This window comes from Brachyhypopomus gauderio, chromosome 16 (genome assembly GCF_052324685.1).
Source record: "Brachyhypopomus gauderio isolate BG-103 chromosome 16, BGAUD_0.2, whole genome shotgun sequence".
In the NCBI taxonomy this organism is placed as follows: domain Eukaryota; kingdom Metazoa; phylum Chordata; class Actinopteri; order Gymnotiformes; family Hypopomidae; genus Brachyhypopomus; species Brachyhypopomus gauderio.
In genome coordinates this window covers 20,689,676-20,744,103 of record NC_135226.1, presented here as the reverse complement: position 1 = coordinate 20,744,103, position 54,428 = coordinate 20,689,676, and the positions used below count along the sequence as shown (strand labels likewise).

At 43.8% G+C, this 54,428-nt stretch overlaps 2 protein-coding genes and 1 long non-coding RNA gene across 6 annotated transcripts; 2 read left to right on the top strand and 1 right to left on the bottom strand.

The window, feature by feature from the left end:
- Window positions 1–9,304: 9,304 nt before the first annotated feature.
- On the top strand, window positions 9,305–14,947 carry ankk1 (ankyrin repeat and kinase domain containing 1). The gene is made up of 8 exons (XM_076977076.1): window positions 9,305–9,580; window positions 9,816–10,095; window positions 10,233–10,384; window positions 10,508–10,557; window positions 10,707–10,862; window positions 11,573–11,694; window positions 11,824–11,854; window positions 11,960–14,947. The coding sequence occupies exons 1-8, from the start codon at window positions 9,384–9,386 to the stop codon at window positions 13,219–13,221; spliced, it is 2,250 nt and encodes a 749-aa protein (XP_076833191.1). The 5' UTR covers window positions 9,305–9,383; the 3' UTR covers window positions 13,222–14,947.
- Window positions 14,948–23,728: 8,781 nt separating this feature from the next.
- On the bottom strand, window positions 23,729–41,396 carry drd2a (dopamine receptor D2a). 4 transcript variants are annotated; one of them, XM_076977082.1, is made up of 9 exons: window positions 41,103–41,396; window positions 36,031–36,075; window positions 35,762–35,864; window positions 33,519–33,628; window positions 32,441–32,577; window positions 32,085–32,278; window positions 28,667–28,750; window positions 26,937–27,282; window positions 23,729–24,841 (listed from the first exon to the last, which is right to left on the bottom strand). In XM_076977082.1, exons 3-9 carry the CDS (start codon window positions 35,783–35,785, stop codon window positions 24,654–24,656), a joined length of 1,083 nt encoding a protein of 360 aa, XP_076833197.1. In that variant the 5' UTR covers window positions 35,786–35,864; window positions 36,031–36,075; window positions 41,103–41,396; the 3' UTR covers window positions 23,729–24,653. The 4 variants fall into 4 exon arrangements, with proteins under 4 accessions (XP_076833197.1, XP_076833195.1, XP_076833194.1 ...); XM_076977080.1 differs by having other exon boundaries at window positions 35,762–36,075; window positions 41,088–41,396; XM_076977079.1 differs by having other exon boundaries at window positions 35,762–36,075.
- On the top strand, window positions 41,342–51,568 carry LOC143478127 (uncharacterized). The gene is made up of 3 exons (XR_013121701.1): window positions 41,342–41,458; window positions 43,101–43,214; window positions 50,995–51,568. It is a non-coding gene; the product is annotated as an uncharacterized LOC143478127 (long non-coding RNA).
- The last annotated feature ends 2,860 nt before the right edge of the window (window positions 51,569–54,428 follow it).

The following is a 54,428-nucleotide window of genomic DNA, read 5'->3' as shown; positions in this document are numbered from 1 at the left end:
CCTTCAGACCTAAATATGGCGTGATGTTAGTCATCATGAGTGAGTGGTTTCATATCAGCTTTCATGATGATTTTACAAGATTTCATACTGATCTTACAATGTCTGATTCACTCTTTACCAGTCATCTGTCAAAGTTTCTATTATAAGAGGTTCAGTGAGTACACTTAGAGTTTTGTCTTGAGCCTCTGCATGTGATGTGAGTTTTCATACCAGTGTGTAGATATGTGCATAAGATGCACTGGTTTCTGCAGGATACTAACGGCATTAAGATCATTCTGAGGTGCTTAACTTTGCGCCCAGGAACCCATGCCTATTGGGCAAATTTACCCAGATGGAAATGAATCAGATGGTGTGATGATTGAAAATTCCTCTCACTTACACCCCCCCCCCCCCCCAAACCTTTTAACTCCCCTCGTGTCAGTAATCCAGTCTAAGTGTAAATGAGCGGAGAGGAAGGGGGTATTTTCAGGACAGTGTGCTCTTCTTCGTTCTGACTGACATTCGTTTGACTGGGATTATTATGGTTTTACCGTAATTGTATTTTGTCACAAAGAAGCTTTGTAAAAACACTCCATTTGCATGGACAGTGACAGTAGTGGCAAAACAGGATTGGTAATAATGGAGCTTCATATGTCTTATATTTGGACTGTTAGGTATGTTCTTGTTGTCTTGAAGATGCTGGTGTATGGTGTATACTAGCTGGAGTTCTCCCCTTGATGGAAATCTAAGGAATATTTGATTAATGTAAATACATGCAGATCAGATCAAACAAACAAATGCAAATCCAAAGTCATTACATATTAATATAGTTTTAATTTGCAAATTTACTCTGAAATATATAGGATTCTAAGTTATTTGTGTGGTAAGGAAAAATCTTGTAAAGTTTATGTAAAGTGAGCAAATGTGTTATTGTACTGACTGGTCTGTGAATATCAAACCATGGTTTACTTTACTGTTGTATCATAACTCTTTTTCAGTTATGGTAACATTCTGCACTGCCAAAAAATTTATTTGTTCTGAAATATTTTTTTAATAATTAAGGCAGAAAAAGTTGCATAACTGTCACATTTGCAATGATCTGGATTTTAATGTTTGCTTTTGTTCAGTTATGGCCCAGAGTGCGAACTTGAGAAGCTATCAGTCACTACAAATGGACAGTGTAACCTTCAAATCTGATCTGCCATTAAAAGACCAAAACAAGCCCTGTCACAACTGTAGCAGTCTTCACAGAGAGCTCTCCGCTCCTAACTACGGCTCTAATCACGCCTCCAGGGACAGATGTGTTCCATACACCTAATGAAAGGTACCATTCATCTTCTGCAAATACAATGAATGCTCTTGCTGAAGATGTAATTAGCGCAAGAGTAGAGGAGTTTGTTTTAGACCAGGGGACATGTTCATTCACCCCAAGCAATGAAAGTACGTTAAATCTGCTGCTTCCTCCCAGAATGCATTTCTCATTGATCTCAGACACAGAGGCTCTGGTTCTGGGCCAAGGATCAATGGTACCATGACGACTTCGCACCATCCATCCAGAGGACCAGAACTTCACTTCATGCTCTGCTTAATAGCAAAAATCAAAGAATCATGGATTCTATTACTCCTTTGCCCATAAAGAGCGTTCCTGTGGCAACATCCTCCGGTCTAACAATAATTGATAACCTTGGGGAGAAGACGGGAACGGAGGGAAAACTAGGGAGAATAACTAACAAACCCCCAAAGTTTTTGGTATGCACTAACCCTTCGATTCCTGCCAAGGCCGTGTTCACGGATGGAGGAAGGTGTTTCGACCAAAGGGCAGGCCTGATGTAACGCTCCTGACAGCTCAGTCAGACAGAACGCACTTAGCCCCTGAAGGCAACACCCCAGGAGATGCATTTGAAAACAGGCACGTGAAGCCGAAGAATACGCCCGGTCTGAGCGTAGTGACCCCGAGCTTCTGAAGTCCCCTCGACATTATCGGCAGGATCGCATTCACAGGGTGCACCTATCAAAACAGCACGGAGCACAAGATCGCTCATCACCAATGGGCCCGTGGTCACACGTGGTACAGATGTGAAGCGACACGCTTCTGGGTTTCCTCATGCTTCAGTGCTCACCTCTCCAAGTTCTGAGGATGGGATCTCGATGCATCTCTTCACCAATGCCCGAGTTGCTACAGTCAAAGCATACAGGATCGTTTGTGACTTCATCTTTGGTATCCAGCTTGTTACCAAGAATCGTTTCTTGCAAGAGATGAAAGTGCCGGTGAACCAGTGAACCCTGGAGCCTCCAGAGGAAACACACAAGTGGGAATAGCGGTGCGTTCATCTTCTCCGTTCATCTTCTCCGTTCCTCCTATCATCTCACAGTACTGGTATGCTGGCCATAAAGGAGCATTCAAATTTCTAACTGTACAGCCTGTCCATTTCACAGAAAGATCATCAGGTGTAATCAAAGGTAAAAAAAAAAGGTTATTCAAACCAAAATTCTCCTGATAGGCCTTCAAAACATTTCATCTACTGACAATCATTTTTTTTCCATTTATCTGAATGTCCCTGTAAAGCTATTATTGAAAATGAAACTATATCCTTGGGGAAATGAACGCCCTGACAGATTATCCATAATAGATAACGGACATGAACATTAGCACATTGGTCAATAGATTGATGCCACATGCTTACAGCAGCATCACGTTCCCTGGTGCTGTGAGGGTTACTGCTCAGTCTGGCTGGAGAACAAGTGATTCCACAGATTACAGGTGAAGAATTCAAACTTCACGCTTGTCAACTCACCCGTTTAGCACCATGCATTACGCACGTACGTCTGACCATCAGCTGCAAAAAAAAAAACCCACAGATTCCTTCCAGCAGACTGTGAGAGGGGTGCAGAACTCGTCATCGGTCTTTGAAGGTCACCCTGCCAGTCTCTTCCCTGCCAGGCAGCTTCCAGCTCTGTCCCTAACAGGAAGTGTGACGCCTTTGACTTTTCTATCAAGTCATGCCAGCCAGGCGCCCTCTCGGTCTGCTCGTGTCCTGGGTGAGCCGTCACTGGCCCCCAGGTCTGCGCCTACGCCCGTCACATTACACATCTCGGGAAAAGCATGTGGCTCTGCAAGTTTCCATTCTGCAGGGAAGAAGAGAGAGCACACTGTGTTTCAGAAAGTGCTAACATCACACTCTGAGAGGCTAATCAGGTTCACAAACACCTGGCCAGCTACAGGAAAAGGTGCAGTAAACTCATCTATCACACCGCTAAGCACAACAGCCGCACGGTCAGACAGAGGACAAAGGAGTCTTTCTTCCATGCCACCTTCTCCGCAAAGCCCCTCAACATATAACCTCAACTCCCCAACAACCCCGACTGTGGCACAGAAACGCTTGTTCGCGGTGTCTGTTGTGGATAAACGGGACGTTCTCTTTCTCAAACTTGTACATAAAAAGATATAACAAGAAATTTCTTCAGTCAGCTTCTCACAGCGTTCGGTCTCACATCCTAGTCGTACAGCTGTCGCCTTCAAGCTTTTAGAAACCACAGAGGGAGGTGGAGTTAGGTGGAGTGTGTTTATAAACCAAACTTTGAAGCCTGAGCAAATCTTAAATCGGAGCAGTCACGCTCCATCTGTAGGGGCTGGAAGTGAGACGTGTGAGCCAAACACAGCCGAAGAAAGAAACTCAAGAGGAACACAGACACCACAGCACACGCATGCTGGTTTGGTCGGAGGAGAGACCTTCAACGGTGTTCAATGGTGTTAGCAAACAAAGCAAGAATCAGACCCCTGCCATGGTTGTTCTGCAAAGCACTGTGCCATCCTGTCAAAGTCGAGCCCACAATTCGCAGGAAAGCCCCAAAGGCCAAATGAAGACAGCTGTTTCACCAGCTGCCGCTGAGAGTTTTCAGCCTGCTCAACACTTGGCTTCTCCAGCCAGTGCTGAACCTCCAAAATCTGGTACAGATACAATAAATCAGGCAAGTACACTTTAAACTACTTTATCATCCATCACAGTCCCTGCATCAAACAGAAAGGACATTCATGACTCAGTGTTCCTGTACAAAGCAACCAAGTTTGCACTGACTGAAAGAGACCATCCCTGGCAGATTGCATTGATCCAAACTGCCAGGGTCTCAAAACCAGGGAGGAGGCGAACCACACACACTTCATCCATACATCTGTCCTTAAAGCCATCTACGTCTCGATCTGCTTCTCTAGCCGCAGTCTCTGTTATATCCCGTCTTCCTGCTCACAGCCTGCCTCTCCCCCACTGCCTACTGCCCCATCAGGGAGCCTGACAGGCTTCTGAGCCATGCTGAGGGCATCCAGGCGTCTCTCAGCCTCACAGCCTGGCGCCAGACGCTGTGGGAAGAAAAACGTTATTATTACAGGACACTCCACACGGGCTGCACGCCTGCCTGGCCCTGCAGGGATGTAAACTTGGCAGGTTCAGAGACAGAAGCAATAGATCTGACCCAAACAGGTCTGCTACATTTATCAAAGGAAGGTGCAGGTCACCTGTCCACTACTGCACCTTTTGAATTGAGCCCGGTGAGGTCTGCCAAGCTAATGTCAGATCTGCTGGTGACGCAGGAGAGAACCAGAATCTTATGGCCTGTTTTTTTTTTACTTTCGGATCAGAACACCACATTAGCTGCATAATACTGCAATTAAGCCCGGGGTTGTAAATACCTGTTCGTATTTTAGCATAAATCTGTAATTCATGAAAACAATTAGGAAGTCCTTGGATCAGGTTTTTCTCCAGGGAAGTTTTGCTACTGTGTGCAAGGTGAATCGGTCACATAGACAGGAGGATAATTTGGACAAACACAGATGACCATGCTGTCCAAGTTTGGCTCATATCTCTGATGACATCTGTGGCGGTGATAACTTCACAGCAGAGATGTGTGGACCTGGGGAGACATATCATGCCTAGAGATGTTGTGCCTGCTCTCAGAAATCTGTGTGTTATCATAAGCCTGAAAACAAACAGCACCCAGGTGAACTTAGAGATAAAGTCTTGCCGCCTCTTACCCGCCATCAGATTGGACGAGTCCCGCTGGACCTGCTGTCCGTGTTCAAGGTGCAGCTTTGCTTTGAAATACTCATGCCTCAATGCTGCTGCTTTCACCCAAATCTGTTGATTCGTCCTAGATTATATATTCCATATCTTGCAGGCATATTGGCCTGTGTAAATCCCCTCTGCGTATGGGACAGAGCTCCTGAGCCCCCTGAACCAGTCTTATCACCCAAGACCAGCACCTCCACAGCCCAAAGTCTGCCCCAAAAAGCTTGACTGCACTTAGCTGCAAATGGCTGCTGTCTAATATCCTGTCAGATCGAAGCAGTGTTTGTCGCATGCAGGACATCAAATGGCTGGTGTGTGTGTGTGTGTGTGTGTGTGTGTGTGTGTGTGTGTGTGTGTGTCTTTTGGCTGTTGGCTTGTGTCACTAGACCATGTCTAGTCCCTGTGCTGGGCTTTACAACGGAGCTGCAAAGCTGTACAAAACGTGCCCTCAACCTGGGAACCCACAGGTCGTTTGTCTTTGTCAAATGACGACCTTTGCTTTTAAGGTGAAAGTTTTTGTTTTTTCTCTGGTGTGATGTAAAATGTCCCGTGAAGGTAAAATTAGCAGAATTCACAGCAACGTGAATGTTTTTGCATTCAAAGCTTTGACACAAAGACCGCAGGACTAGGTTGGTGTTTTTGGAAGGTGCAGAACTGTAGAACTGTAGAACACAAATATCATCTTCAGTTATTACTGTACGGTAATGACAGCTAATGAATCCTACTGTGTTGCTGCATGCGCACACCTTTCTAGGTCTCATTAGTTTCACTATGTAAGCCGTTTCAGGAAGCATGTTTGTCTTGTGAGCAACTCACCAGGTTAGCCTTAAAGGCACGAGTCATCGGCCCGCTCCGCCCGTGGGCTGTCACAAAGAGCTAGTTTCACCATCAGTCTGTTCCAGATGAACTGCACCACTGCTTACTTACACTGCGATCTGAGCGTGTGCCCGAGGACACGCTCTCGGTGTGAGAGGGTGAGTCTCTTTCAGTAGGACCTTGGAGAACATCCATCACTCCTGGCCAGGCGTCTGAATCTCACACGCTGATCCTCCACCTGTCATCGCTCGCTTCTATTCCATGTCAACTTTCCCCTCAGTTTTTGTCAGAATGGACTATTTCCAGACTTTCAAACGTATAAATGCACTTGTGAAGTTTCTCACTGTCTCAATCCTGTAGTCCTCAAAGGGGCTTGACTTTAAAATACCAAAGATATGTTATATGTGCACTGAAGTCCATATTTAAGGCACAAGGTCCTCAAATGAAGTGATAAATAAGGTTTTCACTGCTCCGTTCACCATCAACAGCTCAGTGTGCCTAGCACTGATGGTGGTGGGAGTGATATCAGCAGGAGGAGGAATCTCATTTCTTTTGTTCCTGTTCTGAAGGAAATAGACAATCCTTCATTTGGGGAGACAGGTAATTGAATCTTGGATCACACATTTTTTTCGAGGTTGGCACATGGTTTTAGCATTGCCTGGCATTCAGTTTGCCCACCAGGCCTGGCGGAAGCAGAGATAGTGGTCCTTGCAGTGGTATTGGGCTGCTTCTTCGTCTGTCTGACTCTGCGCCTTCTGTTGCTTAACAAACATTGTTCACAAAGGTCTGCGGGGCTGCCCACGTGTGCCCACGCCTACTCACGTCTATTCACGTGATGGGGCATCCACTTCACCATGAGCAAGACCCAGACCTGCACAGAGTAGCATCATGATTCATCAAATCAATCACATTTTATTTATATAGCGCTTTTTTACAACAGTTGTTGTCATCCCAGGGTTTTTTTTTTTTTAAGTCAGACCACCTTAAATTATGTTTTTGTGAAAAGCGCAACCTTGCAGCACGCTATGTTCAGGCTCGACCCTCGTGCAGGTGCTGGGCCCTGGCTATACCTCCACCTCCCTACGGGGTGTTGGGCCCTGGCTATACCTCCACTTCCCTATGGGGTGTTGGGCCCTGGCTATACCTCCACCTCCCTATGGGGTGTTGGGCCCTGGCTATACCTCCACCTCCCTACGGGGTGTTGGGCCCTGGCTATACCTCCACCTCCCTACGGGGTGTTGGGCCCTGGCTATACCTCCACCTCCCTACGGGGTGTTGGGCCAGGCCTTGGTAAGCTGGTACAGTCAGTCAAACAGCTGCTTCTGTGCAATGATAGGCACGTTTATTACCAAATTCTGAAAATACAAAGGTGAAAGATTTCCTTTCAAGTCTTCTGTTATTGAGCCTGCAGCTCTGAGATTCATCATCCGCTACAATGCAATTTAGCGTGAGCAAATTAGTCAACATTGTCTGTGATGAATTTGGATTTTGCAATGCAGCTCTGATGTGTTGTTCTCATCTGCTGGAACTCCAGTACTGGAACAGCTCGGTCATGACTTGATACAGCCGCCCAGGTACATCAAGCTTCTTGGATCAGAAACGCAGATCTGTGATTGGCTCCATTGTTTCTGCAATCATCTCCATTAAGACATGAAAGGCAAGAAGGCATTAAGGACAAAAACCTAAAATTAAAGATTGCAATGAGAAATACGATAAATACCAATTGTTGCTGTAATTGATTTGGGATTCATCAAGCCTCTTTTTTATGTAGACCTATTTACAACAGCACTTGAGGAATGCCAATGCAAATGAGTATGTAAATATTCCTGAACCCTTCTGCGTTCCACAGCATACATATGCATGCGCAAACACACACACACTGAGCCATACACAGAGTGTCATACACACGCAGTCATACACACTTTGGTTCAGCTCAACCTCAACATATGAGGTTTGTCGTCTACAGTGTGTAAGATGAAAAAGAGAAGGCAGCATTTAAGCAGGCACTGATTCCTCTGTTTAAATGAGTGGTGTGTACATGTACGCTGGGCTGACATTGTGATTGAGAGGATCATTTTATAAAATCCTTAATAGTATTGTGTAATTGAAATGATTCAATAGTTCCTGCTGGAAACCTACACACCACAGGAGACAGATTGAAAACAGAGACTCCTAGAAACCAAGAAGGTTCCTGGTGCATTTCTAAACAACCATGAACTCGGATAAAAAAGGGAGAGAGAGGGGAGAGAGAAAGAGAGAGATGGGGAGAGAAAGAGAGAAATGGGGTGAGAGAGGGAGAGAGAGAGATGGGGAGAGGGAGAGAGGGAGAGAGAGAGAGAGAGAGAGAGAGAGAGAGAGAGAGAGAGATGGAGGAAAATGCAGGATGAGGATGTGAAGTTTATGTATTATTCCAGCTGCAACCATATGAACTATAATGACCATCATAACCTTTATAAGGTGAGAAAATAAGGTGATGTTTAATTCCATCACAAAAATCTATAACACAAAGGCCAGGAGGTATCAAAACTTTTATATCTTCATACTTGGTATTCATGGCCAAAAAACATTGTGGTTCAAACAATAACTATTTAAAGTTTAAAAACTTTTGAAATCTAATTTAGTGTGTTTTATTTGCAGTGTAAATTAGTTATGGAATGACTGAAATGACTAGAAAATGCTAATGCAAAGAGTCATTGAATGTGTATAAATGATAATTAGTGGCCAAAGGACATACAGGAGTACAGAAACGACCCTATAGGGATTATTGTTAATTATTTATGGTCTTATCTCATACAGTAAAAAACACACCTTCATCATAAAGTTGAACTAAAAAGTAAAGCAAATTGGAGATAGCTACTGTGTGCATATCAAACAGAACATAATGTTAGTACTTCAGGGAAAAAAGAAATAATCATCAATTTGGTCCTCTCACAAACAGAAAATACAACACGCAGCAGTCGGTGGTGAGCCAAAATACCAACAATGGGCAGCTCGCAAGACTGCAATCACAGAGCAAAGGGGCCCCTAACACTGAAATCACAGAGCAAAGAGGCCCCTACCACTGCAATCATAGAGCAAAGGGGCCCCTACCACTGCAATCACAGAGCAAAGGGGTGATTCAAATGGATGCAACAAGACTATAAGTGTCCAAAAACTGTATGAAATTCATGCATTAGATGCATCATACTGAGGTCTTAGCAATGGTGAATACATAAGAGGTTTCTGGAGTAAGTCTTTTGGCCCTGTTCCTGCATAGGCCAACTGGTAGATATTAATAAAGACACTGACACAATACAAATCCATGTAAAACCTTTTTTTTGTGCAGGGTTTGCTGTCCATGTACACATCGTCATTTATGAACACAGCACTGGGCTAGTGTAGTCTGACTCGTACAGCTTGCTAAGTGACATTCTTATGCTGATAATGAGCAGGCACAAAGCTCCTCCCAGAAGCAGGTATAGATTGTGCAGTCACTAACCTACAAACGTTTCAGTTTCAGAACGCGTGGATCTTAGGAAACAGAGCTTAATGGCAGAGCCCAGCTTCTTGCGAATGGACAATGTCCCCAACGGCAGGGACAGTTTGGCCTGTTTCAAAAAGGAAGAATTCGAAGTGGATTGGGACAAAGTTTCGGAGCGTAGGTTCGGTCGTGTCTACAAGGTGAAGCACAAACTCGAACAGGAGAGGCGTGCCGTTAAGACATTCTCGAGCTCCAGAGATTACAGGTATGCCTGTCCAAACACGGCAGCACTGAAAACTACAGACACATTAGTGTGCACCTGATTTCTTGCACAGCTCCGTCTGTGAAGGCCAAGGATTTAAATCAGTAGCTGAATGTTTAGACCCAGTTCAGATGTAATGTTTACCCATCTACTGTTGCTTGTGGGTTAAGTTTAAATGTTTACTTGTTTACTTGTGCATGCGTTAAGCATGCATTATATATTTATTTTCTCTCCCTAGGAACATGTTGCAGGTCTCAAAAATACGACAGACAAAATCTAAGTACTTGGTATCAGTTTATGGCTTTTGCAAAGACCCACCTGCAGTCGTAATGGACTTTATGAACCGAGGATCGCTCGACAACCTTCTTACAACCCATGTTCTGATGTGGCCAAAGAAGTTTCAGATGATCCATGAGGTGGCGATGGGTATGGAGGCCCTCCACAGCATGGAGCCTCCTCTCCTTCATCTGAACCTGAAGCTAGCCAACATCCTTCTGGATGATTGTCTTCACGTTAAGGTGCTTCATTCCACGAGATCCATGCATACCTCATATTAAATTAAACACACCTTGAATAGAGAGAAAAAAACACTATAGAAACATAAAACAAATAGCTTCATGCACTAACTGTTTTTTAATTCTTTTATTTCTGTAAGTTATCTGATTTTGGGTTAATTAAATGGGAAGACTCTTCAGGCAAGACGACGTTCATCGAGCATTTGACAGCTCGGGGAAATATCGTATATGTTCCACCAGAAGCTTTTGTCCAATACCCTGAACCTCCGACGTCCAAGTACGATGTTTACAGGTGAGAGCTGGCACAGTTTACTGAGTGCACTTATCTTAGAGTCTACAGACCTCAGTGTTTGTGAAGGTGGACAGATCAGTGCTCTGTTGGGTTAAAAACAGTGTTTTCTTTATATAATAACAGCTTCTCCATTGTGATGTGGGAGATTTTAAGTCAGAGTCGGCCGTACCCAGGTTGGTTCGTGTCCTCATACAGCACTCTTTCACCTCAGGACATCAATGACACAAATACATTTTTATTCACATCCTACGAGGTGCCGTTTTCATCATCCTCGGTTCCTCGTGAGTACAATATGTCTTCTCCGGTTTCCCTTTTTACGCAGGGATGAATTTGACGGAAATACTGATCAGGGTGTCATCCGGCAAAAGGCCCAGTCTTGAGAAGATCCCCGATGACAAGCCTCAGAAATGTGACGAAATGTTAAGAATGATGCAGCAATGTTGGCACCATGACTCCAGCACCAGACCGGCCTTCACCGGTACGACCACGCCGGGTGTTTGTTTAGACTCTCTCTACAGGGAGCGAAGAATTAGGTAGCTATGGAAACAAACCAAACATATCCAGTGCTCCGAGGGCAATGCTCACAGGGCTGATTATATCTCTTAGTAGGATTCAATAAACAATTGTTACGTTTTGACTGCACTGTAAATAGGTCACCTTTATTATTTAATTACAGTTCAGTAAATTATGATACTTGATTTACCAACTATATTAATGAATACAAATCACGGTCATTTGCAGTGATTTAATAAGACGCAGTTAATTTCTATGCGTCTTATATAACGACAAGGGGCGTAAAATTACTATGCAATTAGCATGGTATTTATCACCTATGTTAATCACCTTTTGATTAAGACACTTCATCATCGCACATGTTTAGAGGGGTTGATGAATGTGGGTTGGGAGTCAGTAAATTCTGCAAACTCAGGAAACTCAGGAGTGCAGAGTGGGCCCAAAACTCCAGGGTTTCTCAAGGAGATTAACGCTCGGGCAGATTAACGCTGGTCTCAGGCTGTCTTACTGCTCAGCAATACACAGTGATCAGCAATATACACACTGTTCAGCAATACTCAGTGTTAAGCAATACACGCAATACACTGTTCAATAATACACACACTGTTCAGCAATACACACACTGTTCAATAACACACACACTGTTAAGCAGCTCCCTCCACTGTGTCCTCACAGAGATGGTATGGAAAACTGAAGCCCTGAGTGATGAGCTGAAGCTTCCAGACACTATTTCAGGCGGACAAGCACAGAAGAGGTCACGCCGATTTAAACCGCCTTTGCCTGCTTTGCCGAGTGTGGTGAGCACCCGTGTGAACGTCAGAGCTTCAGCATGTTACAGGCCTTCCAAGAAGGGGATGTCTGTCTGAACAACACATCATATTTTACCCGTGTTACATAAACTCACCCTGTCATTTTTGCTCTTTCAGGACTCTGATGATAATCAAGATGCAAATTCAGGTTCGTTGTTGAAATGCAGCATGTATTATCGATGACAAAAATGCTGTAGGACTTAAAATGATTGTTAGTGTGTAATCTGTTGATGGTGTTCCGTCTTGCTTACAGACGGTCCAAGCGTCAGTGTTTACTCTTACCTGAAACGGAAGGACTTCAAAACTTTCAAGAAGGTTGTAAGTAAAGAGCACGTGTCATTGGTCTTCAAAGACAACAACTCTCTCCTCCACCACGCCGTAGCCAGCGGTGACGTGGAGTGTGTGCGTGCGGTGTTGGACGTGGGAGGCGTGGTGAACTGTCAGAGCAGCCGGGGACACACGCCCCTCGCCATCGCCACGCTGCACAAGTCCTACGACGTCTGCGCTCTCCTGATCCAGCGAGGTGCCGCCGTTGACCTCGGCGACAACGACCTCTGGACCCCGCTGCATTTCGCCGCGCAGGCCGGAGACGACCGGGCCGTCCGTCTGCTGCTGGACGCCGGGGCCACCTCGGACGTCAGGGACGGGGATGGCTGGACGCCCCTGCACCTGGCGTGTCAGAACGGCCACGAGGGCGTGGTGCGTCACCTGCTCCTGCGCTCGGAGGCCGTGGACGTGAGGGAGACGTGTGGCGGGAGGACACCGCTTCAGGTCGCCTGCGCCTACGGTCACCTGCGCATTGCCAAACTCCTACTGGCCAGGGGCGCCGACCCTAACGCGGTGGACGCGGGCCAGGCCACGCCCCTGCACCTGGCCGCTGACGAGGGCCACTTCAGGGTGGCGCGTCTGCTGCTGTCGAGCGGGGCGTGCGCCGATGCCGTGGACGGGCGTGGCTACTCCGCCCTGCACCTGGCTGCCAGCCGCGGCTGCACGGGTATCTGTCGTCTCCTGCTGGGCCGCGGCGAGGATCCCGACGTCCGCACACGCCAGGGCTGGACGCCCATGCACCTGGCCGCGCTGAAGGGCCACCCCGACACGGTGCTGGTGCTCCGGGAACGCGGGGGCACGTTGGACAGCCGTGGCGAGGGAGGCTGGACGCCCCTGCATCTGGCCTGCCATCACGGGCGGGAGGAGGCGGTTACCGCACTGCTCTCCGCCGGGGCGGACCCCAACCTGGCCGAGAAGAGCGGGTGGACCGCGCTCCACCTGGCCTGCCGTAACGGCGCGTCCTCCACCGTGCTTCGCCTCATCGCCCACCGCGCCGACGTCAACGCCCAGAACGACAGCCGGAACACACCGCTACACCTAGCCGCGCACACCGGCAGCCCCGCCGTGGTCAGAGCCCTGCTGACGAACCACAGCAACGTGGACCTGGTAAACGCCAAAGGTCTCACAGCCCTCGCCATAGCTCAGCAGGGCCAAAACGTGGAGCTCGTGCAGCTACTGAGCAAGTAGCAGACACAGCTAAACGAGACATCAAAAAACCCAGCACATAATGACAGATAAATGCATTAGGACGGAAGAGGAATGGTGCATTGATCTCTTATATTGATTCCGTTCGTCTGCATTTCCTGCCCGCGCTGTCGCTATTCAGATTTACCCTTCTCGTTCTGTTCATATATTTCCATCGATTGAGCGCAGGGGCCGTTTGATGTGATGGCTCACTGAACAGAATGAAAAGCCACTTTCAGATCCCAGGAGCCGCGGGGACGTGTGTCTCCCTAGAGTGGAGGGACGACACCTGCGCGGGTCTCTGTTTAGCGGCGGACGCGTACGTGTCCATGACTGTGTTGTGCCATCAGCACAGCGTGAGTCACCACAGCCGGGAAGACGACGTCTTAATGTGCCCATGAGCTCAGTCTCAAAGGAATGAAACCCATGTGTGATACTGCGGTGTTTCAGACACTCAGGACGGGTCTGACAGCATTCCACCTCCTCTCAGCTGTCCTCACACTCCCGGCCTTCTCTTGTGTGTTGTCTATATATCACATAAGTGTGCTTGAGCTGTGTAAACAGAATACATGTACAAAACTATGTACAAAACAAAACGGGGCATAGCTATAAGACGACATACCATCAACATGATACTAAATCACTATTAATATAATAGTGAAGACTGTATTATACAGTATTATGTATGGTTTCTCAACCTTAATACATTTTTTGTACCTCACTGATGCTACCTTTTACTATAAAGATGGATTAACATCAAAAGAGTGTGTTATTGTAGCCTACATACCACATTAGAGTGAATAATTATAGCTTACATGCTACATTCTTGAAGTGTTTTCTCCTTTGATGTCTGTGTGAACTTTGATGTCTTTACTATTGTATTATTTAAACTATGTATAAAACTAATCATGTATAAAAATCAGGAATCTGGAAATGTGTAACATTTCAAAACTAATCAGACACTTTTGGAGATAAAATGAAACGGTTTGATTCAGACAGGTAGTGCAGGACCGTAGGTGCACTAAGAGTGAGTGTCCAAACCAAAACACATCACCACACCTAACACAATCCAGGTCAAAAGTGTTTACTAAACGTACATGTAAAACTAGACAGGTAATCATAGGACACGTGTGTAATTGATAATCTGGTGACAAGGATCATGTGAGTCCATGCTTGGAATTCTGGGAGTTGTAGTTAGATCTACGATCACTGGGATGCAATACATGAGAAACGGTACTGATCTATTTTTAAATATCCTGGGCCCAGTTATGCTTACCTAAAAGGTGGTTTGTTAACAGAAGATCAACTGTATGCTGTGAGCAAAATAAAACCTGGTGTTACTGCTGCATGAAGTGGAGAATCAGAACCAGCGTTTAAGAGTCAGGACCAGCGTTTAAGAGTCAGGACCAACGTTTAAGTGTCAGGACCAGTGTTTAAGAGTCAGGACCATCGTTTAAGTGTCAGGACAATGGTTAAGAGTCAGGACAACAGTTAAGAGTCAGGACAAACGTTTAAGAGTCAGGACCAGCGTTTAAGAGTCAGGACCATCGTTTAAGTGTCAGGACAATGGTTAAGAGTCAGAACAAACGTTTAAGAGTCAGAACCAGCGTTTAAGGGTCAGGACCAGCATTTAAGAGTTTGTGGCTTTCCCTTATCCTGCAATGTCACAGTGTGAAGCATAAACACTGTTAACACCAAGGAAATAAAGCAGAGAAAACTCTTGTGTTTATGTTGAGTACTGTGCTTGTGTTTATGTCGAGTATTGTGCTTGTGTTTATGTTGAGTACTCTGCTTGTGTTTATGCTGAGTACTGTGCTTGTGTTTATGTCGAGTACACTGCTTGTGTTTTTGTTGAGTACTGTGCTTGTGTTTTTGTTGAGTACTCTGCTTGTGTTTATGTTGAGTACTCTGCTTGTGTTTATGTTGAGTACTGTGCTTGTGTTTTTGTTGAGTACTGTGCTTGTGTTTATGTTGAGTACTGTGCTTGTGTTTTTGTTGAGTACTGTGCTTGTGTTTTTGTTGAGTACTGTGCTTGTGTTTATGTTGAGTACTGTGCTTGTGTTTATGTCGAGTACTGTGCTTGTGTTTATGTTGAGTACTGTGCTTGTGTTTATGTCGAGTACTCTGCTTGTGTTTATGTCGAGTACTGTGCTTGTGTTTTTGTTGAGTACTCTGCTTGTGTTTATGTTGAGTACTGTGCTTGTGTTTATGTTGAGTACTGTGCTTGTGTTTATGTTGAGTACTCTGCTTGTGTTTATGTTAAGTACTGTGCTTGTGTTTATGTTGAGTACTCTGCTTGTGTTTATGTTGAGTACTCTGCTTGTGTTTATGTCGAGTACTGTGCTTGTGTTTATGTCGAGTACTCTGCTTGTGTTTATGTCGAGTATTGTGCTTGTGTTTATGTCGAGTACTCTGTGTTTATGTCGAGTACTGTGCTTGTGTTTATGTCGAGTACTCTGCTTGTGTTTATGTCGAGTATTGTGCTTGTGTTTATGTCGAGTACTCTGTGTTTATGTCGAGTACTCTGCTTGTGTTTATGTTGAGTACTGTGCTTGTGTTTATGTTGAGTACTCTGCTTGTGTTTATGTTGAGTACTGTGCTTGTGTTTATGTTGAGTACTCTGCTTGTGTTTATGTTGAGTACTCTGCTTGTGTTTATGTCGAGTACTGTGCTTGTGTTTATGTCGAGTACTGTGCTTGTGTTTATGTCGAGTACTGTGCTTGTGTTTATGTTGAGTACTCTGCTTGTGTTTATGTTGAGTACTGTGCTTGTGTTTATGTTGAGTACGGTGCTTGTGTTTATGTTGAGTACTGTGCTTGTGTTTATGTTGAGTACTCTGCTTGTGTTTATGTTGAGTACTGTGCTTGTGTTTATGTCGAGTACTCTGCTTGTGTTTATGTTGAGTACTGTGCTTGTGTTTATGTCGAGTACTGTGCTTGTGTTTATGTTGAGTACTCTGCTTGTGTTTATGTCGAGTACTCTGCTTGTGTTTATGTCGAGTACTGTGCTTGTGTTTATGTCGAGTACTCTGCTTGTGTTTATGTCGAGTACTGTGCTTGTGTTTATGTTGAGTACTGTGCTTGTGTTTATGTCGAGTACTGTGCTTGTGTTTATGTTGAGTACTGTGCTTGTGTTTATGTCGAGTACTGTGCTTGTGTTTATGTCGAGTACTGTGCTTGTGTTTATGTCGAGTACTGTGCTTGTGTTTATGTCGAGTACTGTGCTTGTGTTTATGTCGAGTACTCTGCTTGTGTTTATGTCGAGTACTGTGCTTGTGTTTATGTTGAGTACTGTGCTTGTGTTTATGTCGAGTACTGTGCTTGTGTTTATGTTGAGTACTGTGCTTGTGTTTATGTCGAGTACTGTGCTTGTGTTTATGTCGAGTACTGTGCTTGTGTTTATGTCGAGTACTGTGCTTGTGTTTATGTCGAGTACTGTGCTTGTGTTTATGTCGAGTACTGTGCTTGTGTTTATGTCGAGTACTCTGCTTGTGTTCGAGGGGCCTGACGGGACACGTCAGTCTCCTGATGGATGTTCTGGGAGCCTTGTGCATTTATTCCAGACTGTAGGGGGCGCTGTGCCTCCTTTTGATGAGCACTCATTCAGAACAGTAGAACAGTAAAGCTCAACGCAGAAGTTGTTGACTGCAGACCAACCCGCCTCCGATGTTCAGCACCGCCCTGAACCCTGAGCTGTTGTGATTTATAGGGGGGGGTAGGATGGGCATTGTCAATATCCTGCAATACTCAGTGCTCCGTCTTGGTCCCCCCCCCCCCCCCCCCCCCCACTTATAGACCTGTTTGTGAGAACCGGACACAGTGTCATGTTAAGTCCTCACCATGTAATGGGTATCCCACACAACTTTGAAAATTACTTCCTTGCTTGAGGAAGGATTTCATTTCATTCTGTAACAGGGAGTGATTGAGCGGCAGATGCATTCACTGGGAAGAGAGAGATTTATTATGGGCGAATCCTAAATCAAGGTCGTGTAAACAGCCCAGGGTCATAACGACAGCACAGAGAGAACTAGCCTACAGGATAAAATATATAGTAAAAGAGAAGAAAATAAATTAACAAGCTAACAGAGAAAACTATGAAACACAAGACATAGACTTAAACATATTAGGCTAGGAGAATCTCGCCATGTTCCAAGGTGTCCTGGTTTTCCCAAATGAATATATGGTCAATACAGGCTGTAGGAAACACAAGTGACCAGCGACAAGACCAGGGAAACAGGGTCTAAATAGATGCTAGTAAGGCTAATAAGGACTAAGCTAGTCACTGGGGAAACTATGAGCAGAGAACTAAAACCAAAACAAGGAAATACATGGAAAAGAAAACCAGGAAATGAACAGATGGGTAACCAAGAAAAAAAGCATCATGTATTACACTTTCAAACAAAACACCATATCATTACACAAACAACATATGATATCACAGACTGTTATCAATGTGAAATTCCCATTTTAGTGTTGTTAAATTTCTTTTGAAAGCGTTTCTTCACAGTGTGTACCTGTCTGCCGAGTCCACCACGCTAGTGGGGAAGTTCTGTTCGTGGAATTATGTCCAGGCACGTGGAAACAACACAGATACTTTCCTACACTTTTCTTTAAGCTGCAAGGCTGTACCCACTTTAGGTACGTGTAGCTAGCGGAACCACAGGGTCACAAAGAATTTAGACAAAAAAACAAAACTGGATTACATAATGAAAGAAGTAAAGCAAAAACCAAAAATGTTCATGCTTGGAACTTGTGTCTGGGGGGCTGCTGGGAAAACACTGTAATGGCTTATAGTGCTAACAGGTGGTCACCAAAGGGAGACAACGAGGCAGAAATGAATCAGGGCTCGTTAGCCTGATTCCCCTCAGGTGGGCCAACCTTATATAAACAGCTTTGCAACGGTCACTCTTTGCAAGTCTTGGTATATGCTACATGTGTTAAAGCATGCTGGTAAATGGTATCGCTGGTTCTCTGAAATCTTTTCGTTCCCTGTTCTGTGAGGGACTGTGTCCCTTGTGTTTGTTTTAAAGTTGTGCTTTCTGAGGTACCTTACCCTCTGTCCTTTCAATCGTGGTATTTGGCTGTCTCTCTCCTTCTCCCCACCTCTCAAGAAGTTCTGTGGATTCAGGCAAGGTCTCTGTTTTAGCGCAAATCCAGGTTCAAGTCCTGTACATGACTAAGGCGCGAGTGTCTTTCTTTTTGTTTCGATCTCGTGTCCAGTGGGCGGGGCTAGGAGATTGACGTACATGTTAACCTATCCCGTGTCCTCACATCTCCACTAAGCACTACGCTTCCCTGCCTTTTCGTCCTTTTCCCGGTGTTTCCCACTGCACCAGTGCTCCCAGTACGCCCAGTGGTGCAGTGGAGTACACCCATAGTGTGCATGTCCTTAGTTTGAATGGCACTGTTGGGACTGCGCTCAGGACCGTCTAGAGTTGTGGAACTGAGTCCTTGAGTTGCAGAGAGCTTAACTGCCTGCTGATGGATCAGAATCAGGTCAGTCGTGAAGTCCACATTTTCTGGGTGCCTCACAATAAGTCTATGCGAGTCTCTGGAACATGTTTTTGTCGTCTACTGCAGGAGAACAGTGTGTAAGCGCAGAGGTACTTCTGCCTCAAGGCACAGGTAACTCTGTGGGGTTTTAGTGGCAGCTCTGATAGCCAGAGTACGTTTACATTTACAGCATTTAGCAGACACACTTGTCCAGAAAGTGCTGTGTCATCTGCTCAGGGATTGAATCCTGGCCACTGTAGCAGGTAGGAGTCCAACTGCAGCATGAAACGAGCGTACTGCTACTGTATATACAGGATCAATGCTGCGGCACAGGAAGGACTTCAAAATAATCACAAGAATAATACTGAACAATTACTAGTGCAATTCCGAACACTAAGTGCTGGGAGTGTTCAAGTAATCAGTAATAGGAACTTAAGTAAATGCAGTATTTACACAAGTGCACATAGTACATGTAATGTTTTGGGTCATGCAGATAACCCAGACTGTGTTGTGGACTTCACCACTGTTGCAGAATCTTTCATTTCAGTGTCTTCATCAGGACCAGGTTACCAGAGACTCGGGAGCAAACGAGGCACGTCTGGCTTCCAACCCTGGGCCCATCCAAACCAGAGGGTTAAAGTGACTGTGGGAGTCGTCAAGGTCAGGGTTCAGGGGCTCAGGGTCACTCCAGAGAGGTCACGTGACATTCTAGGGGCATGTGTGGTTATGCACAACACTGCCACCATTAGAGAAGAGCACGATGTTGCCCTACCCCACCAGATGTTTAGAAGGAACCACGTAATGGTCTGCTTGTCCACAGAAACGGTAGAATTGTCCGAGATGCAATATGCAATCACTCTCATTTCCTCATTTCTCACCCATCTGCCCTTTAAAGAAAGACTACAATTTATATTCATGATTTCTTTATTTTCTGAAAATGAAAAAGGCAAGTTATTCCCTTGTCCTTATTGTTCTATACGTCTCCACAGCAGTTACCCCCACCTTTAACTTGTATCCCAGCAACTCAATTTCAAGGCCTGTCTGTTTTATTTGGAGTTTAATGTACTCCATCTTAAGATCCTACTACTCAATTTGCTTATGGAGGTGTATCTTGTATAAATCCTTCACAGACAGCTTGAAAATTGAAAGGAAGAGAGAAAATACCATTATATGGTCAAATTTCTTATCGTTCTAAATATTTCAGCTACGAGGCGAGACATTAAACTAATCTTACTGTTCCAAGCTGAGCTCTGGAATTTTTTCTTCATCCTGAAAAAAATTATTTTTTTAAATGGAAAGGTATTTGTAAGCCTTGAGTAAGATCTAGGGACTAGAATCACTTACAACTGCAGGAGTCTTGAGTTTTTTTAACCACACCGCCCATCACTGGAGAGATTGAATTAAATTTGTTCAGATAAATGCATTTCTCAATATTCCACAGTTTATGCACTATAATAAATGTTATGAATATACCACTAACAAAAACAGTCCTGTCCTGGGGGGCTGTGGGACTCTTAGCTTCCTCCTGGGATTATAGTGGTCATGGCGTCTGCTGCTGGGTGCAGGGTGCCAGTGGGGCCTCCCTCCTGTTCTCTGTGCCTCTGCCTTTTTTCTATTAGCTACAAAGCCATAACCAACTGTGAGCCACACCAAACTGGAACATTGGGTAGTTATGTACAAGTCATTTCACTTAGCACCATGTTTTTATGTTTCATCTTTATTTGCTGAAATGTGCATTTCACCTCACTTGGTTTACACCTCTATTATGTAAATAAAAAATAAAAAAACAGACATAAAATGATTTTTGCCATATTTATTTGCTCAATGTTAAATTGTCATAGTTTAATTTAAATTTTATTTAATAATATCTTGTGCATTAACTTGGTCTGCAATTTGTTGCCATGCCAAATTCCCTTTTTCTTGCAGCTGCTGATGTATGAGTTTCACGTGTAAATATTTATTCATTTTCTGCCTGTGCAGTCAGTAATATTTCTATGGGTGTGAAATAAGATGCTCTTTTTCGTCATTGGTGTCCATAGTGAATGTTTATTTATGGGTAAAACTGAACGTGCTTCAGTTCAGTTTAATTTACTCAGACCTGACTAAACTACCTCTGATCAGCTGGTAGAGATTAGTGGTGAGATTAGAGAACTCCGAGTTCCATCTTGGGATTCCGGTTAGTTAAACCTGCTTTCTGGAATGCACCCCAGGTGTGTGAGGGTAAACGGCGTAAACTGACAAGGTACCTGCGCAACAACGCTAAACGTAGCAGATGGGCGAGTTAAAGCACGTCCTTGGAAACGTGACGGCAGACTATCTGCGCTGATGGCGAAACTTTGGATGCTTTCCGACTATGAAAGTTATTTATGGTGGTGAAAGCTTGTGGATGATGGATGACACTTTATCTGCAGAATGACTGTCCTCAGCGGACACCAGCAGTTTGTTCGGGGTGGCGTGGTGTCGTTGCAGGTTGCTGTAGTTATGTGACTGACTTTTCACTCTGAAATACTTCGCACCCTCTAGGAAAAAAAACGATTGTGTTAAATTAGATGCAATATGTAAAATTGAATTTCAAGGGCTTTACAGATTTATGACACATTATGAAATGCAATCTCTGCTAATGTGTGGACAAATGAATTGGTGCAGTTCTCACAATATTTCGGAAGTTTAAGGGAGGACGATGGTAGAACAACTTAAAAAAGAAGATTGCATTTCACTGTTTTCATTGATCTCTCACAAGAAGATATTGCTCTCACAAATCTTCCCTTCTTAGATCAAGGACATGACACCAGCAGCCGAGTCTCCGTGAAGCCCAGTGTTCATGTACTTTCTAGTTTCTTCTTTAGAAACCCGAGACCGTATAACGTGAAACATCTAAGCCATGGGTGAGACAATTAAGCATCTGAAGCCTTTCCTGCTCTATAAATCCTTCTCACAAGCAGTGATTTTCCTCTCTGATCTTTTTTCTTTATATCCAGTTTTGTATAGAAATCTTCATTTAGACGTTAACAGGTCAGTGGTTGTTCTAAGTTTGCAGGGCACAAAGGCAGAGTGGCGATGAACAGCAGCTATTTCCTCCAATGATGGACCGGAGGGACGGCCAACGTGCTTGTGTTTGTAATGCGTGACAGCAGCAGGACTGCTAAATGAATAAGTGCTGTGTGGTTGGGTGGGGTGGGCCGGGGACCACAGTCTATCGGGTGTCAGTAGAGGCCTTATTAACGCATTAGGAAAACAAACACAGCACCTGCTGCAGGCTCAGCTGCTGCACTCTAATTGCTCATATAGTTGAAGGAGGTTGAGCCTCACTGAACACATGACTGCAGACGTCTCACTCCGAGAGTGCTTCCAGCTTCCTGCGTCTCACTCTGCATCCCGCCTCGAACCCCTGGGAACTGTGTTGTCTAATGTACCGAGTCGTACCGTTCTCTGGGGAGACCGTTTAGCCAACCTGCCTATCAAAGGCGTGTGTGTGCTGGGTGCCCTACCTTGTAGCCTACATACATGACACTTCAACAAATGCTGAGAAGGTCCGTCTCGTTGTAAATAAACGTCCTGGCTGGGTAAGGCTGACTGAGCTTGTATTTTTAGTTGCTGATAACAGGGCGGTCACGGAGAAAATGGATTTTCTCAGAGTGCCTATTCGATGATATCTATCAGGATATAAGGACAGTTTAGTGAAAGTGTTTTGAAGATAAATCATTTACTGCAGCTTGTGTCTTCTCGTCCTTGCGGTGATGGCGGCTGACAGGAACACCTGGACCCTGATGTTTCTGTCCACTTCTCTCCGTGACTGCAGTACTTTACAGCCGTAGCTCCTCTCCTGCTTGACTGATTGCTTTCGGACGCTTTTCAATAGGAACTTGCGGAGTTTTGGAAAGCTGTAAATGAAATAGTGTCTTTTTGTCCGGCCTTCAATTTTCTTTGCTGCTGTCTCGTGCTTCGGTTGTGCGGGCCAAAGCCACAATTTAGTCGGCAATTTTTAAGACGTCAGTTTATCATTCTGACATCTCTCGCTCTCAGGTAAAAGCTGTGCGTGGTCCCCTCACCTTCGTGCTAGACTGACCGGAGTTTGCGGTGAGTCTTTTTCCAGTAAACCATGGCCTTGAACTACAAATCCCATCTACATAGTTTTTCATCGTTTATCATTAGTTTTTAATGAGCTGCGTGCTTCTAAATATGACCTTGTTCTTCTCAAACGTTACACACATTGGCGTGAATGTTGTGGCACTAAAATAATATATAACATTCCAGTTCATGGGAATCTTCTCCTTTAGGTGGATGCTAAGATGATATTATTATTATTATTTATTATAAGATATTATTATTGCACATGCTTTGGAGCAGAATCCCAATATTAGCTGCATTGCTACGTGACACCTGTCACAGTGTAGAGACACTTTGAGCAGGAGGAAGGATTCAGAGCATAATATAACTCCAATTTTCATTTCTGTAGTAGCTTCTTCTGATGATAATGACAATTACGGCAGTTTTACTGGCCAGGACTCTGACTCAGAAAAGTAAAGAGGGGTGTTGATAGATTTGCAACATTATGGCATGTCCAGAAGTAGCTACTGCTAAATGTTTTGCGGAAGCTGACAGACCTTACATCCTGCTGTGTCCTCTGGTGAAGGTGTGAAGGTGTGTATGGTGAGTGGAGGGCTGGGGAGGTGTGTGTGTGTGTGTGTGTGTGTGTGTGTGTGTGTGTGTGTGTGTGTGTGTGTGTGTGTGTGGGGAGGGGGAGGTTGGGGGGTCGTGTGAGCCGAGCTGTCTCTCACTCCACAGTCAGCTGACATGAGTGACACACGCACATCAAGCTGCTTTGTGCAGCAGGTGGTATCACACACACACACACACACACACACACACACACACACACACACACACCTCCCTCTGGTTCACTACCTTCACTCTGCAGTGTTCAGAGAACCACAACACACCCCACAAACCCACACACACGAATTACCAACATTCTATCCAAAAGAACATTTGCTGTTAAACATTTCATTTCACCATATTACATTTTATTTCATCATTACATCTTTTTTCAATTTTTTTCAAAGCTTGAGGCATAGTGCAATGTGGAATGAACATATCATGCACTACGTTGTCAAAGCAGGCTCATCACATTCAAAAGATGTCGTCAAAAGCACGGGCAGGTTGTGACACCAATCATTATGAAATATGCCCAGTGAACATTGCTGGAGGATTATTGCACGGTCATTTTTCGGACGTGTTTCTGCTGCACTGGGTCATCGGTACCTTGTTTTGCTGCACTGTATGTGATTTTGCAGCGAATCATGATGTTGGGTCAGTTCTACCATGTCTGAGGAACAGGCTGGCTGTGCACTCATTATTTTAACTTTAAAATACACATTTAACGCTTATGCATCATGTTTTTCCCATAGACCCATTTTAAACCGTAGACTTATGAAAAAAGGTTTTCAACTTGAGTAAATTTCACAATTGATTTAAGACAAAAATATCAATTTTTACTTTACAAGGCTGTATGTGATGTTTTTGTAATCTTTTTGTACTGTTGCTGTATATTACAATTTCTGCATATTACACTGATGAATGTTATCATGATGAACATTTTTATATTATAATTATATAATTATTTATTATTATTATTATTATTATTATTAAATGGATTTTAATTTTGCAAGATTGCTTAATAAATACTTTTAAGATTATATTGATTACATTAAATGTCATTACCAATCATTCATTAATCGATTTGTTGTGCGATATGACTATGGAAAAATAGCCTGGTTTTGTAATACATACATCAATTTATGTACATTCATATAGCACAGTGATCTCCTGCAGAAACTGACTTGCACTTCTGCTCTGTCTTCTGCAGACGGCCTGGCGGAGGCCCCAGGAACGCGTTGATCTGATCTGAGTCTGATCTGAGTCCGAGTTGGTCTGAGTGATATCTCAGCAGTGCAGGATCTTAATAAATGCCTTGCGAAACTCGATGTTGAAGGTGGTGTATATGATGGGGTTCACCGCGCTGTTGACGTAGCCCAGCCAGGTGAAGGCGGTGTACAGCTCAACTGGGACGTGGCAATACGTGTTGACTATGTGGGTGATGAAGAATGGCAGCCAACATATGATGAACACACCTGAACACCAGGACAGAGAATACAGATCATTAACACACCTAAGCTTAATACTGGACAGATTATCAGTTTAGTTGAATGTATCTGCACATGCATCATTTGGCTGTCTCTCTCGCTCTCTCTCTCTCTCTCAAAACAAATATCAGTGTAAAAGAAATAACTAACTCTGTCCTATTCTGCAGAAGCGCCCCCTAGTGGGCCCGCCGGCGGGCCCAGCTCCTTTATGGCCTTATAAAACATATTAAACATTAATGAATCTCCGAACAAAAGCGATAAATTCAAAATTTCCTATCCCATCTACATGCGTACCAAGTTTCAGACGTCTACGTGCAGTCGATCGCGAGATATCCGGCTTTGAAGTTGGCGACAAAAGTGCACCCCGCGGGGGGGTCTCCCGACATATCCGTTTAAAAAACATATTTATGATGTGAGATGTCTTAATGTTTTGTCACCTAAAAATCGTATACAAATAAGGCTTTAATTTAAGACCTTAACATCGTATATCCGTTGTGGTTAAGTACCTTAATTTGCTTGCTCACCTCACTGCAAAATTGTGCGTAATCCACTTCCTGGATGAGACGTGCCAACAAATCTGCCCCCTAAGCGTCACCGAAGCGTTTTGAAAGCTGATTTGTCCTCTTATTACAAAGCTGCAGCGGTTCTGCTTTGATTTGAGTGGTTTTTATTGGTCAGAAGGGGGGGTAGTGACTTTGAGTGACAGGTTTTACAACCTCTCACCGGCGAGGTGCGAAGGGGAGGGGGAGGTGGGCTCACCAATCAGCCTACTGAGACAATCTGGCGCCTTAGAAGTGATTGAAAGCTGTTCTAACCAATAGTTTACTTCCTTCTGAAGCGAACCAGCCCTCGTTTGCCATGATTGGTCAATTATATTTTTAAATTGAGCCCTCGGAAAGTCGCGCTTCATTTCCAATGTGGGTACGCTAGCATAGCAACATAAGCTAACCTTTGCTAACCTAAGCTAAGCTCCACCAGAACACACTGTTCGGCGAAACTGACGCAGTCATGGATCATTTTGTTTGTTTTTATTCTGATTGTGGATACTTTTGAACATCACAGAAAATAAAAGGATTACTTTATATGGAATATATGAGCAATTTTCGGAATTTTCGCCAACCCGGAAGTGAGACTGTACACCGGCTACGACGCGACTCAGTGTACTCGTGAGTAAAAATTGATAATTTTTCATAAGCGATTTTGTACAAAATATATATTCTAATACTAAACATTAGATTATAAACAGTATTGGAGCTTTTGAGTGCTGGAGTACTCGGTATCGTGTCGGATGCTACCGGAGTTGGCGACGTAAGCTTAGCTTAGCCTGTCGGACTATATTGGACATAAATATCATATCATAACGTTCATAATTGGACATGAAATGTATTCATTGTAATTTTTCTGGTCTTTCTGTAATATGTGCAACGTTGTTGTTTGTTGTAGCTCCTCGGTTTCGTGTATGGAATTTGTTAGCATGTTAGCTTGGTTGGCTATGGGTGTGTCGGGTGTGTCTCATATTTAGCCTACTTGGACATTGGAATGTTGAACTTGACATACCTTGGACAAAGTGGAATAACTTTGCAATGCTTGCATGGATTTGCTCCATTTTTTCTGTGTTATTAGAAAAGACCATAGCGAAATATATTGCAAATTTATAGACAGATTGGCAGGGTTGCCAACTCTCACGCATTGAGCGTGAGACACACGCATTTGACCGTTTTCACACGCTCTCACGCCACACTTCCGATATCTCACGCCGAAAAAAAATATCCAGTTTATTTACCTCAGATCCACATATATGATTCAATACGTTACTAGTTCGCTAGCTCTGGCGCCATCCACCGGCGATATAACACTGAATCTGTGTCCATTTTACGTTCGCACCCCCCCAGAAATGCAGCCATTGGGCTGTCAAGCGTTAAAGGGGGCCTTGCGCAGTATAGGGTATAATGTGACCTAGTGGAAACATGTACAAAGAAAGTAAAAACAGCCCCAATATAAAACCTTGTGGAACACCATAAAGTAATTTGTTCTTCTGTATCAAATGCTGCATTTATATCACGGAGGTTGCCATTCTGCTTACCGAGGACGATAGCCAGCATCTGTGTGGCTTTCTTCTCTTTCTGCTGAGAGATTTTGCGTATGTTGAAGGACTTCACAGATGTCTGCATTTTGCCACTTGGAGACACCTGGGTTTCGAACGCTTTAGCCATTTTGGAGGTGTGGAAGGTGCTGCCGTTCCTGCCCAGTTTGAGCGAGATCTCGGGACCTGGTAGCGGGACATCGGTCTCACTGTGATTGGAGTCGAGCGGCAGGTCATGCCGCTTGCAGTCCAAGTCCTCCAGTTGTTTCTGCTTTGCTGGAGTTGCTTTCAGAACTTCCTCTACTTGACTGACTTCCCCATTGTTTGCCACCTCCTTCGTGAAAATCTGCAAACAAAGGAAACAAATCAGACTTTTGGGGAAATACTCTAATTTGCTAAATCTTGATACGTAACTTGCAGAATGTCCTATTTATTCTCATAATCTGTTCTTATAATTAATTACGGTTTCATATTTACATGTATAGAAGGTGAACCTTAAAGGAACCAAAAAGGTCATTTTAAATACAATTATCGTACATATTTTGGGGGAGCTGGAGTTTTGTTCCATCAAAAGGTTTGGAGTTATTATTCAATGTTATTATTCAATGTGCACTTGTGTCTGGAGACTTTGGCTGTTGTCTATCAAGAGTAATAGATGCGTAGATATGAGGGAAGCAGGCCATTATTAGACTGAAAAATCTCAATCAACCAGGGATGTACTCAAGCCCATAAAGCCCAACTGTTTGTTAATAGAAAGCTACTGTTAAACTTCCAACAACTCGCACAATGAAGAAAACCAGAGTTATGGATGCCTGAAGCAAACTGTCAATTATGTTGCTTAGTAGATCAATGTTGTAGTGCCAATTTTGGAATAAATGTGCTAAACCTTAAAGAGTAGAATACATCAGCAACACTTCAGAGGGTCCATCACTGACTGTTTAGAGCAGCAAGGTCAAGGTTCAATTTTCTCAAAAGTCCGTAGAGCTCTGAGACGACGTCTCATGGACAGCTGAGACGAAGATGAGCCTGTCTCAGAGTGATAGAATGAGAAAAGCACGGAGAGACAACGGACCTGCTAGTCCGTGCCACCTCGTCTGTGAAACATGGTGACAGGGGGAGCTATGACTGCTGCTAATGGAGGCACATTTGTCTTCACTCAGGATGTGACTGGTAGCAGCCGCAGGTCGGAAGTGTACAGGAGTGTCTCAATATCTCATATACAACCGAATGTGTCCAAACCTGAGTGACACTGCCTTCTGTTGCAGCAGGTCAATATCCTGAACACATGCTTCAAAAACGGCTATGAAGCACTTTACGATCAGTAGACACAGAGTGTTTTTGGACCACCAACATCATTGTATTGGGTTCCAGCAGGTAAATCATGTTTATGTTAATCTGCTAAATACCAGCTAAATTAAAGGGCTGTGATTCAAATGTGGTTCACACAATATAGAAGCAAACAGCTTCAAATTAAAGATGATAGTCATTTTTAAAACCCCAAGGGTTTAAGCATGAGCACAACACAAGCCAAACACAAAGACTGTCACTGTCAAAGACCATTTTTTTAGATTCTTCCACAGTGACTTACTGAAATAGTACACAACCTCATTTAAGTTAACATCAGTCTATGCAAGACAACCTGTCGGGACAAAGGTCTGACAGGTTCCTAGGGTGAGAGAAATCTCCCGGGAAGAGTCAGTTTTGTTTTGTGGAAGGAGAAGCAAACCGACCACATTTTTGTTATTAACAGGGTAGTTCCCACTGGACCGGACAACGACGGTACACAACTTCACTTCGTCAGGATGAGTGCATTTCTGCAACAAAAAGGAGAAGCATGCAGTCACTAGCTGAAGTGTTGCTCTCAGAGAGAGGCAACCGTCGAGCACTCTTTCACGCCTGTCTCCCACTGGAAAGACTTACAAGGCCTTCTTTACGCTTCACTACTGCCCTTTTATGCTAACGTAACAAATAAATAAGTGCTGACTGTTAACAGCTGTAAGAGCAAAGCAACATTTCAAAGTTTTAGACATTGCAGAGGGTTACTGTGGCTACATGCTACTCAAAATATGCTAATTATGCTGATTTAATCATGGCCTGGTGGTGGTAGGGAACTGGTCTTGTGACTGGAGGGTCGTGGGTTCGATTCCCAGACCTGAGGCCATGACTGAGGTGCCCTTGAGCAAGGCACCAAACCCCAACTGCTCCCCGGGCACCGGGCTAGGGCTGCCCACCGCTCTGGGCACGTGTGATCCACAGCCCCCTAGTAATCACTAGTGTGGGTGTGTGTGTGTGTTCTAACTGCACAGATGGGTTAAAAGCAGAGGACAAATTTTGATTGCAGTGAAATTATCTCAATTGACAAAATATGGCACATTTTAAATCATTTCTAAAGATCTTCTAAAGAGTTTATCAAACAAACATCTTTTGGGGTTTAGCAACCACCTTCAGCTCTTAAGTTCCTCTTATAAAACACCGTCTTGAATCTGTGTACATATATCTAAAATGTGGTTTTTCTCCTCAAAACATGATAGGGCTGAACGATTAATTGCATTTGCGATAATCTCGCGATATTTTAAAACACGATTCTCTAATCGCACAGGCTGCGATTTAAACTGGTCACGTGACTTGGGAGCCGAGCACGAACGGAGCAAACCCGAGCAGGAGGCAGAGAGGTGGAGAAGTGAAGTTAACACAGCGCACTTTAACTTGTTGCACAATGGCTTCAGGCTCGACAGAAGCTGACACAACTGAAAGTCTAATACCAAAGAGGGGCAGCACATCAGTTGTGTGAAATTACTTTGGCTTTTAAAAAGATGCTGCTCAACGTCAGGTACTGTGTAAAACGTGCCTTGCTACTGTCGCTACGACGCGAGGTAACACTACAAACCTTCAGCATTTAAAAAACACACACACCACAAAGCCTCATATGATATTTGTAAGGCTAAAATGCCAACGACCAGTGCTGCATCTTCAAATACGCAAAAGTGTTTCCCTGCGCTTATACAGCTTTAGTATGCCGTGAGCAGCGAAATACCATAAAATCACGCATATAGGCGCAATAAGATTTAAAGCGCGGATGAATCGCGAAAGCGCGGATAGCTTGACCGCGGTCCAGCAGACAGGGTTCACTGACCGAACCGTTTGAAAGTGTAACTCCTCATGGATATAATTCGAAGCGGCACGCTGAAATAACTCTGGCAGTAACGGAGTTCATAGTGAAAGACATGATGTCCGTTAATATAGTGAACAAGCCCGGCTTCATAACACACTGGATATGCGCTACCAAATGCCCTCACGCACATATTTTAGCCAAGTTGCTATACCTGCAGGGTTGCCAACTCTCACGCATTGAGCGTCTTAGACTAAAAAGTTACTAGTTCGCGCCAACCACAGGCGATCGATCGATCACAATATAATATTTATAACAACAAATTACGTTCGCCACCCACTCCAGGTTCAAGTCTCACTCCAAGCGATCTTGAAAAGTTGGCAACCCTGTATCTGAGCTGTATAAAAAATGCCGAAACAGAGTTTCCTGAAAACAGTGGAAAAAAATCGCGATTTTAAGTCGCAATCGCAATTTATAGATAAAAAATTGCAATTAGATTATTTTCCAAAATCGTTCAGCCCTAAAACATGATGTTGAAGTTACGGAGGCACATTGGTACAGGCACAGAAAGACTTGCCAATAACCAAAATGATAAAATACCAAAATCTCAAATTACATTTTTTTTTATTTAATTTCTAGATAATACATAATAAAATGCTAATAGTATCAAGACAAGGAGCAATATGTTTGTGGCTGGCTGTAAAGCACTGATGGTGAACAGCTGAATTGTTTTTGCAGGGCCACATACGTTATGTGATTGTGCTTCCTATTCAAATAATGTCCAGATTAGGCATGCGTCATGGTAATAGAGTGGACTACACGGGTCAGCTTTCATTTCCTGTGTACCATGTATTGATGCCTCCAGGATCAATAAATGAAGTGGCCATGTTGGCTTCACCCAGACCCATCTGCTCTTACAAGTCACAAAAATGTGCTGTTCACTTCCTATACAGAGCAAATGCATGCTGTTCAGATTTAATTAGTTAGGTGAATAATTGTGAAATGCATCACCTTTTAAAACAGAGAACATGACTGCAGTGGCATTTCGTCCAAGATGCAACGCAGAGGAGGTACTGTTGACCTGGGCAGGTGCTTTATGGCATGTTTTAAAGAGGTGGTACCTTCATGTTTTAAAGGCATGATACCTTCACCATTTAAAGGGCTGGTACATTCATGTTTTAAAAGCGTAGTACCTTCATGTTTTAAAGGCATGGTACCATCACGTTTTAAAGACGTGGTACCTTCACATTTTAAAGAGGTGGTACCATCACGTTTTAAAGGGGTGGTAGGCCTACCTTCATGTTTTAAAGAGGTGGTACCATCACGTTTTAAAGGGGTGGTATCTTCATGTTTTAAAGGCATGGAACATTCATGTTTTAAACGCATGGTACCATCATGTTTTAAAGGGGTGGTACCTTCATTTTTTAAAGGCGTGGTACCTTCACATTTTAAAGGCGTGGTACCTTCACGTTTTAAAGGCGTGGTACCTTCACGTTTTAAAGGCGTGGAACCTTCACGTTTTAAAGGCGTGGTACCATTCACGTTTTAAAGGGGAGGTACCTTCATGTTTTAAAGGCATGGTACCATCACTTTTTAAAGGGGTGGTACCATCACATTTTAAAGAGGTGGTACCATCACATTTTAAAGTGGTGGTACCTTCATGTTTTAAAGGCATGGTACCTTCACGTTTTAAAGGCGTGGTACCTTCACGTTTTAAAGGCGTGGTTATGTCACATTTTTAAGGCATGGTACCTTCACGTTTTAAAGGCGTGGTACCATCACGTTTTAAAGAGGTGGTACCATCACGTTTTAAAGAGGTGGTACCATCACGTTTTAAAGAGGTGGTACCATCACGTTTTTAAGGGGTGGTTATGTCACATTTTTAAGGCATGGTTCCATTACGTTTTAAAGGCGTGGTACCTTCACGTTTGAAAGGCGTGGTACCTTCATGTTTTAAACACGTGGTACCCTCACGTTTTAAAGGCGTGGTACCTTCACGTTTAAAGGCGTGGTTCCTTCACGTTTTAAAGGCGTGGTACCTTCAAGGCCGGGACAGCAGCAGAGCCTGGACACGTGCGTTTAGTGCTGACACGTTTCCGGCGCTTGCGCAACACCACGTAGATCTGCACGTATACAAGCAAAGTGATGATGAAGGGCACGTAGAAGGAGACGATGGAGGAGTAGACGACGAAGGCTGGGTTCGCGATCACACACATGCTGTCGTCTCGGCTCTCTGTGGGTCCCCGAACAGAAAGGAGAAACGTGTCAGCAACACGGATACGACCGGATATGACCACATGTTCACATCACCATAAACCAGTTCTCCTCCACATGTTTACATGTTCCCCTTTTGTGAACTTCATGGCTTACTCATGCGTTTAATAGCTAGAAATACCTGTATTATTGAGTCCGAACAGCAGGGGGCATGATATGGCAAACGACAGGATCCACACCACTGAGATCATGAGCGTGACGCGTCTCTTGGAGCTGTAGTGTGTATTGTACAACATTGGCATGGCAACAGCTGTGTACCTAGAGGGGTCAGAGGAGATGATTTCAGCAGGGCGGGTAGTTCTCTAGTGAAGAGGGACCCCAGAAGACAAACAGCTGATCCAACATTGGCGTCTGGTATTCTGAAACTGACTTATAAAGTGACATCCTCCTATATCAGTTTGGTAAGACTGGCTTGCTTAGAAACTATTCTATGTTTTGCTGTTTAGAAAAAAATGACCCCAGTCAGACAGAACAGAGGAGAGACAGAGAGACAGAGAGAGACAGAGAGAGAGAGAGAGACAGAGAGAGAGAGAGAGAGAGAGAGAGAGAGAGAGTAAATGAGACTTAACAAGCAAATTATATGGATTTAATATAATTAGACAAGATATTCATGCAAATATGAATCCATTTACTGCTGAAATTAAGGCCAAACCCAGATGGGTTACTGCCCATTCATTTATGGCAAAATATATAGTAGATTAAATTTGTCAGTGTTTATGAGCTGCTGTTTTACATTCAGCTCTGTGGCGGTGAATAAAACCTTTTAGATGTCCTTAAACACGATGTTGTAATCCATGTTGTCTACATGACTCGAACACGATCATCTCACCTACCCCACATACAGTCGTAATTTACCCTCCTACAGACACATTATATCACTGTTGCTGTGTTAAGGGTTTATTTTATTCCTATTGATTGTTGTGACATTAACTATCTATGTTATTGATTTTAAATTCATTTATATTTGTTCACTCCTTATGCATTTTATGAATATTGTTTTCTGCATGTTACATTTATGCACAGTGACACATATGGTGTATAAATAAATGATGTTCTTAATATAAATAATATCGACCCCAAACCGATGTCACACTCTTCTCAGCAGGATGGTTAAGTGGATTCTGATCTCTTTGCCTTTATGATAATAAAGACAATTAGCACAGAATGACTAACCTGTCAGTTAGCACAGAATGACTTACCTGTCGATGCTGATGGCACACAGATTAAGGATGCTGGCTGTGCACATCATCACATCAAGGGTGACAAAGATGTCACAGTGAATTGTGCTGAATCTCCACTCGCCCACCACCTAGGAGGGAAAACATTACTGCCATACAAATACATGGCAAATAATGGCAGATTTTTATGAATCTCTGTGTGTGTGTGTGTGTGTGTGTGTGTGTGTGTGTGTGTGTGTGTGTGTGTGTATGTGTGTGTGTGTGTGTGTGTGTGTGTGTATATCTGTGTGAGTTTGGGAATGTCTTGCTTCTGTTTTTTACATTGACCTTTTACCCTTGACCACCTTTCCATCTGGAAACCATGATGAACACTGCATTAAAACGAGCTGCACATATACATTCTGTGCAAATTCCTTTGCTATTACCATATGAATGAAAGCTGTCATTGATTCTCTCCACAGCAAAAAGACGAAATTGAGCAGGAGCGGGTGTTGGTGAGGCACATGTGAGCGACCCCGCTGAATTCTCACTGAGCGTGTGAGAGGGCCTGACTGCACTGCTGCCGTTGGCCGTAAACCTGGCGGAGAAGTAATCTAGCGCAGGTCAATCTCATCCCCGGCTCCTCTTTCCAGCATGGCTGCTCGCCCTCCCGGTACCTGCTGATTAATGGACGTCCTCAGGCAGGCTGAGGGGCCTCGTGGCCCAACTAGGCGGGCCCCTGCTCCTCTGGAGTTGGCATTGATTAAAGGAATCTGACACATCTAACGAAGGTGGCTGTTGTCAGAGACCGGTTCGTCAACAAGTTTTGTTTTTATTCCACCTTAATGAGGTCCACTATTGGACTGGCATGCCCATACTCCACTCATGATAAAAAAAGATTTAAAAGCTTAAAATAATTCTGTCCTCTTGCTCGCAGTGATTGTGAAGAAAAGGGTTCAGTGTGATTCTAAAGAGTGAGGCAGGACTTTGGCATGGAGCCGACGTCTGAGGCAGTGACGATTTACTAAAGATATGCTGATGGATTTTGCCCAATTCAGTAATCACCCCCGCAGTGTAATTTTGGTCATTTTCATGCCATAATTGCGGAAATGCATTTGCATAAGACTGCATGAAGTCATATGCTGACAGGCAATGTCTGAATCCTTGAGAAGCATTTGAAACCATCTCACAGTCATCAAGCAGGATGCGCCCTGGGCTTGTATCATCACCTTCTTACTATTTAATTTTTTATGGCGGATTCTCGGCCCATCATGCGCCTACAGGCAAGCACATCACCCTCAGACTTCACATCATAAAAACACTTTTTTGAAGAACACTTTGCTACCCTTGGACTGACCATGATGCAACAGCCACTAGTACAGCGTGTGCAATACGATATACTACCAAACCCAAACTTCCTCAGTTCAGTGTTGGGCAGATGTTCTATCACAGGTCATACGTGGGTCTCCGTCGCTAGAAGACGCCATTCCTAATAAGAAGACTTTATTGCTCATTGCGGAATGCCAGCGTTTAATTCGAGTCATTTTTCAGCCCTTCTTCCCGGCGCCTCTCCTGTGTCATTCATGGCTGTTGTGAGCAGAATGAACCATAAAATCTAATTTTTATTATGGCTTGCACTACTTACTGAAAACATAGTCACTCAATCTCTCCCATAAAAACGTTTACAGCAGCGGCTGCATGCAGAGGTCATAATGAATCTACCGCCTTTAATGTCATACCAAATGTAATTTTTCAAAGCCACTGTCAAAAAAAGGCACTTTGATTCATGCACCCAGATGAGGGATTTGAGTCAGAGCAGAATTCAAATCAGTTATAGATTTAATTGATGGATTTGGTGGTCACAATTACATTGGAGGGTGGTGGGGGGGTGTGGGGGGTTCTTCTTCCTATCCTGCTCCAAAACACACCCTGCAACTTCACTTCAACTTTACTGAGCAATCAGAACCAACATCACAGTCCAATAGGAACCATACAAAACTGACCAATAGGGACCATACAAAAATGACCAATAGGGACCAAATGAAACTTTGTGCCTTATTTTCGAATTTAGTGAAAGTCAGCATTGAGCGCTGCATGTTGACAGTAAATCTCTTTACACCAGTATTGACTGAGGCTTTACTCACGAGTCTTGTGTAAGATGTAATATCATATATTTTAAAAAAGCTTTATTTCAAAAACATTTATTTTCCCACCAGTGACAGATTGTCAGGTGATCTGATGTATAAGCTACAAACATTGCAGGATAAGTATGCGTTTCATCTTACCTCCAGATACACCACCCATGGCATGACCAGTGTAGCCACCAGCAGATCAGCTAGAGCCAGACTGACAATCAGATAGTTGGTGGTGGTCTGCAGGGCCTTCTCCCTGGACACAGCCATGCACACCAGCACGTTGCCGAAGACGATGACGAAGATGAGGAGCGTGAGCAGCATGGCGTAGTAATTATACTGGTGCCTCCCTCCCCCCGAGTCTGTGCCGTTGAGGCTGAAGAGGCCAGTCTCAAGGACGCTCTCATTCTGAGCATGCTCACCGAGGACGTCCATCAGCTGCCAGGGACGTACGTCCAGAAAGGGCCCTAAAGGAACAGGAGTAAGAAGTGCTTCCTGTGAGACCACCAGAGAAAGTTCAAACGTGCACTCTCGTGGTACCGGTGGGACTACACCAACCCTCCACCCCTGCTCCACCCACACCAAACCCACCTGCAGGTGTCGGTCAGCTGTGATCGTCAATTCGTTTTAACACCACATGCACCCTTTCACTCAGAACAGTCTCCATGCACTCATGTGAAAATTCAAGTACACTGTCTTTGAAATCTGTGGGTTTACATATCAGGACATATTAAAACATCATCTGGTCCTCAGCAGGTCTTAAAATTAGGTAAACACAATGTCAGATGAACAACACATTACAAATTACACTGTGTTATCATTAATTTAACAAAATAAACTAGGCCACAATGCAGTAATTGTGTCTGAAATATTAAAAACACAATTAATTTCTGATTAGAATTAAGAACATTCTTAATTTCTGATTAGGATTAAGAACATTCTTAATTTCTGATTAGGATTAAGAACACTATTGCTTCCAGAGGAATTAAGAGGGCCGGTAGCAGTAGCAGTAGCTAGCCATCGGTGAACGTGACCACCTCTCTAACAGCAGACGTTCTGGTGCTGGTCTGCTGTGTGCTAACACAATGATGAAGAGCAGCAGATGCAGTGATCTTTAGCTGCGCATGACCGCGGGACGTCCGGGACTCTCCCGCTCAGCGGCGGGACACCGTAGGGTAGCGATGATACACTCCACCAAGCATAGCAGCAGAGAGCACGGAGCATATCATCACCACACACAGTTATCAAATAGTGAGATGGGACATTCAGTACACGCGCATTGACAAGGCTGTGCCACATTTTTGGAGCTCGGCATACATTCTAACAACATTGTGTGAAATAAATGGGTGTTTTAATCCCACACCTATTTAAAGATTAATGCAGGATTAAAATACTACAGTTTTGAACTGGGACTGCTAAAGATTACAGTGACTTATCAGCCTGTACACAGTGCAGAAGCCACATCACAAGATTTACATGTTTTTTCCCGTTAACTCCCAATGCCAGACACATCATCCAGGTTTTGCATGAAATTGCTTGGATTACCTTTATCATTCACTAGGAAGCATCAGCTCGTTTGATTATGCAAAATGAACCTGCCAGCAGAAATACAAATTGTAATTTTGTGTGGCAACTGACTCATGTAATTCACTCTTGACATTTAACTCCAGGTAGGGCATGAAAACCCAGATCAGAATTCAACCTTTTGGACCAGACCAAACAGAGGCAAAACCCTTTTCACTTTCTGTCTTTTATGAAAGATGTGTTTTTACTGACTGTCGTCAACACCTTATGAATAGACTGTGTTCAATCATTTTTATATAATACACGGATATAACAGCGGACCTTCTAACCAGCACATCAGCCAAAGTAATACCTATAATATCAAAACCTGTACTGTTCCCGTTACACATTAATTAAATCTCTTTTGCTGAGATTTATTTGTGTGCTAACCTGACACCTCAGGTCTACAGGCAATGTAACCTACATGGCTTGAATTGGTTTGTTTAAACTTGGATAACTGTTTGTCTGATTACTCTCCCTGAACTTTGATGACTGTTTGTCTGATTACTCTCCCTGAACTTTGATGACTGTTTGTCTGATTACTCTCCCTGAACTTTGATGACTGTTTGTCTGATTACTCTCCCTGAATTTTGATAGCTGTTTGTCTGATTACTCTCCCTGAACATTGATAACTGTTTGTCTGATTACTCTCCCTGAACATTGATAACTGTTTGTCTGATTACTCTCCCTGAACATTGATAACTGTTTGTCTGATTACTCTCCCTGAACATTGATAACTGTTTGTCTGATTACTCTCCCTGAACTTTGATGACTGTTTGTCTGATTACTCTCCCTGAACTTTGATGACTGTTTGTCTGATTACTCTCCCTGAACTTTGATGACTGTTTTTCTGATTACTCTCCCTGAACTTTGATGACTGTTTGTCTGATTACTCTCCCTGAACTTTGATAACTGTTTGTCTGATTACTCTCCCTGCATTTTTTATGACTGTTTGTCTGATTACTCTCCCTGAACATTGATAACTGTTTGTCTGATTACTCTCCCTGAACATTGATAACTGTTTGTCTGATTACTCTCCCTGAACTTTGATGACTGTTTGTCTGATTACTCTCCCTGAACTTTGATGACTGTTTTTCTGATTACTCTCCCTGAACTTTGATGACTGTTTGTCTGATTACTCTCCCTGAACTTTGATAACTGTTTGTCTGATTACTCTCCCTGAACTTTGATGACTGTTTGTCTGATTACTCTCCCTGAACATTGATAACTGTTTGTCTGATTACTCTCCCTGAACTTTGATGACTGTTTGTCTGATTACTCTCCCTGAATTTTGATGACTGTTTGTCTGATTACTCTCCCTGAATTTTGATGACTGTTTGTCTGATTACTCTCCCTGAACTTTGATGACTGTTTGTCTGTCTGTCGCTCTGGATAAGAGTGTCTGCTAAATGTAATTACTGCTAAATGTAAGAGTGCTGTAAATGTAAATGTCTGATTACTCTCCCTGAACTTTGCCAGATGACATCTAGCACCATCTTGATAAGCACCCATGTCAACTCAGTCAAGATGTTCAATGTGGTTTTTCACCCCTGTGCTCTTTACTGACCTCCGCAGATTAGAGAGAGTATCATCACTGAAGGTACACAAAGTGAGCAGGAAACCTCACTCTTGGCCTTAGCATGTTTTGTACTGACCCGGAAATGACCCGGGAATGACCCGGGAATGACCCGGGAATGCATGATATTGTCTTCGAGACAAACTCTGGAACAGTTCGCTTCTTGAACTGATTTTGGACCATTTGTAAGTGTTGCTACACTGTCATGCTAGTCCACCAGTGCACAGATCTAAGGAAATAAAATATATGCTTAAAGAATTGTGCCCGAGTGCAGCACACATCTTATATCGTTCCTGAGTGAAAACATCAGTTTATTTTCCACTCTTCCCTAATAGTGAATACAGACACTCTTCTCTGAAGAGAGTGATGCACACAAGGCCACACTGGAGATAACACATCTCAGCACTGACATCATTTCCCCTGGTGGGAATGGTGTGACCTTGGTACTTGTGGCACACAGACGTCCCAGTGGTGTGCACCTGCCTTAGCTTTTATAGTGGGGATGGAAATGGCTGAGAAGAAACGTCTGGGCAAGCTTAAGGAACCACTCACTGGTCAAACGGACCTGTCACTGGAAAAACTTGGGATTTAAAAGGCCTAGATGCAGGACTACTTTACTGATGTAAACTCCTATGAATTAATGATGGAAACCCCATCCAATGAAGCCCAGGATAATTGTAAGGCTAAGCATTATAGGCTATTATACATTATTTATTTAAAAAAGATGGGCAATGCATACTAAAATGCTAAAGGTATCACTTTTTTATTTCCTTGTTATTTTACCTCACTCAAGGGACAAAAAATACATTATGGAATAAATTAAACACAAATGTGCAACACCAAATTCATATCTGAACTTTATTTATGAGCAGGTATTACCTGTTGTAATCACATGTTGTGATTTAAGTTTCAATATATGTCATACGATAAACAATGTGAGCAGTGACAGAAGCATCTGATTAGAATTCCAGGAGCTATCGGAGTGTGATGGGAGTGTGATGGGAGTGTGATGGGAGTGTGATGAGAGTGTGATGAGAGTGTGATGGGAGTGTGATGAGAGTGTGATGGGAGTGTGATGAGAGTGTGATGAGAGTGTGATGAGAGTGTGATGAGAGTGTGATGGGAGTGTGATGAGAGTGTGATGAGAGTATTATAGGAGTGTGATGAGAGTATTATAGGAGTGTGAAGGGGGTGTGATGAGAGTGTGATGGGAGAATTATAGGAGTGTGATGAGAGTGTGATGAGAGTATTATAGGAGTGTGATGAGAGTATTATAGGAGTGTGAAGGGGGTGTGATGAGAGTATTATAGGAGTGTGAAGGGGGTGTGATGGGAGAGTGAAGGGAGTGTGATGGGAGTATTATAGGAGTGTGATTCTGCAATCACCTTTTTCAGGTAGTGGCCTTCAAAGCACTACACACAACTTTAAAATAACCTCTGTCTGCAGGTACAACATATGTCCGTTGTCATGGCTATATTTATCAAATGCTCAATATTTCTGCAGCTCCTCACGTTTTCCATATATGTGCACCATGTAACTATAACTCAGAGCTGAAACCTACACCAGCGTAGGAAAAGCACTGCGTGCGTGTTGTGTTTTCAACATGCATTGCAAGTTTAACCCTTTCAGGATCCGGTTTTCTCAAGAGAAATAACATTAATCAGAAAGAATGTTACAGTTTTATGACACATTTTGATTATTTTTTTATAATAATTTTTTTTGCACACTCATCATGTTTCAGCGAATTAATCAAGTTTAGTTTATGGCTTTATACAAGGGGCACTGATAATGATACTTATCCCAGTGGATAGGCATATATATATTGGCTATATTATTATATATACATATATATTATTTTTGCAATTAACGGCATCTTCAGGATTTGTGTGACTGCATGAACACGTTTATGCTCAGCGACAGAATATAGCGGTGTTTTTCAGTCCCTTCAATATTTCAAGAAAGAACCTGCGACATACGGCTTATTTAGTCAATGCGTTAAGACAGCGAATGTGGTCGCCGGGATTAGTCAATTTATAAATGCGCGCACGCACACACAAACACACACGCGCGCACACACACACACAGACACCGTGCGCAGAAAAGTAACCATCTGCATTTTGGTAACTTTTTTCGGGCATTGGAACATAACCATGAACGTCTGTGCGTTTACACCGTAAATAAACCAGTGGAATTCAACGGAACATGCACTATATTAATAAACATGAAGATGGCGCTGATATATTCTGTATTATAAAGTGACCGTATCGTCGGTTAACGGCAACACGATATAACCCAGCAGTAAACAATAAAGACGAGCAACCGGCAGCGCGTAACAGAGACCTCAGCATCTCCTACCTTCACGGCGTAAGCTTCATTAAAGGAGAATAATTATCCAGCTATTTGTCTTTTAAATCCAAGTTTTTCAAACGAATGCGCTCGTCCATTAGGAAGAACTGGAATACAGCTGGAAACACCAGCAAAAATACTTCATCCAAAAGAAGAAAATGTAAAAAAAGAAATCATCCGCAAGTAACCAGTGCGTAAAGGTGTAGTTTGAGTGGTAGCAGTGAGGCTGAGGTGTTCACTAATAACGCATTCATGGTGTTGAAGCAGCGCACTAAAACCCGTGTCCGCTCCTGGTGCGCTGGACGCGCGTTTACGCACCCGGGAACCTCCAGCGCACAGCGAGGCACGGAAACGTGGCGTGAAAGGTAAGGCGGGGCTACTGAATTAATGATGGAAATATGTGTTACACACTTCATAAAAAAGGGAGGAAAAAAAAAGAAAAAGGGGTGCTGAGGGACTCACACTGTTTTCACTTTAATGAAGCTCTCAAAATTGCGTTTCAGTTCAGTATCTATTTGAAATCATATTAATTACAACCAGAACGCACAGAAAATCACAAAAACCAAAATCATAGTTTTTATGACATTAAAGTACTAAATTATACATCACAGACTTTCTACGATCAGGATACGTGATGCAGTAAAGAACACCAGAGGCCGGGCTGACTTTAATCCTTATCTCTGAGAGTGTTGAAGATGCGCTGATTTGGCTCCTAGGACTCGTGTCAGGAAATATGAGCTACGTTCTCGTTGGCGAGAAGGTGCGGAGGAGGACCGGGAAGCTGTTTTACAGGAATTAATGTGTCTCACAGGGCAAATGTGATAGTAAATCCCGCGACTATCCGTGCGAATAGGACAAACGCGCAACCTTAAGGAGCTTAAAAACAACTTCAAAGAGAGTAAAACTAAAATAGCACAGATAAAACGGAGAGTGCTTTAACGAAGTCTCCCACTCGCATTCTCACAATGAGAAAGTTTGTAACTGTCATTTCTCAATAGTCCAATATTTTGTCCTCTGAGTCATGTGGTATGACCGCATATAAATCTGAAAGAATACACGAGTCAGTCTCATGACACCGTGTATATGATGAGAACTTACAAACAAGACACAAAAAACACAATTTACAATAATAAAAATAAATGCATGTAGTTCTGAAACCACTGTGCACGCAGTTTGTTTGCGTGAAACGTTGAGACCCTTGGAGAGAAATTACAGCTTACACTGATTTATCACTCCAGTGATGTCATGCGAATGTTATGATAAATAACAGGTGTAATGCCAAACTATGAAAAATGTTATAAATCGCTTGGCCTCATACATCAACAATAAATTCTTTGCTGAATCAAGACTGAACAAATGAGTTGCCCAGACGTGCATTTATAAAGGCTTTTCTCCCAAGGAAACAAAATTTGCTTTTAGCAAATAAACTGTATAATTGCATTTTCTGAAGCATTTGGGATATGTCAGTTAAGCTTTCTTATGTGTAATCATGTTTGTACTATAATGTTTGACAATTTTTACTCCACTACCTAAATCCTAATGCAACAAGCTGATTGGAGACGCAACGCGCCATGACAACATGTACCGCCCCCTGCAGTAGGACGGTGAGGTGAACCACGAGGTCGCACAAGACCACACTGACCCAGTCTGCCCAGTCTGCTTGTTGACAGCAGTTAATTAACCCAAAATGAATGCACTGTAGAAGTCAGGAGAGAAGCCTCCACATCCGTGTCTATCAGGGTTCTCCTCATCTTCTCCTTCTCCAAGTGATGTCTTTCCCTTGACCTCTGACCCTCTCAAACCCTCCCCCCGTCTATTTTTTGTCATTTGTTGGCTTTAGTGTGTCTCAATTGCTAATTTCCACTGTTCAATTTGTTAGTGTTGCTTTTGAAAACAGAACCTCAGACTCTTTTGTTTCTTATGCTCATGGATGGCATTTTCATAAACATCATATCGGTCTTCTTCATATTGTGATCGTTTGTTCAGCGTAAACTGACGTTCCCCCAGGCACGTGGAGATGTCACCCTTCTCTGCTTCATCAGAGATGAAGGGGACTTAACCGAATAGCCACAAGAAGAGACGTACGATGCTCCATGTGTATTTCTGCCCAGCCACAAACAGGTGGGTTGCTGGTTGTTCCAGGGCTATCAATCCTTGCATTATCTGTGTTCCAGAGTGGTGAAGGTCAGGCAGACCGTACCAGGACGAACGCCCTTATGAAGACGACAGCAGAGGCCTTTCCTCACACACACAGCCAGAGCATGAATATTTCATAACACTTAACCCAGATGAATTATGAACACAAATAACGTGTAATGCATGTGTACGATAAAATCTGAATGAAATCTAAAAGTATCACTACCACACAGTCCGCGTGGACATTCCCTGCAGAGGCCTTTGTCTGTAGTACACGGTGGATTACTTACGTGCTGGTGGGGGCGAACGCAGGACGAACCAAAACAAACAAACAGCACAACAAACACAGGAGCAGAAAAATGTTCTTGAGAGTTATTTTCCTCAAGAGGCCAAAATATGCAACTTATTAAGAACTCTAAGGAATGTTACCTGCAGTAAAGTCAAACATTTCTTTCTAAGGACAGAATTATAACTCCTATATTTATACCTCTGTCCTTAGACTTCGGCATTGGTGCTTTATGAAGGAGCCAATGGCGTCCTGATTGGACAGAGCCCTGGGATAGTGGCCTCCATTAACTCCCACTGATGAGAGAGACTCGCACTGCACAAACAAATTGTAGTGAGCTCAGAATACTGACCTCAATAACTGCCAGTATCCCGATTTCGAGGTTTTGCGAGGAGCTTATGAACGCTCTGAAACGTCTACATTAATGGACAGGCTGGATGATCACCACGCAAACTTTGTGAGGGGACAGATGGAAAACTTTCCGTGAAGCGGAGGACAGAGGGTTTGAGGAGCCGGGGTCTCTCTCAGGAGCCCAGATGCTGGAGGGTCTCGCCGCGTGGGGTGAACAGCTAGGAGAGCGGAACGCTAGTGCACGGTGACAGTGGGGGAAGAATGACACCCCTCCCAGGCAGAACTTTATTACACCGCAGTGGAGGTTCTATAGACCATCTGAACTGGAGGGGCTAGACTGGGACCAGTATGGGGGAGATGGTGGGGGGTGGGAACATGCAAATAAGCATGCATAGATTAACTGACTACAGTAAACGGTTCACTGCAACTACTGTGACTCTCTGCTGTCACGCTTTACCATAACAAAGCTTTTTATATCTTTGTAATGCTTTGGTTTTATTTTCTAGTGGTATACAAGATTCAGTTAGATCAACACGTTTGGTCTAGGTATGTTTTATTTTTAAATAAATGTCTCAAGCACTCCTAGAGATGGAGACCAAAACCGCGTGGTAAAGGTTGAGCACACAGTGTCCCACCTTCATAAATGTCCTTAATGAGATAGGTTCCCTCCTCAAGGGCAGACACTGCTGGCTTTTCTAGGGTGAATGCCCATTCAAATCTCAGCCAGCTGTTTAGATTAATTCCCATTTTTTCCAATATGGTAGTATTTAATTCAAGTGTCAATAACTGCAGCATGACTTTGCGATTATAATCGACAATGTATAATTTGTATCTGGAAATATCCACCATCCATCATTTAAGGAGAGAGATCGATTTGACGAGGTATAAACTCCACAACCCTTAATTCATCTATTTACATTACCAAGAGCAACCGACTACATGCAGTGTCATTTGATATTAAGGACAAAATGATTTCATTTTGATATGGTTTCTATCTGTTTCACAGGCTCCAAGGTCATTTTGCATCAAACTAGGTCAGCTTGTGATTTAGTAGAATCTAAGATGTACTGGGAATTGCATATTTAATCCATTAATCATGTGGACATTGACAGGACTGAAGTGAATTAATCAACATATGGGGAGGAAGGGTATGCAAATTTGGATTTATACTTTTTTGGTGTTTTCCCAGGAATGGGGCTGTAGGTTTGACATTAACGGCATGTAGCTGATGTTAATCTGTGATTGGACTATAAGCAGAAGTGTTTGGCAACACCCCAGAACAGACCAATGACCTTCATGCCAATATGGTACACTAAATATGCACTTTGAACTGAAGCAGATGTTTTTTCCAGATATATCATGTGAGCATTTTTAATCCCCTATTGCATACATCTGAATTTTAAGGTCCCTCATTCCTAATGAAGGCTCCAACATACCTGCAGCCCAAGTGAGGTGTGCACAGGTGCACTGTTTATCCTTACATTTACATTTATGGCATTTGGCAGACGCCCTTATCCAGAGCGACTTACATTTTTATCTCATTTTTTATACAAATGAGCAATTGAGGGTTAAGGGCCTTGCTCAGGGGCACCTCAGTCATGGCCTCAGGTCTGGGGATTGAACCCACGACCCTCCCATCACAAGACCAGTTCCCTAACCACCAGGCCATGACTTCTGTCCTTCTGTCATGGTGTCAAGGTGCTCTGCTCAACTCTCAGGAGAAGCCAGCCTGGACGTGGAATCAAACCCATGCAAACCAGGCCCATGTAAACAGAACTTGCTCAGAATAATGGAAACTTTTGTTGTGGAATACTTGTAACTTTTTCAGAACTTGTGCTCGTTCAGAATTCCACCAGAGGAGGAGAATAGTAACTTTTCCTGGAATCGTTTTTCAGGGAATAGTACAGTTGCACAGGGCTGTACATACTGCTTCAGCATGGGTGGTGAAATAATCTATTCCTATAGCAGAAAAAGTTAAGGGAGATCTCTGCAGTGCGGGTAAGGGAGATCTCTGCAGTGCAGGTAAAGGAGATCTCTGCAGTGTGGTTAAGGGAGATATCTGCAGTGCGGGTAAGGGAGATCTCTGCAGTGCGGATAAGGGAGATCTCTGCAGTGCGGGTAAAGCTGATCTCTGCAGTGTGGGTAAAGAAGATCTCTGCAGTGCAGGTAAAGGAGATCTCTGCAGTGCAGGTAAAGGAGATCTCTGCAGTGCAGGTAAAGTTGATCTCTGCAGTGCAGGTAAAGAAGATCTCTGCATGGCGGGTAAGGGAGATCTCTGCAGTGTGGGTAAGGGAGATCTCTGCAGTGCAGGTAAAGTTGATCTCTGCAGTGCAGGTAAAGAAGATCTCTGCATGGCGGGTAAGGGAGATCTCTGCAGTGTGGGTAAAGAAGATCTCTGCAGTGCAGGTAAAGGAGATCTCTGCAGTGCAAGTAAAGGAGATCTCTGCAGTGCAGGTAAAGAAGATCTCTGCATGGCGGGTAAGGGAGATCTCTGCAGTGTGGGTAAGGGAGATCTCTGCAGTGCAGGTAAAGTTGATCTCTGCAGTGCAGGTAAAGAAGATATCTGCATGGCAGGTAAGAGAGATTTCGGCAGTCAGGGTAAGGGAGATCTCTGCAGTCAGGGTAAGAGATCTCTGCAATGTAGGTAAAGCTTATCTCTGCAGTGCAGGCAAGGGAGATCTCTGCAGTGCGGGTAAGAGATCTCTGCAGTGCAGGTAAAGCTGATCTCTGCAGTGCGGGGAAAGGAGATCTCTGCAGTGCGGGTAAGAGATCTCTGCAGTGCAGGTAAAGCTGATCTCTGCAGTGCGGGTAAAGGAGATCTCTGCAGTGCGGATAAGGGAGATCTCTGCAGTGCGGGTAAAGCTGATCTCTGCAGTGTGGGTAAAGAAGATCTCTGCAGTGCAGGTAAAGTTGATCTCTGCAGTGCAGGTAAAGAAGATCTCTGCATGGCGGGTAAGGGAGATCTCTGCAGTGTGGGTAAGGGAGATCTCTGCAGTGCAGGTAAAGAAGATCTCTGCATGGCGGGTAAGGGAGATTTCGGCAGTCAGGGTAAGAGATCTCTGCAATGTAGGTAAAGCTTATCTCTGCAGTGCGGGTAAGGGAGATCTCTGCAGTGTGGGTAAGGGAGATCTCTGCAGTGCAGGTAAAGTTGATCTCTGCAGTGCAGGTAAAGAAGATCTCTGCATGGCGGGTAAGGGAGATCTCTGCAGTGTGGGTAAAGAAGATCTCTGCAGTGCAGGTAAAGGAGATCTCTGCAGTGCAGGTAAAGTTGATCTCTGCAGTGCAGGTAAAGAAGATCTCTGCATGGCGGGTAAGGGAGATCTCTGCAGTGTGGGTAAGGGAGATCTCTGCAGTGCAGGTAAAGTTGATCTCTGCAGTGCAGGTAAAGAAGATATCTGCATGGCAGGTAAGAGAGATTTCGGCAGTCAGGGTAAGGGAGATCTCTGCAGTCAGGGTAAGAGATCTCTGCAATGTAGGTAAAGCTTATCTCTGCAGTGCGGGCAAGGGAGATCTCTGCAGTGCAGGTAAGGGAGATCTCTGCAGTGCGGGTAAGAGATCTCTGCAGTGCAGGTAAAGCTGATCTCTGCAGTGCGGGTAAAGGAGATCTCTGCAGTGCGGGTAAGAGATCTCTGCAGTGCAGGTAAAGCTGATCTCTGCAGTGCGGGTAAAGGAGATCTCTGCAGTGCGGATAAGGGAGATCTCTGCAGTGCGGGTAAAGCTGATCTCTGCAGTGAGTGTGGGTAAAGAAGATCTCTGCAGTGCAGGTAAAGTTGATCTCTGCAGTGCAGGTAAAGAAGATATCTGCATGGCGGGTAAGGGAGATCTCTGCAGTGTGGGTAAGGGAGATCTCTGCAGTGCAGGTAAAGAAGATCTCTGCATGGCGGGTAAGGGAGATTTCGGCAGTCAGGGTAAGAGATCTCTGCAATGTAGGTAAAGCTTATCTCTGCAGTGCGGGTAAGGGAGATCTCTGCAGTGTGGGTAAGGGAGATCTCTGCAGTGCAGGTAAAGTTGATCTCTGCAGTGCAGGTAAAGAAGATCTCTGCATGGCGGGTAAGGGAGATCTCTGCAGTGTGGGTAAAGAAGATCTCTGCAGTGCAGGTAAAGGAGATCTCTGCAGTGCAGGTAAAGGAGATCTCTGCAGTGCAGGTAAAGGAGATCTCTGCAGTGCAGGTAAAGTTGATCTCTGCAGTGCAGGTAAAGAAGATCTCTGCATGGCAGGTAAGAGATTTCGGCAGTCAGGGTAAGGGAGATCTCTGCAGTCAGGGTAAGAGATCTCTGCAATGTAGGTAAAGCTTATCTCTGCAGTGCGGGTAAGGGAGATCTCTGCAGTGTGGGTAAGGGAGATCTCTGCAGTGCAGGTAAAGTTGATCTCTGCAGTGCAGGTAAAGAAGATCTCTGCATGGCGGGTAAGGGAGATCTCTGCAGTGTGGGTAAAGAAGATCTCTGCAGTGCAGGTAAAGGAGATCTCTGCAGTGCAGGTAAAGGAGATCTCTGCAGTGCAGGTAAAGGAGATCTCTGCAGTGCAGGTAAAGTTGATCTCTGCAGTGCAGGTAAAGAAGATCTCTGCATGGCAGGTAAGAGATTTCGGCAGTCAGGGTAAGGGAGATCTCTGCAGTCAGGGTAAGAGATCTCTGCAATGTAGGTAAAGCTTATCTCTGCAGTGCGGGCAAGGGAGATCTCTGCAGTGCAGGTAAGGGAGATCTCTGCAGTGCGGGTAAGAGATCTCTGCAGTGCAGGTAAAGCTGATCTCTGCAGTGCGGGTAAAGGAGATCTCTGCAGTGCGGGTAAGGGAGATCTCTGCAGTGCAGGTAAAGGAGATCTCTGCAGTGGAGGTAAAGCTTATCTCTGCAGTGCGGGCAAGGGAGATCTCTGCAGTGTGGGTAAGGGAGATCTCTACAGTGCAGGTAAAGGTGATCTCTGCAGAGCGGATAAAAGATCTGCAGTGCAGGTAAGGGAGATCTCAGCAGTCAGGATAAGGGAGATCTCTGCAGTGCGGGTAAAGGAGATATCTGCAGTGCAGGTAAGGGAGATCTCTGTAGTGCAGGTAAGGGAGATCTCTACAGTGCGGGTAAGGGAGATCTCTGCAGTGCGGGTAAGGGAGATCTCTGCAGTGCAGGTAAGGGAGATCTCTGCAGTGCAGGTAAAGGAGATCTCTGCAGTGCAGGTAAGGGAGATCTCTGCAGTGCGGGTAAGGGAGATCTCTGCAGTGCGGGTAAGGGAGATCTCTGCAGTGCAGATAAGAGAGATCTCTGTAGTGCAGGTAAGGGAGATCTCTGCAGTCAGTGTAAGGAGATCTCTGGATCATTTAACTTTGGCTTGGTGTTATAGGTATAGGTACAGGTGGGTCTCTAGTGGAATTCTCAATTATGCTTTCTTGCAAATTTATCCAGCTGACGAGCTGAGCTGAAGGTTGGGTATGTTAGACCTGACTGTTCCCACAGCAGTCCTGGCTGTGTCAGCAAGCAGCCGAGCATTAAATGGTTTGTGTGTCTGTAGGGAGCAGCTGTAATACGTCAAGTCTTAAGTTTAAGTTAGAGCATAGCAAACCTTCTGGAAACTCCTCTTAGGATAGTGTGCAGGTAATGACTGTGAAATAATTTGTTGATGGTCATTTAGAAAAATGTATGTTATCTCTGAATAAATTTCTCTGATCCCTGAATAATGCACAAATCTGGACATGTTCTAGGATAAAAGACATAAGAGATGTATAACTGGTGTATTAGTCGTGCAGCATAGATCACTGAGGTGTCAGCAGATGGAGAAAAGGAGACCATTCTCCCCAGTGCTGCAGCCACACCACACAAACACCACACGAACACCACACTAACACCACACGAACACCACACTAACACCACACGAACACCACACGAACACCACACTAACACACTAAGTCCTTGCTGGGGATCCGTGTGGACGAAGTGGCCATGAATCTCTATTCACAATGAACACTGCAATTAAATAAGAGCAGGAAGGACCGGACAAACAGGACCTTGAGTGTCAGGACAGGTGGGAGGAGTGAAGGCAGACCTTCAAATCTTCAGACCTTAAGATTTTCAGACCTTCAGACCATAAGACCTTAAGATCTTCATACTTTCAGACATTCAGACCTTCAGACTTTCAGACCTTCAGACACGTGCATGGGTGTTATGAAGGAGACCCGGTGGGATGCTTCAGTGTCTCGGGTAAAAAAAAAATAAAAAATTTCAAAAACTTCAACTGTGACTTAATGAAAGTATAAAAGACTCATGTATATAGCACAACAAAATGCCATTTGTAAGTGTTAAATTTAATTTAAATTAGATTTCACTGATCGCCACAAGATAAAATTACTTAGAGCACTTTATTGGATAATTGAAATTTTATGCTTCTCTTTTAAATAAAAAAACAATGAAAATTCATTTTACATATTTACATATAATATACTTCAACAGAAACAAAAGACTCCCAGGCCTGATTATTAAACATATAAATGAGTTGCTGGGGTCAATGATGAACTATGTCTTACTCTCTACATCACCTCTACATCACCCTGCTTGTCATCCACCTGGAGGGTGTGTAGGTATGAGTACACATGGAGAGATTAATGAGTTAAATGTGATATATTAATGTCGTCATTAAGTTGTTGAATGGTGCATATGTCTTGGTTTAGTTGAATGGTTTTCTTTGTGGTTTAACTACTGTGTTAGAGATGTATTGGTCTCTTTGTGTGTGTCTGGTGTTTACACACTTTCATCAATAGCTCAGTTCCATTCTGTCTGCTTGTGATGTGTGTGCGTGGTGTGTGTGTGTGTGTGTGTGTGTGTGTGTGTGTGTGTGTGTGTGAGAGAGAGAGAGAGAGTCTTGCTAATAAAGACCCTGATCCTCCAGCAGAAATGTCCGCAATACACAGTCAATGCTGCAGTATCCAGTAAAAACAACAACAGTGGTAAGACCTAAACAGGTAGTGTGAAAGGACACACATCTATGCTGTATAGGCCATTACATAGTCCATATTCATCATTCATCATCAAAACGCCTCCAGTGTACTTAGTCACTGTGCCCTAAGTTCAGCACACCCATCTTTTACAGTGAGTATGCCACATGTTGGAGGTATGACTCTGTCTAGCGTGTTTTTCTCTTGTCTTTCAGCACTGCCCCAACACGCCCATCACTGTGGAATGTTTGTGGAGAGCATCAGAACATCTGATCTGCATGTCCAGAACAAGGTGAATGAGTCGTGCCCCACGGACCGACACCTGCGCTTACTGCTGGCTGCTTGTACCACTGAAACTACTTCAACACCAAAGTTAATGATTCAAATCTTGTCCAGGGGGTGCAAGTGTTCTAACATAATTCTCAGTAAAATTAATTCTACAAGGTTTCTGCTTTAATTTGAGGTATTTGATCACGGGCAGATAGATTAAATATTGAACAGAAGTATAGGTCTTTACTTCGTTTCTTGCAGCAGAATGCAGTTTTATAATACCTTACTGCAGCAATTACAGGACGTCTATCCTATAACAAGCGTAACCTTTTCAGCAGAGAACACCTTACGCGTTTGCTGCATGACCGCTGGTCAAATCTGAAAAGCAAGGACACATTAATGACTTTTCTTTGGAGTTGCGCAGGACTCGAGCACTGGGCAGGGACACACTGCAGTGTATGACACATAAAAAGACTGTCAAGAATAGGGAGAGCTAGTTAGCGCCTTTCTCCAGCTTAAGAAGGTTATTAATGTCTGATCGGGATAAATGTTTTCAGAGTTCAGAAATGGGGAAGGAGAACTGCAGAAACTCAAGATAAGAAACGCGGCTGAAAGATGATGAACACTTTGATGATGAACACTTTGCCGCATCATGTTGTGAAGAGCATTACAGATTCATCGTTTCAAGCCTTTGGTTCATAATGATGATCTGCTTTGAGCATTTATCCAGGCTTTGTTTAGCAGGTCACTAATTGCCTATTTGTGTTGACTGGAGGATCTTAGAGTTGTTTTGTTGCAAACATGTTGATTGATATTTGATAAACAAAGCTTGTTCTATTGCATTCTGTGTTAAAGTTGGCATATCCATTAACAAATACGTATGAGAATAAGGCAAAATAAATAACATTGATTACAAAGCAAATATAATAACTATAGCGCAGCCAGAAGACACTGGCAACCACAAGGTCAAAATCAGTGTGACCCCAATCAGTCATACACTCTGACCCTTCATCCTCCTGTTTAATGACCTTTGACCTGCAGTGACCAAAACACAACACAGAAAACTGAAGGATACAAAATTAATTCCTGGTCAGATCAGTGACTCGTACATGCTTAGTTTACTTTGCTGTTTTGCCATTTTTGTGAGGCTGAATTCCAATTAATTCTGATCCCTTGTTTTAAATAGTGGGGTTAGCAGCTTTGTTAAAACCCTTCAGCTGAAACACTCCATTATAAAAGACTAAGAATAGGCATAACATTAAAGTTAGTGAACCAAGTGAAAGAAAGAACTCTAGGTGTGGCTGTAGTGCCCGAGACCGGAGGGGCCTGCGTTCAACGTTATTACAGTGCGGAGATGTTCAAATGTCACAAAATACAAGTCCAAGTCAAGTCACGAGACTTTAGGCTGGAGTCCAAGTCAAGTCACGAGTCAGTACCAGCATAAGCTGGGGGACAAAAGATGGATCCACTTTGACAGGCCCAAAGTGCTGTAAAAGTAACCCAAGACAGGCAGGGTGTCCCAGCACTGCCCATGTGGGTAGAAACTTCCTATCTGTTCTACCGGAATCATCTTCTCCCCCACATACAAAGTTAGAACAAGTGTAGATCAGACAGTTCCTGGTGCTCTCTGAAGCCTGTGGTCCTTGAAGAGTGATGGTGGTGACATTCTACCGTATGAGAGACACGGTAGAAGCCCAGAACAGGCGGGCTGTGATCTGTGAAGTACGAGTGTGGGCTGGTACCTGCATGCACCGTTACATTTGGGCTTGTGCCTTCCAGTTTCTCCAGTATGTGGTAAGATGCACAGTGCGCCCAGCAGGCAGGCGGTGTGGTGGGGGGGGGGCAAGAGGCCAGGGAGAGAGGGGCAGATCCAGCCAGCCAACGCCACCCTGCCGAGATCAGACATGCCCTGATGCTCGTGCCACAAAGCTGGGAAGAATCGCAGTTCAAGTTCCTGCGACAAATACTTTCTTCACGAAACGTGTCTTAAAGCTTCAGAAAGCCAAAGTTAATAGCCCAGACTGACAGGGTTTGAGAGGATTTTCTTTCTTTCTTTTCAATATCGTTCTGCCATTAAACATGACGAATGACTGCATGGATGAACCGCGGGAAGCTGAAACCCTTGAAAAACAGTGGTTAGATGTTCCAGACATGTGCTGATCCGATGGATGCTGTCGACATGTAGTTTGACAGATAGACAAATCTAGAGAAATATTACACTCTGTAGTGAGATCAGCATATGTCTTTGACATGACTCAGACATGTCTCAATCCTGTCTCAGGCCTGTCTCAGACATGTCTCAATCCAGTCTCAGACATGTCTCAGACATGTCTCAATCCAGTCTCAGACATGTCTCAATCCAGTCTCAGACATGTCTCAATCCAGTCTCAGACATGTCTTAATTCTAGCTCCGACATGTCTCAATCCTGTCTCAGACATGTCTTAATTCTAGCTCCGACATGTCTCAATCCTGTCCTAGACATATCTCAGGCCTGTCTCAGACATGTCTCAATCCTGTCTCATACATGTCTCAGTGCTGTGGAATGTTCTGGAGCTTGTGTACTGGGGAGCCATACATGAACATCCCTGGTTTATGGACAGCAGTAATTTGTGTCGGTTTTCACAGGTGCATGATCAGTATGCCATGTGTCAGGCATCAATGTTACTGCTACAACAAACACAAAGAAATCCTGCATACACACTACTGGTTTTTCACAGTGGGCACACACTCACGCACGCATGCACGCATGCACACATGTGCACTGTCGACAAATTCGACAACTTAACAAGCCCCCAAATTTTCCCATTCATGCTAATTTGCTCATATCTATAATGTCATTCATCTGTATTTAAACTCCAGGCCGGCACTGATTAGAGTATCGCTTAAATAAAAAGAACATTAACCCACTGAGCTTTGCCTGCCTGGTTAATGAACGCTGTGCAGGGACACAACGCTGAAGCCCGTGATGACGTCCTTCTGCTATTGTTAGTGTAATGAACACCTGGTCATCACCGAGGTGCTAAGACAGGCGCAGCAGTTCAGCAAGACGTCAGCACCAAGAACAGCTGGAACAGCTCCTGTTCTGGTTTTGCAAAACCCGTTGCATCGTCAAGACTGATCAAGACACCTTGACAATTTTCATAATGCAAAAAAACACAATTTAGTTCCAGAACAATCCAGGAGGAAACTCTTGTGTGATAAACTTTTAAATTCTTAATAATGGCACCATTTCATTAGCCAACATAATTAAAAAATAAAACTAAAGATACCAAGATACTTGTTTCCGTAACCCAATTAAACCTCAGAACTCAATTTATGTAATCTACCAGTCAGTCTTGAACCCCCAGCAAAAAAAGAAAAAAGTCCAATCTAGGTAGT

Bases quoted from the DNA above. Each gene is read 5' to 3' on its own strand.
- ankk1 (XM_076977076.1), top strand. From the start codon at position 9,384: ATGGCAGAGCCCAGCTTCTTGCGAATGGACAATGTCCCCAACGGCAGG. The intron at 10,385-10,507 runs GTGAGAGCTGGC...ATATAATAACAG, and splicing joins TCCAAGTACGATGTTTACAG to CTTCTCCATTGTGATGTGGG. The intron at 11,855-11,959 runs GTTCGTTGTTGA...TCTTGCTTACAG, and splicing joins TAATCAAGATGCAAATTCAG to ACGGTCCAAGCGTCAGTGTT.
- drd2a (XM_076977080.1), bottom strand. From the start codon at position 36,043: ATGGACGTCCTCGGTGAGCATGCTCAGAATGAGAGCGTCCTTGAGACT. The intron at 32,578-33,518 runs GTAAGTCATTCT...TGACCCCTCTAG, and splicing joins TGTGCCATCAGCATCGACAG to GTACACAGCTGTTGCCATGC. The intron at 32,279-32,440 runs GTATTTCTAGCT...GGGGACCCACAG, and splicing joins GTTCGGACTCAATAATACAG to AGAGCCGAGACGACAGCATG.